Below are 72089 nucleotides of genomic sequence, written 5' to 3'. Positions count from 1 at the left end.
TTCAGTCCTCCTTGAACTCATGTTCCAACCATAAAAAAATGCAAAAAATGCAGTAACATCACTGATATGGTCTGGATTACAGCTGTACACTTTACACCTCTAAGGACATGTTACAGATAACCACAGAAAATGCACAAGTCAATGACACATGCACACACCACTAACACTGCAATGCACGGAGCTCTTCTTTGATGCAATTTCATCAGTATTCATCTCCTCCTCCATCACCCTCCATTCCTCGCAGGTCTGCTACACTAAAAGCACTGCTGCTAAACAGTGTGCAGAAATGCATCAGGACTGAAGAAATAGCTCTGTCTTGAGAATACAGAATAATGAAACACTGTGCTCTATTTTTCTAATATCTAAGTTCCCATAGCTTTCAGTGACCTAATCTGCTGCAAAAAGAAGTCGGGGAAGAGTAAAATCAAGCTACTAGCTAGCTTAGAATCTTCAAAAGAATCCTCAAAGGAACAGGCTGGCATTTGACCACACCGTAATGGAAAGAAGCATGCATCTTCAAGAGACATTTCCAACTCAGGATGGATTAGTTCTCTGACAGCTGAAAGAAAAATGAGATTGCATTAGCAACACCTGGAGTATATAGAAATATTTTTCTACTATCTTAAAAGCTTGCACTTTGCCAAGTACAGTTCACTTAAGAGAAGGTACAGAGAAGGGTTAGTAGGATAATCCAGTTGCTAAAATTTAGTCTGCAGCCAGTAGCTGCCCATGAAAGCCCATCCTGTTAAGACATGGAAGTCACAGCCCCTATAAATTCAGACAAACACATACTAAGCCCTTACCCTGAAGGGTCCTGAAGACCTTCACTCAACTAACCCTGCAGTCCTGTGCATTGAAAAATCCACTACTCTATTGCCCCGAGTCTGAAATGAAAAGAATGCAATGGCCTAGATCTAGTGAAATATAATTAGAGAACCTTCAAATCTGATGGAGCTAGACAGCTCCATTTCACTCACAGTCTTGGACCCAGAGGGTTGGGTCTCTAAAGCCTGGGCCTGAACAGGAGTCAATTTTGTGGTATGCATCTGATTTACAGAGATACCTTGACATTCTGTCTTTCCCCAGACTTCAGGTGGACTGGGCCCAGGGGGTTTGTCAAGCTCTGTCAAGCTTAGGATGCTTTTTTTTTTCTTCTTCTATACAGCAACAATATTTGAGCAGGAAAACGATGAAAAAACCCTCCCGAGTCCTTGTGCACCCCCTGTCTGATCTCTGCTGGAGTGGTGTGAGAGGCAGGAAAGCTCTTGGCTCAGTGCCAGCCCTGCTCAGCAGTAACAAAAACATCTTTGTGTTATCAATACTGTTTTCACCACAAATGCAAAACACGGCTACTGTGAAGAAAATTATCTCCATCCCAGCCAAAACCAGCACAAGAGAGCGCACAGAGAAATTTTAGGTATGAGGGGGTGCTCATGCATCTCCTTAGGGTGCAGCTCAGAGCAGCAGTCACACTTCCACACTCGGCCCCCACGAATCTGAAACTGTCCCTTGTGAAAGAGCTGCAGATGTGCCGGTTGAAGGAAGCAGGTGGTCATGGCTGTTCCTCAGGCAGGCGTGGAGGGATAAAAAATATAAGCAGTGTAAGCACCCTGTAGGCGTTTACATCAGTCACTGGAGTACCTCCTCCAGCCCCATGAAGCCTGTATTTTCACAACAGGGAGGAGTAGGGAGAAAAGCCCTTGCCCAGCAGCTGTGACCTTGGCTTTTAGGGCTGCAGGGGAAGGCCTTGGAACCCAGTTCCAGCTCTGGCTACTGAATTGGGGAAAGATCCATTTTGGGGCTCAGAGACGTGCTTAATCCAGAAATGTGTGGGAGACACTTGGCTAAGCATGGAGATGGCAGCAAACTTTCCCCACAAAGGGCTCAATCTGCCCCTTCAAAACCAGTGTCTGTGCCAACAGCTGTCTTGGACCTTGGCAGCTCCAGCATCCTGCATCCTTCCACAGGCCTGCCCCTCTCTCTTCTGAGCTGAAAATATCACCTAAAGCAGTTTCTGAAAGCTAGAGACTGTAGATGACTTTGAAAAGCATAAACAACATATGCCACAGTCTGTCACTCAGGGATTATTAGGTTTATAGCTATAACTCCTCTAATTACAAAATCACTGTGAAGTACAAGGTTTAAGTGAATTTAAAACTAGGAAATGGGAAAACCCATGCAGCCTTTTAATTTTTTTGCGGTTTCTTCATGATCCACTTGTAAGCAGTATCTGCTTTACATTCTGATGCTCATCTAAATTGGTATAAGGGAGTCTTTATTGAAGGAAGGGTGAGCAGTTCATTAAGGAAAAGTTTCAGGAAAAAAATTGTGCCAGAAAATTGCAGAAAAGTCAAAGTTCAGGCAGTTTTATACCCAGCTATTTGATATATAGAGTGACTACTAGACTGCTAGATATTTTCATACTGTGTTATCATCACCAATGCGCCTTCCTCTCTCTGTTTTACTCTTCACAGAACTGACGGTGAAGTCAGATTAAAGCAACAGAATTGAAGAGTCAATATGCTATTATTTGAACCAAGCACCTGATTATTATGGGGGAAAAATTTTAAAGCAGATGAATTCTTACCTTCTTTTACAATAAAAGCAGCCTTCAATTTCTAAGACATCTTGGGGTGCTGTGAGGTTAAGGGCATCTTATATGCCAGAAATACATTCTCCTGAAACTTTTTGAGGCAAGCAAAATCTGACAAACATCAAAAATCAGCACATAGCCTATCTTTCTTTATTCCTTGTTATTATAATATTCTTCAGCCACAGGGATATCAAAGACTTTGGTGGCAATGGATGCAATTTAGCTGTTCCCTAGAGATGGCTTTAGAGAATGCATAATCAATTTTATAAATGAGCAGCTGGCCTGCACAGCAAGGTGCACTCCACGTTTCACCAAAATGAATAATGAACTGCATATACTCTGCATTAAGGAGATTGGCTTTCCTCTTAGAACTGGTATGACCAAGTCTTGTTCATTTCACTTGTTGAAAGATAAACTAAAGCCTGGCTGTTGCTTAGTGTACCCAACTTTTTTGTGTGGTAGCCATGGCCAACACTACCAGAGACAGCATGTGCTGGGAGGAGACTCCCAGACATGGGCCATGGGCAGGCACCCAGGTCAGCAGCTCGTAAATGTCAGTCTGCCCAGACCCTGTGGACTGTTCACCGCAGACAACCATCAATAAGCCTGAGGCTCCAGCCTTGGACATTATCTTTGGCTGGCCCTACAAATTGATAAGCTTAGCTAAATGGCAAGTATTTATTTTTATATTGAACAAAAATATTTCATTGCAGAAGCAGAAAAACAATTTCCAATTCCACATCTATTTCCCTCAAACTTAGTGATCTCTGTGATCCAGGACAAAAGTTTGCTCAGGCCCAAGGCATTTTGTTGACTTTCCACTGGCCTTTAAGTCTATAATGTGATTTCTTGGGTCTCTGTGTGGAAATGATTTGTGACTCTCATATTCCCATTGAGAATAACCCATCCATTATATAGCCTCCAGCAAAAGCTGCACCGTGACAGGTCTTTTGAGGTCAGATAGGCTACAGTAATGCCTCAAATGGGTAGGCATGACAGACCTGCTGCTCCTCACAAAGCACAGAAAGCAAGCAGGAAGGAAAGCAACAGAATGTGGAAAGTAAGAAACAGAGCACCCACCACGTTTACAGGGGCACGTTCATACTTAGATGTGCATTTTTTTCCTGAAAAGACAGTCTCTGAATAAATCTGACTTCACCTGCCCTACTCCAGCCCCTAGGAAATGTTGTGCTTTCAACATCAAGCCTTTCCTAAGATTCCTAGGTGTGCCTGGTGAGATTTCACTGGCATTTACATTTTGATTTCTTATTACCAGACATTCTTGTAAGACAGCAAGACTGTCGTCAGTGCTAAGAGCTGGCTCCAAGACGTCTGTGGGTTGGGTTTTTTTCTGATCATATTGGTGTGTTTTAAGCGAGAGTTGTGGCAAGAGTGATGGAGTCTGTGCAGACTATATTCAGCAACAGCAGAAGCCAGGAGAAAAAGTACACCTGTGGGAGCACGTAGAAATAGTGTTAGGCTTCATGCTCCGTGTGTGCTGCAGGAACTCAGCACACAGCACCAGGCCCCGTGACATTGCTGTGGGCCTGCTCTGTCCCTGCACTTTTTAATGACTTGAGAAAAACACCAATAATTCTCTCTGCACAGGTTTTAACACACAACTACTTTTTTGTACCCTTCAAGCTTCTGATGCTAGAGAGATGCAAAATTAATTGCAGCATCCAATGGTCCTATTGTATCACTGTTCATATGGTGATTCCCCTCTTTCCACTACATGGGATACAATAAACTCAGTCAAGTCCTGAAGCATCATATCTTTGTATAAGCCAAAGAAGACCATGCAGAGACCTTGGCACCTAAGTTCTCTTTCCAACACTAAAGCCATAGATGGAAACACTGTATAGAATAATACGCAACTGTGTGGTCTCCCAACATTTGAGCAACCATCCAGGAGTGTGATTAAGGCTCCTGGCTGTTGCCAAAAGCTGGCAAGGCTGTGCTGGGAAGCAGAGCTTTGTGCTACTGACGCACCAACAGCTGCAGTCCCAAGCAGGCACAGCAGCTGTTCTAGCAGCAGTTCCCAAACTGGCAGTGACTTTTGCTGCAATGCTGCCCTCCAGCTGGCAGCCATCCCAGGTGGCCAGGCCAGGCATGGATAAAAAGGCCTGCTTTTTTAGCTCTGAGCATCCCTCCTCTTCCTCTTACTGTTCTAGGCATGAGGACAAGGAGCAGGGATCCAAACATGGGCTTGGCAACTGCTCTTCTCAGAAGGCCATAGCTCAGTTCTGCACATCCAAGGCAATGCTTGGATCTTGTTTGCCTTGTTCTACTGAGAGCAGCCAGGTAGCCCCTTCACTTCTGCATTCTGCTTCTTGAGTATTTAGTTATGATTTTCTTTTGTTCTCAGATCAACTACCAATTTTTTAACATCAAGAATTCACAAAAATGTCACTAAGCACTTTTTTTAAAAATTTCTAAACAAGTTCATTACGTGACTACTAAGTAATTAGTCTTAAAATAAATTTTTAAAAGGAGCTGTAGACAAGAACAAATCTGTTGCTAAACCTTGAAATTTTTTCTTCATATGAGAAGCTTGCTTTGCCTCAAAAATACTACCACAACCCCATTAGGAGTGAGCCATCTCTTTCTGTGTTTTCTGCTGAGCCTCTGGAGAAATGCTCCATAATCTAGGACTGAGGAGGTCATGGTACCTAAGTGGCACTGACACTCCACATGCAGCAAGCCAAGTTATATGCAACCTCCCTTTTGACAGCAAGGTTGTTTTCCCAAGGGAGACCAATTTGTGTGTTAGAAAACACATTTCAAAGCCTTCTTCTTTTGCTGTAGTTTTTGAGAATAGACAGCACACTGCAGCATGCCAAGTGGAAAAATGACAGGAGATTGACATGTTGTGTGCCATTTGGATCAGGTCATGTCACAGAGACTTGGCTGTGGCAGGACTGTCAATGGGAATGGCTGTCCAGAAAATCTAGGATTTCACGAGCTGGAGAGAGGAAATCAAGTCCTCAGAAGGAAGGACAGAAATATTCAATATAGGGACAAGCTAGTCCTTCTGAACAATATAGTTTCCTGTATGGTTCTTACTCCTCTCTTTAGCAAGAATTCTGGATTAATGGCACTGGTCCTTAATTCTTATTCAAGGGGAAACCAGTGCAAGCTAGTAAGAAGCATTATGCAGGACCTGAAAAGGAACACCACAAGTCTTACCTTCTCAGTAAAATCTTAAAAAGCTGCTCTTTCATCATTCTCTCTGACAGCGTTGATGTCATGAACAAAAGACTTTGTAGTCACCAGATTCTTCTCTGATTATGTAAATGTTATTACTCACACCAAAAAAAAAAAAAAAAGCTGAAAAGATGTTAAATTTTCAGATATTTGAGATACTTAAGGCTTTTTGGTTGTTTTGAACAAGAACTCTTTACATGCCTATGGCTGTTTATTTACCCATCTATGCAAATTCTGAGGAGCAAAAAGAGCCACCAACTTTCTAAGGTTCAGATAGTTTTAAAATACGATTTTATTTTTATAGGTAAACAAAGCAAGCTATAGCCGGGCAACTTGGATACAAACACAGCTATAAAGAAAAAGGGCTGATAGGGTAAGTAACCTGCAGTGCATGGGCAAGCTTAGTGCCACACAGGAGCACAGGACTATGAGCCATGGGATAAGAGCTGCTTCTCCAACCCGGTTTTCACCCACACAGCTGGTCTGTGTTGGAGGGAGAGCGCGGCAGGTAGGTGGAAAACCCACCTGTGGCACCTTGCCTTCCAAGGCAGCAGACCCATTTTGCACCAATTGCAAAATTAAGAAGCTCATAATTAAGCACCCAATCAAACTTCCTCATTACCCTGCCTGCAGGTCAGCTGTATTCTACTGCATTTGATAGGAGGTATGTCCAGCTGTGTCTGAGGATTTAGATGGTTTTGTAGGAAATGTTTGTGGTAAAAGCTATAGGAACATGTTAAAGCAACATGAGAAAACATGAGTATTGCAATAAGGACCCTCATCCCACCTCTTCAAGATGGCATCTTGATGTTTGTGTTAATATTTAGGTCTTTTCCCCAGAGGTCTGCCTGAATCCACCACCAAATCTTTTCCTCCTTAATCAGCAGGAGTTCTGTGCTGCAAGTAGCAATTAATCTTTTGTGAGAGGTTTCTGGTGGGATATTGTGCACATCCTTTGTTGTTGGGTTTTTGTTTTTTTTTTTTTTAAAGAAGGTAGTGACCAATTTTCATTATTATGAGCGGAAATAGAGCAGCAAAATGAAAGTGAAGCCCTGTATTGAATTGTAGTCTTTACTAATAGTTTTTTTTTTTACTTTACCTAATAAATATGAAATGTTTTTCAGTAAGAAATAGGACCAACCCTGAAGTAAGTCAGCACATATTGCTTATGCATTAGCAGAGATTATTCAACAATTCAGTGCAATCCTCACAGCCAGTCTTCTAACAGAGGGCGAAAAAAAGGCAATGTAGTTTTTGCTAGATGAAAAACACATCAGCAGAGCTCTTGTTAAACCACAATCACAAAAGACACACTTGACAAACTGCATCCTAACTGTGCTGCCCAAGGGATTTACAGCTGGTTTCTGTGCAAACATTATTCAATCAGGCATTTTTCTTCTCTGGGCATCCTGTAGGCAAGCACAGCCAGGGGGAGAGGAGGCCAGGGGTGTTACAGCTGTTACCTTTCCTTCCCTTCCCATAAGTATTACTTTGCCCCTTGTCACTGCAAGCACATTGAATTTCCTTGCTATTGATTACACAGTAGGCAACGTACCGAAGGCATTTCATCGCTGGGTGTGAGCCTGTCACTGCCGCAGCAGAAAAGGAAGGCAATTAACTTTCCTGAGGGTAGATGGGGGTGGGGTTACCAACACCAGAGTACAGCCCCCTAAAGATCCCCCCTGCTCAAGGCCTGCAACAGAACAAGTCTGGAAGCACCATGCAACATTGTCCCACCTGCTTCCATAAATCCTCCCCATCTCCGCCAACTCCTTGCTTGTCACAGTGTCAAAAAAAATAGTAGAAAAGATTGCTCAAACCTCCAGGTGCAACAATTTCTGTCTATTTTTCTTTTCCAAAACATAGACACTGTTTCTCACAGAATGAATTTTTGCTTCAATCTCTCCATTTGTTTTTTTATATGTATTTTTCTCCTGAAACTCCTCTTTCAGTCCCTGCTACAGTGCTTGAGCCATGTGACAGCTGATTATTTCTGTTTGAGAGAAATCCATTCACACAAAGCACATCTGTCATCTTACTACATATCCAGTTTAAATAAAAGGCATAGAGCAAATTATTAACAGAGGTGAGCAGAAGGAGGCAGAGCTTCTCTAATACCCTCCTGTCCAAATGCTAACATTTTAAGTCAAGTTCAGATGACAGGACTATGCTTCAATGATACTGAGCACAGATGGGAAAAACAGACAATATAGATTGAGAAAAATAAAAAAATGTTAGCTTCCATGTTAATGTGTAGGTTTTGCCTTAAATAAACCAGGCATGAAAGGAGCTGTTAGCGTCACTCTCCAGTGAGATGGTGATGCCACTGGGCTAGCAGCACACACCAAATTGAGGCAGAGCTGTCCTGGGAAGGGGTCTCAGCCTTCTAGCCCCCTGTCTGGGGACTGCCCAGGGCCTGTGGAGGAGAGGCCAGTCCTCAGGGCAGGTGGGTGCAGTGGGCAGCCAGGTCTGGCCATCAGAGCCACCCTGGCTCAGAGCAGTGAGGTGGCAGCTGCTCTCCAGATGGTCCCGTGGCTTCGTCCATCACCCTTCATCACACATCCCTCACTCATGCGTAAAACTGTGGGTATGGATTTACAGAAATCCAACGTCAGCTGCAGTAAAATGGGGCTTCAAAGAACAGCAAAACACTTGCAGAAAAGCAAACTTAACCAGGAAGAAGTTTTACTGTAAGTGTCCTATATGTCTTGTCTTTTTCTAATTTCTTGTTCATGAAGATCAAAGTTAAGCACTTCATTTTTTTTTTCTTAGTAAGCTTTGCTTCAGAGATGCATTACAAAAGAGTCAGGGGGAGGGGAAAGAAGGTGTGATTCTGCCATCACTTCTATGGCACCGTTAAATCCACATGGAGTAGTTCAAATATGGACTAGTTCCCCTTCTGAAAACAGCATTCATCCTCTGATGCTGCAAGCTAAAGACACAACTCTTCCACAAAAGGTGTTAAGGTTTAATTGCTTCTGAATTTAGGGAATTTTGTATCACCTTCAAATGTGGTAGCATCCAGGAATTAAGGAAGTTTTGAGTGGGCCCTCCAGTGATGCTGTCACCAAGCTGGCTTAGGGGAAAGCAGTGCCATTAGCAGGGATCCCAGCCAGGCTGCCTCAGTCAGAGTCTTTCACTGCTGCTGGTCATGATGAAGCTGCTGAGGTCAAGAGGGTCATGGAAGGCTCATTTACACCACAAATATGCTTTGTATCAGGCAGAGCATTCAAACAGAGTGTACCTGGTAACTGAGTGGTCTTCCATCTCTGGGTTCTTCTGACTGTCTCTTGCTGTAACTGGAATTGGCCTGGCTGTTGATGGAAACTTATTTCAAGGCTTCTGTAGCCTTCAGACTCAGGTTTCAAGACTGGAAAGAACATTTCAGGTTTCTCTTAGATCCCAGTCAAGCCATGGCTCTGATTTGTCAAGGACCTTTCAAGGCCATGGATTTGTCACTCTCCTCGTAACTCCCTACAGGACACATCTGAATCCCTTGCACCTACCAGTTACCAGAAAGCATTTTCCTTGCAAACAGGGAACCCCTTCTTTCCCTTATCCATGTGCTTAGACAAGTACCCAAAAGACACACAAGTTTTAAATGTATTTTTTAAAGGGATACGGACACCATCAGCAAGCATCAATTTTCACAACTGTCCCTTGTTTCAGCACCATTTAAAAGTTCTCAGATGTCCCATTGTGGAGGGCTGTGAGGCCTTGGCACAAGAGCCCTCTGCACTCCCTTGGAGGAGAGAGGCCTGAGGCCAAAAAGACTCTCCCCAGAGATAAGCAATCTTCCTCAAGTCACGGTGACAAAGTGAACTGCCCCTAGCATGCCTTGTTTCTAGATGATGGTAGCCTGTGCTCAGTTGGCTCACTGGTTTCTACCCCACCCCCTGCCTTTCCCATAAAAGCCCCTGTTTCTGCCCCAGGCAGGGAGCCCTTGTCCCTGGCCTTCCCTTCACGGGGGCTGCTGGACAATAAAAGCTGCCTCTGTGGAATTGCCATACGAGGCTCCCGTCTCTCTGTCCCCGAGTTCACCTTGGGTGATTTCACAAAGAGCTGAATCACAAGAGCTGGAATCACCTGTAGCTGAGAAATCAGTTGCTACACTTGCTGGAATCCCCTGCTGCCCAGGGAGGCCGGCCACTGCCCCTGGAAGAGTTGTTCTTGGCAGGACCCTCTCTCTAGGAAGGCCGCGGCACACCGGTGCTGACCAGCATCGGACCCCCTGCAATACCCCATAACCAAACTGAAAAATCAAACCTACTCTTCTGACACTAAAGAGAGTCTACTGAAAAAACTGTGTTAAAATACAAAACAGCACCCAAACCACAGTAAGTGTGTTCTCTCTTTTCTCCCTCCTCTGATGCTTCTGCTACCATGAATGAGGTATTAAAATTCTTTTTGAGTATTTCTTCAAGCACTTCTTATAGTGTTTAGTCATTCATTATGAAAATTGTCATGTCCTTATGTTCATGGTTTCCCATCCTGCACAATTAGGGCACATCCATCAACAACATCATAAAACATACACCTGCACTATAATCAAGTCTAATATAAACTGCAACAATCCCCTTCAACAAAATATTATGTGCACAGTTTGGAAAATTTAAAAGGACAAGTAAGTCTTAAAACCTTTGCAGTGGAAGAGAAAAGAAGAAAAAAAATCCTGACTTTCAGCACCCACATACATGAAACATCACTTTGAGTCATATACTGCTCAAGATCTGTCTTAAAAAATAAATGCTCTTAAACACCCCACTATTCATCTTGGAAACTTGTTTTTGAATCTTCTGTGCAGATTAGAAGGTGCTTCCTACGTATTCACCAATTCATCCTCTCGTTTTTTGTGCTGGTATTGTCTTTTAAGTCATGAAGTCCCTTTCCTCCACCCCTGGCCAGTTTCCCTTCAGGATTTGATGCAGCATCATTAAACGACCAATCAAGAACAGCAGAGGACAGTAGTTAAACAGTAGTTTAAAGTGCTTTAAAAGTAGTTGAAGCTCCCACATAGGTAATACATTTCTGTAGTATACACATTGTGCAGGCTGTGGGAATAAATGGCTCCGGGTATCTTGAACATCTGCTCCCTGTGCCAAGTCTGCTGAGCTTCAGTGATGGACAGGATAGAGAGCAGCCCCTTCCCTGCTGTGTTTCACAGGGAGCCTCCTCCTGAGAGCCCAGCTGAGCATCCAACCGCTCTCCCTTCCACAGGTTAAATGGACACAGAAAAGCTAGATGGTGAGTCAGCACTCCTGCTTAATTCTTTTGTGTTTCATCAACTAACCTTTTTACTTTTACATTATATATTTTTTCTGAAAAAAAGTATTACTTTATGTTACTGCAGACACCTCATGTAACAGCAGATTAAAACAGATATTACACACTAAAGGCCTTTTCAGACACTTTAAATGGAGTTTTCGAAGGTTCAGGGCAAGACCCCTGTTACTTTCCAGGGTCAAATATTGTCCAGTGAAAAGATTGTAGCAATAAAGAGAGAAAAAGTGGGGGTTTCTGCCCTGTTTCTCTCTTACCAACCAACCTTCTTCCTCACGACACACAGCTTACAGCAAAATGGAATGGTATTTTAGGGTACTGCATGACTGCAATACACATACTTTGTAACATCTACTGTCCAGTTTTTGAAAGAGCATCTAAGTTTTGAAAGAAGAACATGATGAAACATGCAAAAGCCTCGATGTTTGCTATCATTACATGCCATGCTTCAAAAGCCTTGAGAGAAAGGAAATCTCCTCCAAACTCCAGGATGCTGCACAACTACCTTTCCCAGCTACACCTAAAGGTCCTTCTGCAACACTGCCTGTAAAGCAACATCTACAGACCTGTCTGCTAACAAATGTGGAGCTCTGGTTTTACTTGGACATTTGCTGTAGCATGCAAGAGGCAATTTAAGAGCTAAAACAAGCAAGAAAGAGAGGGGAATGAACGTGGAAATTCTAGTTTCTTGCATTGTAAAATACAAATTGTCTGGAATGTATTAAATTATTGTTTTTACCCAACCTCTGCTCAGTCTGTGGCCATAATTGACAAGCAATTCAGAAAAAAAAAAAAAAAGAAAAAGTGTTCTGCATAAAATGCCACCTCTTCAAGGTGAAAGTATCACGAGTCACTGTTGACTAATCTGAAAGGTCAATATGCAAAACTGGAGAAGCACATGTACTCTAGAAAAGCATGCTGTCAGCTCCTCCAAAAATCAAAGCAGCAATGGTTTTGTCCTATGCAAATCATATAATCCCAATTCCTGCCAGGTTAGTTCCATTCCCTGTAGAAACTCACTCTAAACCAAGGCAATAATTAGATTCACACCTTCTAATTGCTTTTTTTCTCTTTGGGTTAAAAAGGCTAGAATTTCTGCATTTCTGTTGGGAGGGAAAAGAAAGCAGGAACTAAATAAAAGCCTGCCCTAAGAGATCTGTCACTTCTCTCTCCAATTCAAGCCACATTCCTGCTCTTACAGTCTTTTCTGGGCACACTGAAGGAAGGGTTTCTGTATGATTTGGGAATTGCAAAAAACAGGTCCCCATATCAGCCACCCTATGGCCACACAACAGGGAGAAGAGCAACAGGGAGAGGAGCTACTACAGCTCTGGATTTGCTCACCACTGCTGGGAAAAGGAGAATGCTGCATGTGCAGAACCAGGCAAACCAAACGCCCTTTCTACAGTCCCAAATCCTCTTCCCCCCTTTCTCAGAGAAGAGAAGTGAGCCTCGTAACAGAGACTAAGTCTAATCAAGGAGAAAGCAAAGGCAACACTGAAGGCAGAGCAAGTAAAATATGGAGGGCAGAAATAAAAAGGAAAGTTCAAAGAGCTAGGGAAAAAAACAAGAGAAGGAAACAACCAGCCAAATTCAGGTGGGGAAAGAGGGAGAAAAACTTCACTGTAGTCACTGTTATGCAGGTATATTGCAGGCAAAATTTGCAGTCCAGCTACTGTAGCACGGGGCAAAGCTAGTTAATATTGAACTGAACTGAACTGAACATCCCCACTGAAATTTAAATGTATCCAGTGCCTGACACAGGGTCCCAAAGCCTCCAGGAACTGTTGAATTAAACAGCTTTATCGCTAACAGATTTTCAGGAAAGACTGTGAGACACTTCTAGGCAGTGAGGGAGCAAAGAACGTTTCAAGCCAGTAAGTCTTTGAGAAAGGTTTGAGTGACCAAGGAGAAGGACCTGACAACGCTGCACAGTCGTAGATGAAATTCAAAAGGAGAAAAACAAACCAAAACAAAACACACTTGAATTGTAAAGTTCATTTTTACACGTGAAATAAGGTGGCTGTCAGATGTTCTGTGCCCCTGGTAAATAGCAGTGATACACTTAAAAGTGAGTGGTAGGGTTGCCCTGGTTATAGAAAAGACATTGAAATTGTGTGCTCTTAACACTGTTTTTGCATTAATTTCTCCCATGTCAGTGTTCTGCCTGGGACCCTCAACACCTTGTTTGCTCCAGCACTACTTATATTCTCACTGAGAAGGCTCCAGCTATGTGCAAACAATATCCAGAATAGTGAAGCATTAGCACTGGGTGTTGAAATAGGAAGAAAACAATATTCCACACATTAAAAAAAAAAAAAAGGGAAAGCTACATACATTAAAAGTTGTCTAATTCCTAGCATAAGTCGGCTGAAATAAATTTCGTGCCATCTTGGTTAGTTTTTTGGGATGATCCTTTCAAGAACATGATACAGTAATTCCAGGAAGCAAAGGCTGGAAATCAGTGCTACAGTAAATACAGTCTAACTGACCTGCTAAAGGTCTGTTTTATGTGAAGAAGGAACAGAGCAGTTGATTTTTTTCTCTCTATATTTGAAAGAAGAAAAAACATCCCCTGCTATTTTTGGATCATCCCCAGCTGTTTTCCTCAGCCCACCACAAATTTTTCAGAGCATATTTTGCCTATCCCTGCTCCTGCAGCATCCTTAGGGCAATTCTGGCGACCCAGAACAATTTCGTTCTCATGTCCTTATTTTGGAAAATCATCAATAATACTTTGTGCATCAAGCTGTTTCCATTCTGGTTTACAAAGATATTTGCCAGTTATCCCCCAATGTTCTCTTTCCTGCCCTTTCCACATTTCCACCTTCCACCAGGGACAGAACAGATTGTCCTGTAGTATACACAGAAGTATCTCTAAAGTAAAATCTGCTTGCTTGAAAGCCAAACCAAACAACCAGAGGTGCAGTCCTTGGTAACCAACATAGTGTTCCAAAAACAACATTCATCCCTCACTCTGCTGTAAACTGCAGACAGAGGTAGCAATTCTTCCTCAGAAATACACAGGAGCACTCTGGAAAAACCAACTGCCTTTCTTACAAAGTTAATCAAGGAGCACATGTGCTCCCAACTGCAGCTCACGTTCTGACTTAAACTGAATCTCTCTGCCAGTTGTTTCCTGTGTAAGAAGCAGCATTCCAACTATGTTTACAGCCAGCTTAAATTTTTGCTCTGCAGCAAAATGAGCAATCCTATGGAGGATTAAGGAACATTAAGATTTTAAAGTGCAAATTAAAAAGGAAGATCAGAAAGCATAATATACCACTAAATCACTTGGAAGAACTTCCTGTTTTGGATATGGCAAAGGACTAAACCAAGAGGAGACAGGGGAAGTTAAGAGGGTTGGAAGAGGTAAATTGCAGGCCCAGAAGCACAGCCTCTTAACTTTATCCAATAATAAATATTATCTGTGTTTAATACAGTGATATTACCGTTTCAATGTCCATAGTACCTCTCTGAAGTGGAGCTGTACCTTGCAAGGACATGCAGCACTGTCTGTTTCTATGAGGTTTTGCAGTCCTGTGTCTTTGCTGTCTCTTGCTCTAGCCACATCAGCACTACTGTTACAGCACGACAAAAGTATTAAGTGCAGCATGTTTTAATCATGCTAGAGGTCAATATCCTGTTTCAAAAGTTGTAGCTGCATTTTTAGGAGATATGGCTAAGACAGGAGTAAATAACTAACCATTTTTCTGAGGGCAAGACTGGTTAATGAATAGAGATGCTCTCCTGTCTCTTCACACCATTCTTTGATCCAGATATACAACAAATGTGCTGCACAGGGTGTTTAGAGAAAAATTATTGCACAACTTTTCCTCCTCCTCCAAAAGTAGTACTGGTTTCTCTGACTGTAATAGATGTCCTCTGCTTTTGTTTTCCATTGATCCTAGGTTGAAAAGGAATAGTAAAGCAGACTCTTTCCTGCATTTGCATCATCCAACAACAGGTCTGAAATGTTGAACTAGGATTTCAAGCGCTGTTTGTAGTCTAGGGTTTGCTACGTCAGTTTAGGAATTCATGGTATCAAATAACCCAGAAGCTCATTTTTTTTGCCTCTTAAAAATCGCTTTTATCAACTTGTTCTCAAATGAAGGCTAGTCTGTCATTTGTCAGAGCAAACAGGGGATCTGTTGGAGATCACTGCACAGGGAGGCTGTACAGAAGGATTTCTGTGCTGAACATCACCCCCAGGGAGCCTGCAATGACTAACAGCATCACAGCTGCCTGGATGTAGTTTAACTTCAATCAATGAACTTTTTGATAAAATTTTGATGCTGACTGGAATGCTGGGGAAAATACAAAATTCCACTATATGAAGGGATTAGTGCTGCTTTGCCATGGAAAACAACCTCTGTATACATACTCCAGGACTTAAAACTATGTAGTGAGTGTGCCAGTCAGTTCATGAAAAGAAAAGCTTCTTATAGCATTGTGAGCTGTATAAAGTAGAGGACAATAATATTTGTCACCAAGGCCTAAGTTTAGGTCAACTTCGGTGAAAGCTATGTTTAGTTTCGGTTTCAGTTTTGGTTTTGGTTTGGGGTGGAGAAGAGGAAATCAGACAAAGATAGCAGGATTGTTCGCTGCCATTGTAGGATTCCATCACGCTTGTTACACCTTCTGCTTCTATTCCTTACATCAAACCAAAGAATTAAGAAAACTCACAGATTTCCTTGTTCAGTACCAGCACCAATCTCATCATGACTACCCAAAAGATAAAGGGATGCTGTCACTGCGGCAGATGGCTCATACATTGTTCAAGGCAAGGAAATTACAGGGCTTGGACAAGAGGATCCATAATGTCAAAAAGACCCCGAAGCTACCTTACAAAACAAAGTGCAAGATGAATTTACTGTTTTACTTCTGATAAAATAAGCCTTTCTTCCTGGAACCAGTATGTTGTTCTTAGGCTGAAGGACAGCATTAGAAATAAATTCAGATATGTATCTTCTACACACTTTATCTTATCTCAAAGCTATTTCTAGTAAGCTGCCAACATCTCAGCTGAAAATTGTGATTTATACACCCACCATTTAGTTTCGAAGTTATATGATGTCTCATTAATCCACTCTGGCTACTTTTTCCAAAGCAATAATCAATAACTTGTATTTCAAATGTCTTGGGTTACAATGTGACATGTAACCAAAAGTATGTATTCTATCACCATCTGTTAAAACCAGGTGGGGCAGTGTTCTTTATCTCTCCCATGACACATCCCTGATAACTCCCTTGGGAGGGACATCTTCTGTTAATGGGCCATCTAGCCTCAGTGCATGGCTCATTAAATTACATTGTCCCATTGTGAGATGTTCCTCCAGGGGGAGGAACCAAGCATTCCTACCTGGATATAATCTGAGGTTTGGAACACCACACTCAGCCCTAACCTACTGGATTCCCAGAGGACAAGAGCTACATAACCACCACTGGACCTTCAGAGGAGGACCAGATCCTTCTACAGGATCACTGCTTTGACAGAGCCATATCCATCACTTCAAGAGGACTGCAGCCACCATTTAATCAGACTGCTACCACCACCCTGCCCAGCAGGGTGTCAGGTTGTATCCTGATTCTGTCAGGGTTATGCCACTGTTTCTGTATTTTTGCCTTCTTACATATACTAGTAAAGAACTATTATTCCTATTTCTCGTGTCTTTGCCTGAAAGCCCCTTAATTTCAAAATTATAATAATTCAGAGGGAAGGGGTTACATTTTCCATTCCAGGGGAGGCTCGTGCCTTCCTTAGCAGACACCTGTCTTTCGAACGAAGACCCAAGTCACAAGTCTGGCATCCTGAGATATGCAGATACATTTCACTGAGTCAGCTGGACCTGTGAGAAACAATATGTTTAGTTAGTTGTAGGTCACATATTCCCCACACTTGATTAAAATGTAAACTAGCAAGCACCATGAGGTACAGCTTTAGGACTCATTGCCATGCCCACTAGGGTCATTTAGAGCACTGTGTGATTTTAGACAAGAACATTAGTGGAACAAGACATACAGAGGCTGATAAGGCACAAGTTTTGAACACAAATCACATTACATTACCTCTCAATATTTCAACAATTGCTCTGCTCTGAATTTAAAAGTCCTTGGGTAATGTGTTTCTGGGCCTGCAATTTTCTTCTGTGCCACCTAGGACTGACATGAGCAGAAAGCTTTAGAGAGGATGTGGTGTCCTATATTAGCAGTGTAAACGCCAGCATTATGCCTTACAAAATTTCATTACCTGGTCAAGAGATCCAAACTACCCTTTAAGCAGTATCCCTGCATTTTTGTTTCTTTAAAATAATTTAAAAGCATGTTAAAAAAAACCAAACTACAAAGCAGCCCAAAAGCATTTGAACAAGAGCACCTTCAGCTTGGAAAAGAAAATGTAGAAAAAAAAAATCATGCAATCATAAAATATCCTGAGCTGAAGAGACCCACGAGGATCATCAAATCCAGCTCCTGGCCCTGCACAACACCATCCCCAAGAGTCACACAATGACTGTGTGGACAATGACATTTTGGACAATGACATTGTCCAAACGCACTCTGCCAGCCTGGTGCTGTGACCACTGCCTTGGACAGCCTGTTCCAATGCCCAGACACACTCTGGGTGAAGAATGTTTTCCTGATACTTAGCCTTAACATCCTCTGACTCAACTTTAGGCCATTTACTCAAGCCCTGTCACTGGTCAGCACAGAGCAGAGATCACTGCCTGCCCCTCCTCCTCCCCTCACAAGGAAGTTGTAACTGCAGTGAGGTCTCCTCTCAGTCTCCTCTTCTCCAGGCTGAGCAGACCAAGTGCCCTCAGCCACTCCTCATACGGCTTCCCCTCGAGGCCCTTCACCATCTTCATGGCCTCCTTTGGACACTCTCTGACAGCTTTATGCTTTTTTTATATTGTGGTGCCCCAAACTGCCCCCAGCACTGGACGTGAGGCCTCCCCAGTGCAGAGCAGAGCGGGACAATCCCCTCCCTTTCCCGGCTGGTGATGCTGTGCCTGATGCCCCCCAGGACACGCTTGGCCCTCCTGGCTGCCAGGCACTGCTGACTCATATCCAACTTGCCATCAGCCAGGACCCCCAGGTCTCCTTCCCTGGTGCTGTTTTCCAGCCTCTTTTCAGCATCTCCCCATTTAGAGTCATCAGCAAATTTACTTAATGTACGTTTGAGTCCTGTGTCCAAGTGGTTTATGAAGATGTTGAGAGCGCAGGGCCGAGGATGGAGCCCTCTGGAACCCTCCTAGGGACAGCTCACCAGTCTGATGTCACCCCATTCACTATAACCCTTTGTGCCTGACCGTGAGCCAGCTGCTCACTCATCACAGGACCTGTTTATCCAGCTGTGGGCTGGGTGTTGTCCAGAGGGATCCAGTAAGTTTTGAAGTCTTTGCTGAAATCCCAAAAGCTACATTGACTGGTTCCCTTGATCCAGTAGGTGGGATACCTTGTCACAAAACAAAATTAGGTTTGACAACCAGAACTTTCCTCTCATGAAGCCGTGCTGGCTGTGACCAATGGCTGCATTGTCCTTCAGGTGTTTTTCAATACCTTCAAAAATAATTTTCTCTATAATTTTACCAGTGACACCACTAAAGGTGTGACTGACAAACCCGCAATTTCCCAGGTCATCCTTCTTGCCCTTCTTGAAAACTGTGATAATGTTCACCAGCTTCCTCTCAACTGAGACTTCTCTGGATTCCCAAGAATGTTCAGAAATCATTGAGAGAGGCTCATGATGACATCAGCAGCTCTTCGAGTGTTCTCAGATGAATCCCATCATGCCCCATAGATTTGTAGAGATCCAGCTGGAGCAACAGAACCTGCACAGGCTCAGGGTCAGCTGGGAGTTTATCACTCTCACAGTCATGGTGCTCCAGCTCAGGGCACTGGGACTCCCTTAGCCATCAGCAGCACTGAAGACAAAGGCAAGGAAAGCATTAAACACCTCTGCCTTGTCTCTGCCCTGTTTGGGAGGTGACCATCCTAATCCTGCAATGGGCCAATGTTATCTCTGCACTGCCTTTTACTACTAATGATCTAAGTAAACTTTTTTCATTGTCCCCCACAGTTCTGGCCAGCATCAACTCCAGTTTTTTGGCTGCATGAATTTTCTCCCTTACACCAGTATCTCTGTTTGCCTCCCATGCCACCTGACTTTGGCCACACATCTCCTTTTTCTTGCATTAGCTCCAGAAGAAGATCCCTGCTCAGCCAAGCCAGCCTTCTGCCTCACCTGCTTGACTTCTATCTGGAATTGCTCGTTCCTGTGCCTTTAGGAGGTGGTGCTTACAAAGTGACCATCAGAGTCCAGCACCCTCAAAAGCGTTTTCACAGGCATTCTTACTCACAAGTTCTCTGAGCAGCCTGAAAAAAATACGATCTAGCGAGACTTCATGGTTTCTTCAAAAATCTGGGCTAGGATGAAATGGAGATCTATTTAAAAGTTAATGACCTTACTTCAGCTTTTCAAGTATTTTAGTTTTCTCATCAGTACAGATATGCAATTATTAGTAAGTCACAATTTCAGCCCAAAACACTGGGGTGTACAATTATTATTGTACAGGGAGCAGTACAATAACAATTAGTTTTGATAGTGCTAAACTCTGGAAAGGGAATGAGTCAATTAATATGAAGTGGAAGATAAAGAACCTGAAAGAAGTGGAGGTAGTAAGTGAAGGGATGAAGCAGTTTTGCATCTTTGGTTTGAAGAACACCAAGAAACACAAAGTCAAGAAAATCTGCAACAGTGCAGAAAGTAGAAAAGATGCAGATGAAAGGCAGCAGCAACACTTCAGAAGAATAAAAGCAGGATATTTTAATTCTGATTCTGTCACAATTCAGTGTATAGACTTGGAGGAATGGTTTCTCCCACGACTCAGTCCTCCTCTGTTTAAAACCAGAATGACAGTTTCTCCGAAGTCTTTTCCCCTGACCTTCCTACAGCATGCAAATCACTGGTAAAAGGAAAGGATTTGAACCCTTCTACTAGGCTTGCAATTGCTAGGTAAGGGTGTTAGTGCCTGTAGTTTTCAAGATCATGGTAAGAAATGTAGTATTTCCCATGCTGTGCTGGACCGGTGGTATGTGCAGCACAGAGTTTTCCCTCACTCCCTCCTGCACAGAGGATGCTTCTCTGTAATTTGCAGGTGTCCAGTGGAATAGTGGGAGCTGCCAAAAGCTCAGGGCTGGGGTAGGTCATTGGCAAGAGCAATGAAGAAGGCAGGAAAGAGGAACAAGGAAACAAGGACAGAGCTGAGGTGACACGTGCCTGACTCATCACTGCAGGGACACAGACACCATCTGAGTCAGAGCCCAGGTTTGTGTGACAGCTCATGTCATTGCACGGAGCAACTTCTGACTGAAGACTCTCATGTGGAGAAAAATGAACTGCGGTAGCTGCTAAGGAGCTTGATAGATGAGGCAAAAAAGCTGTCACTCCTGAGCGCTCCTTGCAGGCCTGGTGGGGCTGCCCCTGCAGCACCTGCCACCAAACCATCTCTAGACCCTCCGGCCCAGATAGAATCTCTAAATATTCAGGATCTCAAAACCCCAATGTTATGTCAGATATTGTGTCAAAGTGTCTCCTTGAAAGGAAAAAACAATGACAAGAGCTAGAGTCCTCTGCAAAATTAAGTTTAAAAAAGAAAATAAGTAGAAATTCCCAGCTGGTGGTGAGATTAAGAGGAGTCGTTAAAGCACAACTCATGTTACAGCATCTGTGAGTTACATACTGTAAATAACCAAAAGTCATAACGGAAACAAAACACACTCCAGTCCTCAGCAATGTTTTGGAACAAGCGAAAAATTTATTTTTGTCCCTTTTAGGTATTCACACTAATAACATAAATGTTTCACAGTTTTGATTAAGAGAAATAATTCCATCTTTAATTCAAACTTTGAAGTCACTTCCAGCACAAACACAGCATCTTTTTAATTGAAATAGGAGTGGACTTTTTTTCCTTGAATAGTAATCACTCTTTCTGTCCTTGGAGATCAGACGATCATGTTAAAGTCTCTGAAATTACAGCAGAAAGTGTTGATGGTTTTTTAAGGTTAAATTATTGTTAGACAGCAGCATTAAGCACCAGCTTCAGTTTTGAGAGGGGAGAAGTGTTTATTTTCCAGCAGCTGTTATGAAACTGTAATGAAAAAAAAGAAGAAAAAAAAAAAAACCAGGAAAAAAAAAGCACTCCAAGGTTCCTAGATTAGTTTTGTTTTTAAAAGCAGGATGGTTTACAGTTATGTGGAAACCTGAGACTGCCTGAAATCAGCAAGTCACTTGACCTGTATTGAATCTTAAAGCAGAAATAACACAGCATTTTGTCATTTCAATACAAGGCCCACTAACACTGAGATGTGTTTAGCGTGTGTATGTATGTCCATGTGTTGGGGAAGGAACCTGTGTCCGGGTTTTAATTTGTGGCCCATTGATATTGTTCAAAATCTTTATTATGGTGGTTTGAGCTGTAATATGCTTTATGAAACCTCCTCTGCCAATAATTTTCTATTAATAAGTTGGTGAGACACAGTACTGAGTGTTGACTTCAGAGCAGGATGACCTCAGCAGTGAGAGGCTGTCCTTTGTCACTGTTTTCAGGCACGGCTGGTTTTGTTGTTGCTGATGTATTGCACTCCTAGTCCACAGGACCTGGCAGAGTGAGGACACCTCTGTGAGGTGTGTGACCAAGTAGACGATGGCAGAGCTTTGCAGGGAAGTGGACAGGTTAAGGAACATCAGGGAGTCTGAGAAAGAGCTGCTGGAACCATGCTCTTTCCTTCCTGAGACAGAAATAGGAATATCTGTGAGAAAAAAAATCAAGATCCTGTATCCCACCCCCTGCAGTCCCACCCCCAACCAGAGAGAAGGCAGTAACTTACAGTAAAGGAGACAATGGAGCCAAGTCTATGCTCAGGGTGGCAAGTGAACCGTCTCCAGGTATCTGCCTCACCTGCTCAGGTGCCTCTACTCAACAGGTGTGAGGCTTTGGATGTGGCAGGTCTGACAGCTGATAATATGGATGATGGTCCATCTACCCCAGAGGTGTTGCCAAGATCAGAAAGGCAAACCCGCATGTCATGACCACCACCACGAGGAAGAAAAGATGGGTTATAGCTGGTCCCTCCCCTTTCAAAATGCTGTTGCTTAAAAGGCATTCCTTATTGCCAAACAGCACTTTATGTACATATTACAAATATACAAATTATTGTTTTACTGCAAGCTAATTAATTCATGTCAATTCTTCTAGGAGCACCTAATAGGAAAGATGCACAAAAGCATAGAAAATTGGAAGAAAATCCTTTTTTTTCCCACAGAGGAAAAAAAAATGCCTTGTGCTACATTTGTCAATATTGAAAACATTTATCACATAAACCCCATGAGTACGTTCCTGAAGAGTTTCACCAAACAGAGGTGCTGATGCACCTCAGCAGGTCCCTTCCCCTGATTTGTCATGGGGGGGTTGGTGCAGACGAGCTCTCACCCCCTAACCTGCAGCCCCCCACCAACAGCCCTGTCAGTGCCTGGTGCTGAGATGGGAGCTGTGATGGATCAGTGCTGTAATGAGCAAGACCATAAATAAATAAATAAATAAATAACCACAGTGATAATTAAAGCTGCCTGGATTTTCATCTTAGACATCTCTGCACTTTTTCCCCTGAAATATTTATGTTTGGTTTTGCTAGTTTTTTTTTTTTTTCTTTTCTCTTCTCTCCTTGATTTCCTCCACTTCAGAGCCAAAAGAACTGCCGGACTGGCAGGCACCCAGGCTCCCAACAGCTGGGTGCTGGATGCTCTCTGGAAGCTGCCACTCTCCACCCTGGGGGCAGCCCAGCATCCCAGAGGAGAAGTGCAAAAAGCATCCAACAAGGCGAGGAAGCACCAAGAGGCTGATTAATGGCAGGCAGAAGCTGGGCCACATGCTGCAGCTCATGCTTCCACAAGGTCCCCTGGCAAGGATTAAGCTGCTGCCCCTGGCACAATGAATGTCATCCTTTCTTTAGCCCTGAAGGGGAGTTTTTGTTGTTCACTACTCACTGGCTCTCGGGCTAGGGGAGGCATTGAGGGGCTCACCCCCACACCTGGCCTGGGCCACCCTTGCTCCTGAAGCCTCACAAAAACCCTTTTCTAAGCCAAAGGGATCTGGTTCCCTCACCCACATCCAGGCTGGGAGCTCTGACAGGAAGAGCAATCTTAAAAGTGTTTTTCCATAAAAGCGCTGCTGACTAAAATACATCTGCCACTCAGTGGATTGAGCCATTTGATTTGACATTTAAATTCAGAAATCTCTTACTGCAAAGTGATTTAACACTCCACTGAAACACCACAGTTACAACATAATTTTCAGAGCAAGAAAAATTTAAAGAGTCACCTGTCCAACCAATCCATTCCCAGAAATTTAACAAGATCTGCAGGTGTCTCTTTTTTGGGCAGAAACCCCAGTTGCTGCTGGTGCAGGCAGCATTGCCTGTGCCTCTCCCTTCTGCTTTACAGGAGCAGAACAGAGCAGAATAGAGGGGAACAGACGGGCACAGGGTGCTGCAACACTCCCTGGGCAGCTGCATCCAACCCCTCCTCTCCTCCTTCCCCCAGGAACAGGCTAAAGGGGCAGCTCTTCTGAGAGCTGTTCGGAGAGAAATGTGTTGTTGTGGGAAAGCAGCTGCTGGGAGAGAAAAACAGAGTGTAAGAGATGAGAGTGGAGGTAGCTAGTTGGGATAGAGGAAAAGTTGAGAAAACATGAGGCCTCTTAAAAATCTCATGACTGGACACAACACAGGAATAATGGAGGAAGAAATCAGTTCTCGACTCAAGAAAAATCAAAAATAATAAATAGCAAAAGAGATGGAAAAATCCAAAATAATAGTTCCAGACCAACAGATTAAATCAATGCATTCCTCTCTGCTTTTTTGGCAGCACTGGGCTGATGACTGCCCACTTATCCACAGCTGAGCATAATATATTTCACATGATGATTAACAGGAAGATTATATTTTTCTCCTCCTCACCATTTCTGAAAAAAAAATATAATAGAGACATCCAAAGCTAATACAACCTACTTTTCAAATCCAGAATGCATTTTCAGCGACCTTTTAAGGAAATCCAATACTGACAATTGATGCACTGAATAGTATAGTGGAAATATGGGAAGGTTAGAGGACAGTGAAAGACAAGTAATACACCCATGTTCCTCCCCTCTTGTGTGTTTCATTTTTCCTGCTCTCAAAAAAGAAAGGTTTTCACCTCATACACGTCTGAGTGCTCAGAAACATGATAATGACCAAAAGGTTATCAGAAAGCATTTAACTTTCTGCCACTTTTACAAGAGATGTAATAGGTATGTGCTCTCTATCTTTCATTTTCATTGCTTGCAGCAAAAACATTTTCCAGGTTTTAGCAGAGTGGCTTCCTCCTTTTCTTGATGATGCTTACCACAGGACTGTTTCTGGTAAGGACAGTATTATTTCTCTCCTACATCTGCAGAGTCCTATTTGTCTCGTGTATGAAAACCCAGTACACTGCCTGAAATTAATATCCCAAAGCAAACTGTGGAAAAGCAGACTGAAAGCAATGCAGTTAAAACATGCATGGATCTGGTTCAAATTTTTAAAAATTTCATTACAAAAATAAGAACAATCTATCTAAATTCTTCTTTTAAAACCAACCAGACCAATGTCAACAATCAAGTTCCAGTAACCAAACAATGAAAAGTTTGTATTCTCATCTGCATTCTATTTACAACTATTTCATTTTATGTGGGAAAACACTTCCAAATATGCAGAAAAAATGGGCATAGATGGAACGAACAGAACATTACAGTCACATGAAAAATAATAATACATACCAATGCACGTGATACACTTGTTTTCAATTCCACAAACTATTTCTAAATTACCTCATGCCAAGGAGAAATTGTGCTACTGTTTGAGATTTCTTTTCCCCCTAACCTTCTTGGTATTTCCCCCTAGCAAGCACTGTCACAGCCTTTTACTTTTCTCTGGGATGTTAGGAGAAGGTGAATGGTGGAGCTAAAAGTCCATGGATGCAGAAAGGACAACCAACTTTTAAATGAACTGTTGAATTTTGGCACTGAAAAATAAAAAAGGACATCTGCATGAGCCTGGGCTAAAGCAACCCATAACTATGTTCAGCTCTGGGAAAAACTGCATCACAACTTTTAATCTCAAATTTCCTTTTCTGAAAAAAAATGTGTGAAAACACACTTACAGCAAAAGAAGGCCCAAACAGAAAAATATTTTGGTTCCAAAGATATTTTAAGTGCACAACTGACAGCAACACTTTCTTCATCTTTCAGGTTTTGTTCTGATGTTACATTATCTCCATATATGATACTAACTGGCAGCAGCAGTAACATAGAACAAAATCCCTTCACAAAAACAAAGTAGAGACCACCCAAACTGTACCCATTCCTGGCAGACCTGACAGATGCACAGCTGGAGAACACCACTTTACCCGTCTCCCTAAAAAGTATGTATTTAATTGAATGAAACACCAGTTTCCACCCTCTCATCTTAATGTCAATGTTTTACTGCTCTCTCCTCTGTACACACATGGAGAGATGTAAAAATGTACTAGATTGCATTTAGTTACTCTGAAATCACATTGCTGAAATTATAGAATTGTACTCATTTTTAAATACATGATAAACACTAACCCATCTATTTAATGACTTCTAAAACAATATGGGTTTTGCATCCTTCCAGATATTACAACATAGCACTGAAATAAAAAATACATTTTTTGACTTTTAAAACTCTTAGTAGGCCACAAGTTTTCTTGACAGGAAGTTCTACAAGTGTCTGTTGGCCCAAATTCCTTCTTGAGCATCAGGAAGCAACGTCTCCTTCTTCCTTCTGTCCATTTGGGAATAATGCAAAGGCCTGTTGCTCCACATGAGCCACCTCCAAATGAACCTGGAGAGCACTGTAGCACAGGCAGCACTTGGCAGAGCAGCAGCACAGACAGAAGGGCTGCAAAGGCCCTGGTGAATGTCCTGCTCATGGATCATGATCCTGTGGCTGCACCCAGGAACATATGGTCTCCCACACTGTGCTCTGTAAATCCTTCCTCGTCTCCTCCAATCAGTGTTAGTTCAGCGATTCTCAAACACATTTGGGGCATGATTTTTGGACAGTATAGAAGTGGTATACTGTGATTACCTGTTATGAGTGTATTGTCCCACAATGGTGCACACTAAGTTCCTGCTGACTACATGCAGCAATAGAGGCCACCTCTGAGGACACCTAGGCACAAACCAGCTGCTTCCAGACACCAAAGAAAAGAGGCACTAAAAGGGGCACTAAACCAGGAGTCACAACTCAGGCAGCTCACCTTAAAAAAGTATGCCCTAAAACAGGCTTAAAGGAGAAACACAGAATCATTGATTCATTAAATCATAGAATCACAGAATATCCTGAGCTGAAGAGACCCACGAGGATCATCAAATCCAGCTCCTGGCCCTGCACAACACCATCCCCAAGAGTCACACAATGAGAGCATTGTCCAAACACTTCTTGCACTCTGCCAGCCTGGTGCTGTGACCACTGCCTTGGACAGCCTGTTCCAATGCCCAGACACACTCTGGGTGAAGAATGTTTTCCTGATACTTAGCCTTAACATCCTCTGACTCAACTTTAGGCCATTTACTCAAGCCCTGTCACTGGTCAGCACAGAGCAGAGATCACTGCCTGCCCCTCCTCTTCCCCTCACAAGGAAGTTGTAACTGCAGTGAGGTCTCCTCTCAGTCTCCTCTTCTCCAGGCTGAGCAGACCAAGTGCCCTCAGCCACTCCTCATACGGCTTCCCCTCGAGGCCCTTCACCATCTTCATGGCCTCCTTTGGACACTCTCTGACAGCTTTATGCTTTTTTTATATTGTGGTGCCCCAAACTGCCCCCAGCACTGGACGTGAGGCCTCCCCAGTGCAGAGCAGAGCGGGACAATCCCCTCCCTTTCCCAGCTGGTGATGCTGTGCCTGATGCCCCCCAGGACACGCTTGGCCCTCCTGGCTGCCAGGGCACTGTTGACTGATGTCCAATTTGCCATCAGCCAGGACCCCCAGGTCCCTTTCCACAGTGCTGCTCTCCAGCCTTTTATTCCCCAGTTTGTCCATACATCCATGGTTGCCCCATCCCAGGTGCAGAACCCGTCACTTTACTTTGTTGAGCTCCCTATGGCTGGTGATTGCTCATCTCTCTAATTTGTTGAAGGCTCTCTGCAGGACTTAGCACACTTAACAACACATTTATGGCTACAATATGACTTCTGAAATCCAATGTTTTGCCAGAAAACGTGCAGCAAATACATGTACAGTGCAATAGTGTGAAGTGCCAGAGAGCCTCCTGTCCCCAGCACCAAGATGCCTTCTTGCAGAAAGTGTCACTGCAATGCTACCTATCAAACTCCATAAAGACTCTGCCTCATCCTCCTTCACAACCCTCATGAAAGCTCTGCAGTGATCACTCTACCACTCTGTAATCTGATCATGCTGAGACAGATGGCAAGCAAAGACTGCCCATTTGTATCTAAAATACGTTTATTTTGCTGGTATTTCTGTCTCCCATAGACCATATACTCCTGCTGCACAGTTCTTACGTAGTGCTTTGTGTAATCCCACACTATTTTATACAAGCATTTAGGAAATGTAATGTTCTTCTTTTCTTTCTTTTCTCTTTTTTTCATTTCTTACAATGATCCCTATTGCTTTATCAAGTGCTCTAGAATATACTGGGTCAAAATTATGAAAGCCACAAACTAAAGTTTTATAAATAGCTAAAGAAAACAAATGGCATACGCCTTGAGGTAATAGCAAATAAAAGCTCTTAGAAGAACTTATATGCTTCTGCATTGCATAATACAGTTGTGGAGAAAAATTTATATCTATTTATTATTAATTTAGTACACTGATTTCAGTGGGAATATTGCCTGAAAATGATGTTGTTATTAAAATTTCTGGAAAAGAACCAGGTTTTTTATTTTCCCTTGCACACTGCAGTCTGTATTTAGTTACTAAGGGACAGCCCTCAATCCTCTTCTGCTTCCCTACTTTGAACTAGAAATCATTGCCCAGTTATATTAGACAGATGCTCAGAAAAAAAAAAGGATAGTGATCACAATTAAGAAAACATAACAAGCTCATGACGAAGACATTTAAAGGCTGAAAGATTAACACTTGAGCATCTAGTACTATCTATCCTCCACTAGCTTTTTAAGTAGCAGAGAAAGAAATGCAAATGCTTGCAGGCATGTAAGCATCTTTGCAATGAATATGTATTTTAGAATTTCAAACTGAACTTTCACAACATCTTTCAGCCAGTTCTGCCATTCTAAGTCATACTCTTGAAGTTTTGCAAAATTAGTCATCACCTCATATGTCAAATTGTCACACATAGAGAGGACAAGAGACTCACTTACTTAAGGAAACAGACAAAGGCTCAGCTACTTTTTTGCTCTCTCACTCCTTTTTCACTGCAGGAAAGAAAAAAACTAATTTGCCTCTGAATGAGGATTGTGTGTCATATAACAGCAATGGAGTTTTGCATTTGGGAACTGCAAATATATTTGAATTTTATGCATGGAAAGAGCAGCAAGAATTTTGAAGAATTAGACCTTCATCAAAGCTTAATTTATGTGATACAGGAAGACATAAATAGTATTTGTTAGTAAGAATGATAGCAAAAAGCAGCACGAGAACAGTTTTAACTGTAGCCAACATAAATATATACATTTATTTTCAGAGTAGGGTTTTTTTCATTAAAATGATGTAATGACAGATCACAATGTTTCAAGAAGTTCATCAATATTTGATGTATTTTCTACTTGGATAATGAAAAGCCTGAAAGAATTTCTAACTGATCTCCTGAGCTTTAAAGTGAACTAGAAATTCCACCGTATGTTGTACATAGCTGTGATCTCAGTTTTGAAGGCAGGTAATTATGTAAAAAAACCCCGAAACACTTTATTCAGATACTGTACTTCAATCTAGCCCTGTGGTATCATCTCTTAGTATACAGATGATTATCCAGAAAATGTTGAAACTATGCAAAAAACCTATGAAAATCTGGATCAGACCCGACATGCTCCCCCCTTTCTTTTCGCTTTCTTTTTTCTTTTTTTTTTTTAAGGCAATATTGTCTAAAGTCTCTCTGACAAGCTGCTGCCCTGCATTGCAGTACATTCCCTGAGTGCATCTGTTTTTCTGGTACTGTAGAGGACTTGAGGCCACCTTGCACTCTCCATTGTGCTCTAATTCACAGCACAACCAGTACATTAATGCAAGTTAGCTAATTATTCTGTCTTGTTGATAACTTCAAAATGCAGCAGGTGGATGGGAAAAAATTTAGTCATCTCTCTCAGATGCATGATGTCATGCATAACAAAGGACAGAAGATGAACGCTTTCTAGAAGTACTGGCATCCCAAGTACAAACCCTAAACAGTAGGCAAAATCATCTATACTTGTTCCAAATTTAAGTTAAAATTTGAATATGTACTTATTCTGAAAATGAAACACCCAGAGGTTGCTCTTGGTGCTCTGTGCTTGAATTATGCACACAGAGAGACACACCTTCTCTCTGTAATATATGGAAGGAGAAAATGCTACCTTCAGATACTTCCCCACTAACACACACAGACTGTACCAGCAATAATATGCCTCTGATTACTGTCATTCATCAAACCATTTTCAGTAACAGAACAGAAATTAATTTTCCAACAAATTAACTGATGCTTCTTTTCTTCAGTTAGACATGGTAACTGATTCAGAGCAGGAGAGTATACAGTGACACAGTTTGAAGTGATAATTTAAGACAAAGACCCTTCTGCAAGGTCACAGGTGTCTCAGGAACAGGCCCTTAATAACCCACAGGGCACACAGGCATCCTTTCTGAGTCCTTGACACCAAATAAATGCAAACTATTCCTCTCAATCAGAAAGAAACTGTCTCACAGGTCATGTAAGATTTAGACCAAGAGATTCTGAATGTGTTGTAGTGATCAGGGTCCACATTTCCTGAAGAGCTAGAGGAGTGCAGTGGGCCAGACAGCAGTGCCTCAGGAGCTTCCATGATTTCTGCTTTGGGACAGAGCTGCCAAAAGCAATTTTGTGCCACACTCTCCTTTTTTTTTGCTTCCTTCCCTATACTCACAACTGAATTTGGTTTTGGTTGATACTGTAGGTTGTTTAGATTCACTTGAAAAGACCACACTTTTTCTGCTCCCATTTCTCCCCTTCTTGCTGGCCACTTTCAGAAGAAAACTGCATTAAATGAAAGGACCTGAAGGGCATTTCTTCACCAAAAACCCTGGTGAACTAGACATTTATTCCAAAAGCTCCAAGAAAGACACTTGCTGTCTCACAGGGAGAAAGATAACTGAAGGAGGACTGTGGCTATCTGCAGGTGACAAACACTGCTGAGGATCCCCTGTTCTCTTGTATCACTTCTGTTTAAATGCTCCTATTTATTTATTTTCCAAAAGCTCACAATTCATGAGCAAACTCTTTAGTCAGGCTCTGCTGGTTTTGGGTGTGATTCTTGAGTTGCTTTGGGTTGGCCCATTAAGTCATCTTTCATACTGTCAGAAGAAAAGTCTCACAGTCTCATGGAGCTTTAATGTAAATAATGAGAACTATATCCCATTCTTAATCTCTACAGCAAAACTTTCTTCTTGCTCACATGAATTGTGATTCAGGGAGTTAAAACAATAAAGAAAACAAAGGCATGTACAGAACAAGTTCTATGCAGGCTCCATTTCATTTCACTAAAATAGCTTAACGGGAAATTATTTACAGTATTGCTGACAAGAACATCTTTCTTGACTACCAAAGCAAGTTACCACCTTAAAAAAGGATGTCTGGAATATGCAAATAGCATTTTAAAATATGTGTCAGTGTTTCTGCAGCTGACATCCTCCTACTGCAGCATTAAAGCAGTGTTAGAAAAGCTTTTTTGTATTTCTGCTTTTAGTAAGCGCAGGGAATTCCACTCATCCACAGGGAAACTCTTCTACCCATTGACAGAGATGATCTTCCATATTAGCAGGTCATAGTACTCAACATACAATAAAGAAATACTTTGACCAGTGATTTTTATTCCCTATTAGGAAATTTATTTCCTCTTTAGGTGTTCCTAACACAGAGCTATGAAAGAATGACCAGGTCCTAACTATCATTAATCAGTACCACTTACAACACTAAAATTGTAGCCCTTGGTTCTTGTCAATTAGAAAACATGACATAAAATGCCTAACTTGCCTTGGAAAATGTAATTCTCACCATCACATTAAATTTCATTGACTTCCTTGACATATTTTCAAGGGCTGCTGTCTGGTAAGCTGAAGACAATTGTGCTTCACAACTGAAAAAAGGACTTGTTTTTACTGTGATTTAAAGGTAATTGAAGAAACTAGCTAGACTACAATCCACCTTCCTATTTCTTACCTAATTCTCCTTTACGTCCTCTTGAGAGCCTTTTCTTTTGCCTCAGGAGGGCAAAGCAACTCCAATATAAATTAAAATCATGCCCTTTACATTTTGGCCTCAAGACATCATTAAATCCTCATACTTACTCATTAATAACTATCATTAGTTGTTTCGTCCATAATTATTTATGATACATGACTCAGAGCAAGGTAATTGTCTATCTACAGAGAGGCTTAAGACTGGAAAAAATTACAGTTATGTGGAATTTTAGGACAATAAAGATCTGTAAATACATATTCTGCTTACTAACCTATAGAGTGAAGACTTATTCTCCACATAGTGATATTACTTCTCTTGTCTAAATAATTATGCATCTCAGCTGTGTGTACCACCTTGACCAAAGGACTGCACATAACTAACATATACTCCTGTTTTCCATTTTGAATATCCTGAAGCATTCAGTGACACAAAAAAAAAAAACAAGCAAAAAAAAAAAAAAAAACAACAAACCAAAAAAAAAAAAAAACCAAGGGAAAGAGAATGGATTGTAAAAACATGCAGATAAAATAAAACTGAAATTACTCAGCCAGGGTTGTTTTTCTTTTCCCATCTTTGGCATTTTTCAGAACAGGATACCTACTGCATTCACAGTATCAATTCAGATGTGCTCACGTTAGTGCATCACCACAGAGAGACTGTCCTATTAAAAAGAAAATGTGGAAAAGGATTCTTACAGCTGCATATATTCATTTTATGAAATAAACAACCCTGATGTTGCTGCTTTCAAATGTGTCTCTTATGGCAACAGTCTTATATTTACTAAAACACAATAGGCCTTTTCAGGAATGATGCTATTCCAAGTTCAAAGAGAAAGATAAGGTACCTGGAAATATGCTTTAGGAGTGAATTACATCCATGCCAAATACATCATATTCTCAACAAAATATGCTCCTCTCTCTCCACCCAAAGCCATCTGAAAGAGTTTACTTCAAACCTAAGGAAGAGAACTTTCATTTTCAATTATTTTTTACACTGCATTGTGAGGAATGTGGCACAAGCTTATGAGGAACCCTTGTGCTCCCTTGGTTCTGACTAGTGCCAGACTTTCTTTGAGTTAGTTTGCACTGGATTTCAATGACGCAATAGCAAAAGTCAGGGGCATTTCAAGGCTCCTGAACACTGGTTCAAACCTTTGATACCAGGTCTGTACATCTGAAGGTTACACACAGATGACTGTCAGCCCACTTGTCTCCTTGTAACACAAGACAAGGAGCCTTATCCACTAGTCCTTGCCAGCTGTTCTACACTTCATTAATTGAGCCCCACTCCATAATCAGTCAAGCCTCAGAGTAAAGAAGGTTCTCTTTGTATACTCTCAGTGTCCCACAAAACCTCATTACATCTGTTTCAACAAAAAGCAACTGGAAAGAAAATAATAGATTTTCAAGGTAGAAGAGCAGCTGGACAACCAAAGAGGAAACTTGATTTTGTTGTAGTCTTTGCCTTGGCTTTCTGAGCAAGAATGAGCCTACCAACAATAGCAGTGTATTTTTTTCAGTGGCAACAGCTGTATCTTATTGGAAGGTTACAATATAAATACATTTTCTTGATCTTTAACAACTAAAAATATACTTAAGGAAGCCCTGTATTGGACAAATTCTGTCAGCCCCAGCAAGCCCCACTTTCATTCCTATTCTGTTCAAGTAAGAACAAATGGAATTTTGTGAGACTACACCAAAGTGTTTATGCAGAAAGCCAAGCAGCATCACTACAGTATTAATAGAGTTTTCAGGATTCAAACTGTAAAGCAGTAATTCCCAACCAGGGGAGGTTTAAAAAAAAAAAAAACAAAACTCCAGAAAAAAGAAGAGTTCCAAGGATCACTTAGTAGGCATAGCTAGTGCCACCAAAAAAACAAACCCCCCAAAGTTAGGAAAATTCAGTGCTTTGCAAAATAGGGCACAAATAACAAATCGTATCATCATGTCAACAAGTTATAGCCAGTTCCCTTCTCCTGTGAGACAGTATTTCATTCTCATTATTTTAATTTTAAAAGGGTAAACTATCTCTGGAGGAAAAAGCTCAAAAACTACAACATTCTTCTTCATGTTCAGAAGAATTATGTTGTTGCAACACTTAGTTTTTGTGCAATACAACCTTGCAATTCTTTAAACAAACTGAAGAATACAGGACTTTTTATATCTTTAAAAATACAAAAAGAAGGTAGCATCTTGGAAATAGTTAAACATTTAACAACTGATCTTACATGCTGTCCCTACAAGTTTGAATATCTACCTTTCAATTAAATTCAAGCGAAGATGTTAAAAGCCGCAGAAATAAAATACTTTCAATGTGCTTGGAGCAGAACCGGACTGTTTATTCAAAATGGAAGACTCTCAGCTTTTTGCACACTGTAGTTACTAGATTGAAAAAGGGTTTTTTGGGAGGTGTGAGGTTTTTTGTGTTTTGTTTTCTCCTTCTTTCTTTTTTTCGTTTTTTTTTTAGCATGTGATAATGATTGAGTCTCCGGTATCAGATATAGAGCACACAATTTTCCACAACATAAAAAGTCAATCTGATGATCAGCGAATTCAAGCCTGGAAAGGTGAGTCAGAACACTGATGCACCAGAAATGTATTCTGAGGGGAAATGACACCACATACAAAGCCAGTGGCAGATTATTTTAGACGTGGAGTATGAAAATTCAAGGGAAGCCCTACGGCCAAAGCAGCACCACATCCTGGGGCTCCAAGCCTGTCAAATAAGCAGTGCACTAAGTGCCAAGCTGAAAGTGGAACCAGGGGTGCACAGTTCTGAAATAGCCAGAACTGGTGAACTCAGACAGATGAAAAACTGCCCACAGTGAGAGTTTCAACTGAACACTTCCACTCCAAAGCAAGACCAGAGAAAATTGATGAAGCAGAAAATAAAAGAAAGAAATGTAACAAGGAAATAAATACAAGGAATTAAAATAAAGACATAAAAGAAGTAAAATGAGGAATTAAGCTACTTCAGATCCCACAGGCTTGACAGATCCAACAGAGAAATGGAGTAACTTCTTAAAGTAAACACAAAGGTACTATTAGTTGAATGTTGTTGTAACAGCCTCCAAAGGCTCACATATTTGTGACCTTGCACTGAACTCATGCAAGAGATTAAAAACCCAGCTGGTACCAGTATCTTTATGAGACATAACCATGACCTGATTGCTACCACAGAAATTTGCTGGGATGAACTGGAGTGCTATGACTGATGGCTACAAACTATCCAAAAGAGACAGGCAAAAAAAGAGTTGGGGGAATTTTCCTCCATGCCAAAAATGAGATTGATTGCACAAAGCTGTCTTTGAAGAACAGCAACATGCAGGTCAAGAGCTTATGGATGGAAATTAAAGACTAAGCCAACAACAGAAACCTTGTGGTTGGTGTCTATTACACGTTACCTGATCAAGGAGAGAAGGCTGGTGAAGAGCTCTTTCTTCAGCTGCAGGAAGAATCACATTTGCAGGCCATGATCGTGACAGAAGACTTCAGCCACATGGATGTTTGCTGGGAAAACAGCACAGCCAACTGCAAGCAGTCCAGGTAAATACAGGAGAGCATTGAGGGTAAGTTTCTAGCCCAGATGATGAAGACAGACCAGAGGAGAAACATTCCTTGACTTGTTTCTCACTAATATGGAAGAATTTATGAGAGAGACCAAGACTGGAGGTAGCCTGGGCTGCAGCAATTAGGCTCTGGAGGAATTTCCAATATTGAGGGGTACAGGTCTGATAACAAGTAGAATGAGCACCTAAGCCAAAGACGGCATACAATGCAGCTTGCAAGAAGAGGGGAAGTTAGCAAGATACAGATGGCAGGAAACATGAGGAAGAAATGTGAATGGCTTGGACAGTCTGCAAAGGAGGAAAGGAAGGAAGAAGGCTAAAAAAGAAAACAGGAACTGATGGTGCACAGACAGTTTAGGGCTCTTTCTCAGAGGTAAACTCTAGAAACCCTGTAGAGCTTTCAAAAAGAAAGGGGTGGTTTTGAACTGGATTTTTCACCTGAGGAGTTACTTCAAGGTGATCTGTTTCTATTCTAGTCCAGGGAGTGAGAGGGGTTGCAGAGCTCTGCAGGTAAGATTACAGAGGAGTTACAAGATGACAGAAGGCAGTTAAAGGGAAAGACAAACAGGCCACAAGATTTCAACCCAGCTGAACAGTGCACTCAAACACAGAGATGTGCTGACAGCGAGAACAGAAGCACAGTCTGGGATCCAGGACCCCACTGCTCTGAGAGTCCTTGACTTCTGTGCCACATGATATCCTTCTCTCTGAATGGGAGAGACACAGATCTGACAGACAGGACAGTCCCATTCAAAGGGTCAATGGCTCAATGGTCCCACGTGGAGACCAGAGAAAAGAAGATTCCTCCAGCATTATTGTTGGAACTGGCCCTGTTAAACATCTTTGTCAGCGACATGGACAGTGGGACAGAGCAGCCTCACCAAATTTGCTGACAACACCAAGCTGTGCGCGGTGGTGGACACGCTGGAGGGAGAGGATGTCACCCAGAGGGACCTTGACAGGCCTGAGAGGGGCCTGTGTGAACCTCACGAAGCTCAACAGGGCCAAGCGCAAGGTCCTGCACCTGGGTTGGAGCAAGTCCAAGTACAGCATAAACACAGGCTGGGCAGAGAATGGATCGAGTGGGGTACTGAGAAGTACTTGGGATGCTGAACGATAAAAGCTTGATGTGACCCAGCAATGTGCACTAGCAGCCCTGAAAGCCAAGTGTGTCCTGGTCTGTATTAAAAGATTGTGGGCAGCAGGCCAAGAGAAATGATTCTGCCTCCATGCTACACTCCCATGAAGCATTTTCCCTGCACCTGGAGTGCTGTGTCCAGCCCTGGAGTCCTAGCATAAGACATGGATGTACTCAAACAGACCCTGAGGAGGGCTGAAAAAATGTCCAGGGAGCTGGAGCATCTCCCCTATGCGGACAGGCTGAGAGAGCTAGGGTCGTTCAGCCTGGAGAAGACTCCAGGGAGACCTTAGAGAAGCCTTCTAGGGTCTCCCTAGTCTACAGAATAGATGAAGAGCAATTTTTTACCAGGGAGTCCACTGATAACAGGAGGAGTAAGAGTTTTAAACTGAGAGAAGGTTTAGATTAGGTATTAGAAAGAAATTGTGTACTGTGAGGGTGGTGAGGCACTGGAACAGGCTGTCTGGATATGCTGTGGCTGCCCCATCCCTAGAAGTGTTCAAGGCCAGGCTGGATAGGGCTTGGAACAACCTATCTCCCATGGCAGGGGGGGTTAGAACTAGGTGATGTGTAAGGCCCCTTTCGACTCAAACACTCTGATCCAAGCACTTTTCACAGCTTATATAAGCAGCTTATGTGGTTTGTAGGGAGTTATTTTTCAGAGATGGAGGAAAACTGCATTTTGCAGCTTTACTTTATATATTAAAAAAAAGTTTGTTTTCATCAGATGTTCCATCAAGCACAGAATAGGAAAGAAGGGGGAAACAAGAGCTTTCTGCCTTGAAAAGCAATGAAGGATTCTACAGTGTTTCAACTTAGGAGGCAGTTTACCATGTAACCTTATCCAAAACCCTGGGAACTTTCCCTCTGACTTGAGGGAAATTGTTTTCATACTATGTTAATTACTGTTGCTATGGCTAGTTCAGAAAAAATTGTTACCTCTTTGTCTAATTGCCAAAACAAATTAACTTATCAACACCTGCCAGAATCTGAATGCCGCCAATGTACTAGTGCATGTATAGATAACATGAACCTTGAACAGAAACAAGACAATTTTTCCTATTTGCTTTCTCATTCTTTCCCACCTGGTGGCCTTCTATGATGGAGCGACTACAGCAGTGGATAAAGAAAGGCTTACAGATGTCATTTATCTGGATTTCTGCAAAGCCTTTGACAGCGTCCCCCACAACATCCTTCTCTCTAAATTGGAGGATTTGATGGGTGGGCTGTTAGACTGCTAAAAAGTGGCTGGATGGCCATGTCCAGAAGGTGGCGGTCAATGGCTCACAGTCCCAACAGACAACAGTGAGAAGTGCTGTCCCTTCAGGAACCTTCAGTACTGCTTAATGTCTTCATTAATGACACTGATGCAGGGACAAAGTGCCCCCTTAGCAGATCTGCAGATGACACCAAGCTGAGCGGTGCAGCTGACACTCCTGAGGGATGGGATGCCATCCAGAGGGATCTAGACAAGCTTGACAAGTGGCCTGTGGGAATCTCATGAGGTTTAATAAGGCCAAGTCCTGGTGCTGCACCTGGGTCAGGACAACCCCTGGTGCCAACCCAGGCTGGGCATGAACAGATCGAGAGCAGCCCTGCCCAGAAGGACTTGGGGGTGCTGGGGTGAGAGCTGGACATGAGCCAGCCATGGGCACTCCCAGCCCAGAAAGCCAAGTGTGTCCTGGGCTGCATCCAAAGCCCCGTGGGCAGCAGGGGAGGGAGGGGATTCTGCCCCTCTGCCCTGCTCTGGTGAGACCCCACCTGCAGAGCTGCCTCCAGCTCTGGGGTCCCAGCACAGGAAGGACATGGAGCTGTTGGAGAGTCCAGAGGAGGCCACCAAGGTGATCAGAGGGATCAGATTTCCTCTGCTATGAGGAAAGGCTGAGAGAATTGGAATTGTTCAGCCTGGAGAAGAGAAGGCTTTGGGGTGACCTAATTGTGGCCTTCCAGCCCCTGAAGGGAGCTCGCAAGAAGGATGGAGAGGGTCTATTCAAAATGGCATGGAGTGACAGGACAAGGGGGAGTGGTTACAAACTAAAAGAAAGTAGGTTTAGATCACATTAGGAGGAAGTTCTTGGCTGTGAGGGTGGTGAGGCCCTGGCACGGTTGCCCAGGGAAGCTGTGGATGCCTCATCCCTGGAAGTGTTCAAGGCCAGGTTGGATGGGGCTTGGAGCAACCTGGTTTAGGGGAAGGTGTCCACGACCACAGCAAGGGGGGTTGGAGTCAGATGATCATTAGAGTCCCTTCCAACCCAAGCCAATCCATGACTACATATTAATATTTTATACTGAATTGTTTTCACATTATAATTAAAACAGGCAAAATTTACATTTTTATTTTGGTGGCAGATTTTATTTCTGACCCTAGTCTGAGGGTCCTGTAGCAATATTAACAGAAGATGCTGAATCATCAACCAAATAAAGAAAACAGGGTCAATCAGCTGCTTCAGGATGTACAGGTGCAAGCACATGACGACAAACAGGGCATGTTCCCGACTACAAAAAGAGAAAAAAAACCCAGGTCATTTGCACAGTTTGCAATTCTATTAAAAAGCTAATAATTATTTATAAAGTATTTAGTGTCTTCACAACAGCAGCACCTCAAACTCAAATTTGACTGCAGAGCAACCTGGAGCTGACAGCTAACACAAACTCAGAATGAAGACTTGTTTTGCTTTTAAACTAGCTATGCAGCAAATGCATCAGGTTGTCTCCAAATTCTTCTTCAAAGCATTGATTTTACAGGTGGGATTTCCTTTTTTTTTTTGAGGCAAGGATTAAAAATAAGCTAGGCACAGCCCAAATATAAGAGGAAGTATTTTGCCCTAGTTTTCAGCAATAGCAGTTTACTATGACAACAGAAAAAAAAAAGGCAGGATGTGTAAAACAAGGAAAATTACTATGGTAATCAACATTATCAAGGTAAAAAAATTATAAACCCACCAACTAAATCCATCAACCCTCCATGCTACAGGTGCTCTGCTACGACCCCCATAGTACAATCAATTAATCTCCCTTATACTCTTGAAATTGTGTTGCACTGTAGGCTCACTGAGAACTACCAAGCCCAGGCCTGCACTGCACATAAAGGAGAGTGCAAGTAAAAAAAAACATTAATTATGGTTGTTTTAGTCTAGCTTCAATGTGATGCAAGCCTTTTTAAGACATTTGGAAGGAAACTGATTACAGGTTATGAAAATGAAATCTAATATCGTATAGAATTACTAAAGGTAATTTAAAAAAAATTAATCTACAAGCATTTCAGTATTTCTTCTGCCAGCCTTAGCTGTCACCATAAATGGGCCTGACATTGTGGTAAGACAGAGCAGACCCTTTGCTATTCTCAGAGAAAATGAATCCATCAACTTTACTTCAAGGCAGGAATATAGTAAAGAAAGCTTTTCTTGTACCAAAAGAAGTTATAACTCATCCATGTCTTTCATTCTCAGTAAAGGAAAATGTGTTTTCCCTTACAGAAATATTTCCTCAATTAAAGAAATTACCCTTCAGGCAAGTACAAATACAGCTTTCTTTCCTCACTTGCACTAGAATTTGGTTCCATAATGCATAAATTCAACAGCCAGTTATCTCTTGGTATTTCATCCCACATTTTCAAAGACTTAAAAGTCGTTCTTCCCCGAAGAATACACGAATTACACAACACCCCCCACAAATCCTCCACCAGCCCTGTAGTACTTACTCTCTGTAACCAAAGAGTTACACAAGGTTTGTGAAACAAATGATGACAGGGTAGCTCAGTTATGATTTCACCTTCTATATATTCACTGCAACAGATAGTACAACACTGCTCTTGACCTAAACCCATGATGAAGAAAAATAATTAATACTTTGTTTTACATCTAAGATGAGCTCAAATCAAAAGAGATATGTTATCAACAGTATCACTAAAGGTTGCAAAATACAGTCACAGTAACTCCAGTAAAGATTAGTTTTCCAGATGGATCAAAATTCTACTCAGATTCAAAAGATCTTAAAACAGCATTATGGAGAAAGTATACTTAAATATTGCATCTATGGTATCACAGAAAGTTGAACTTGATCTTACAAACTTTGTGGAAATTACTTTTTCATTATTTTTCCATACCATTGTAGTCACCTGTGATGATACTCTGTGGCAAACAATCTATGGTTTCTTTCGTAGCTGGTGGATGAGTCTGTTCAACATCAAATGTAAGAGACTCCAACTGTGCCAGAGCAGTCTGAAAGGGCAAGGAGAGATCAAGTTCTCTTACTCACAAACGTAACATTTCATACAAAAACAAGCAAGCAGGAAAAAGAATTCAATTCTAGCAGTATTACTTTTTAAAATGGAAGATATGTCTATCAGACTAACCATTACATCATTTTTAGTTTTGTAATGAATGAGATGAAAGGTCATCTGAAGGTCAAAACAGCAATGCCTTGTTTTTTAAGCATTCTTAGAGTATGAGGACAGAGTCACAACTTAATCTACAATGAACATCTGTTAATTTTATAAAGTTACAGAAAAGGCAGCAAGTTGAAAATGCAATAAGGCTCGCCAATCTAAAACTGTCTTTGCATTTTACTTCTGAAAATAAATGCCTCATTAATGTGTTTCCTGGCTTCAACTATTGAAATAGTTGGGCACAAACAAAAAATATTAAGCTACACTAATGGTGTAAACTTCCAGAAATAAAAAACCCAAGATCCACATAGATGTTTCTAATCTTAAGACAGACATAATGCTCTGAGGCAACTTTGTTTTAAACTCAAATTTCACCATACAAAATCTTTAAGACTCCAAGGCTATGGCATATTTGCTACATATATTTGCTGTGTACATCATACACTCAACCATGTAAGACACCAGAAGGATGTCTAGTAGAAAAAAAAAAATCAAAATCACAGAACTCAGAATATTTGGTTATATTTGCTAAGAAATGTACTAGCTATACCTGTTTGAACAGCAAACAAACTGAAACTGAAGAACCAAGAACACAGAAGCACCAGGTTCACACCCTTAATGAGTTAGTCACATCCCTTAAGTACAGCAACTTACTGTTCCAATCAGCTTGAAAATTATTTACTCTATTGGCCACAAAACTCTCTTAGTAAGAAGTATAAGACCGTGTAATCTGTAATGTTGGGAATACACTTAACCAAAAAGCTCTATATACTATATACTAGGGAAACATTGGATTATACAGAAACCTTTCCAGTAGTCTTTCCTCTTAAACTTTCCCTAAAGTTACTAGAGCTGCAATCTGAAAACATGCCTGCACTTGGATCACAGCGACAAGGTAGCTCAAGCAACCACAGTACCACAGATCCAACCTAGCAGGTTTATACTCACAGTCAAACCTCTGTGGGGGAGAAAGTTCAGCATGAGCTAACAAATATTTACAGCTCCTACTGCCACATGTATTCTCATCTTGGAATCTCTCAATTTAAGAGAAAACTTGGGGTTATCCCTAGCGCAGTGTGCGAGTCCCCCTGCAAAACAGGTACACTGCTCCAATTTTACAGCTAATACCCATCAAATTCTGCTACAGCACAAAATACTACCTTACTAACATTAAGATGATTTTAGAATTTGTAATTGGATTTTGCTACAAGTGCAATGGTCTGAGAATAAACTGTAGGTAAAAATATTATGCTTAATCAGAGTAACTACTACACCTGGAAAAACTAGGCAAGATCCTAGTTCACACAGAAGATCCTAAGCACACAGAAGGTTGCAACAGTAGCTATGTGTCAAACATCTGTTTACACCCAGCATATGAGTATTCTCAAACAGAAAACATTGTATTGCTTGCTTGCTTTTGAAACCTACACATAAGAAACATCATAGACATAAAGCCTTACAGTGACTCTGATGCTTAAAGCCACATTTTCAAATTCAAAGCAAAGCAGTGTCTATTTTATAACTTTTCTAAGGCGTATCTTCAAAATACCTGTACTTCACTCCTCTAATTACTCATGTCACTGCTTACTTCTCCATGTACCATAAAAAAATGCTGGACATTGTTTTGTTAAAATCAAGAGTGCTACAGCCTACAGGGGTTTGAACTCTTCACATCTGTGAATTGGCACAGGAAATACTTATAACGTCACTGATGCAGTGCAGACAGACAGCCTGTTCTGTACTGCTAATGAAGTAAACCAGACACTCCCAGCTATGTTGTTTCTTTATAACAGATGAAAGAAAAAAAAATTTTAAATCACACATGCATTTTACTACTTTTAAGAACCCAAAGCCTTATAGAACATAGCTTTTCAAAACAAGTATCTAATATTTTCATTACTTCTCCCCTCCAAATGTCACAATTACTTGGGATAGCTCTCTCCCACTTCCTCCCCTCCAATTAATTAAGATACACTTGAATTTTGGATGCTTTATTATGTCATATCCCTCTCAAGTATTTCAAAGCAAGAGTAAATCATTTTGCTTATATTTTCTGAACAATTTTAGTAACCAACTTCATACTGGAAAAATATGTGCCCTTTATTTCTGCTTGAGGTTTGAAGAGAGTATTTGGAATTCTTACTCACAACCTGTGTCGTCCATGTGGTCACAATCAGTACAATTCCTCCTTTTATTACTCAGTTACCACTTTCTGCTGACTAATTCTAAATACGCCCACCATAAAGTTTCACACCATTAAGTGCTACTTTCAAGCACAATTGCTATGTAAGAGAATTGGCTTTCCCACATTCACAGTGCCACAGGTACCTCTGTAGTCATCTGCCTGCTTGCTAATGGTGTTCAGTGACACTGTTCCTGGTGACATAAATGCAATTACAGCACCTCCTCAGCCAGCCATGCACATAATCACCTAGGATTTTTTTACAGGTCACTCTGACAAGACTGCACACATTTCTTCTGGCAGAGTAATTAGGCAAATGTTGTTACACAGGAATGAGAAAGAATAACTTGAGTCATAATAAACTCAGTCTCCTCTTCAAGTGTTACTGTGCAAATTAAAAATAAAAAAGATGGGATTAGTTTCCCCTCTCTACACAGATCCTCTTGCTTTGGTGCAAAGGAGGAGGTCAACTGTTTCTGTAGTTCTGTTTTTTTTGATGTAGTGAGAACCAGCATCTAGGAAAGACACAAGAATATACAGCTTCAAAATACTGCTTTTATAATAAGGATATCAACACACCTTCCCCACATTAATGAAGTGTCTCTAAATGAGTAATGCTAACAAAACCCTACACAGCTGGAGAAAACCCTCTGATACTTGATCATGAATGATGACCTCCCATATACCTTGGGGGATGTACAATGACTGGCAGCTTAAGGCAACAGCCCTTCCACTGCCTTGGAAAAGACCTGTGAAGCTCATTCAGAAAATCATTGACTTTGCACATATCCATGGGAAACAACCCATTATCTATGAATGTTCCACTGCCTGCCAGCTTTAGAAAGCATTTCAAAGTGCCCTTGGTATTTTGTCTGCAAGCACACTATGACATACAGCCTTGCCCTGTTCACCCCTTTAAAGTAAATGCTAGCAGTCAAACTGCCCCTTGCTGCCCTAAACTTATGTCACCCAAAAACCATTCAGTTCAGCTGTTGTAACACCATATTAATGTCTACATATCATTTAACTCTTATTTTGACAAATACCCTGCAGGGGAGATTTCTGGTGATGCAAGAATTGTCGCATTGCATCAAACTGGGTTTCTGCTAGCTCTATATTCACTCTGACATTGACCAACCTATAGTAACAAACAAAAGACAAAGATCATAACCATGCTGGCTCTTGGTAATACATACTTTGGTCTATCCAAAATTAGACAGGTGAAATGGGATTAGAACAAGGTAAAGATAAGAGGTGTTTTTTCTTCTGGGTGGTTTCTTTACCTGATTGGGGTTTTTTGTTTGCTTGTTATTGGGTGGGGGTTTTTTAAACTTTTTTTTTTTTAAATTTAAAATACACAGAGTCAAGACAGTCAAACACAGAAAAGTCTTCTACTCATAAGTAAAAATTTGAGAAATCCAAATGTACTCTTGCAAAAAAAAAAAAAAGCTGGGATAATTCGCAGGCACAGATTCAAGTATAAGCTTTCCTTTGTTATGTAGAGAATTTGGCAAAATTCTTTAGAATAAATTAAATGGCATATATTTATACTGGTAGAAATCAGTAACTTTCTTTCCCTTATGAGGAAATAAATACATATGCTAAAAGGAATAGGTACCAATCAATGACTTCTTGTAGTACATCCTTTAAAAGAACTTCCAAGATGTATTTTCATGTTTGAAGACCTGAAAGTTCAAACTAACACAGGAAGTATTTTTCCCCCCATTCTCCCAATTTTCAGATTAAGTTGAAGAAGGATTCAACTATAAACATTTGTGTCACAACATCACTGATGTAAGACTATCAAAAATGTTTTAATACCTCCACAGCTTCTAAATGTTCCTCTAGTGCCATAAATGTGAGAAGTTGAGGTTCCATGTAAGGAACAGCTTGAGGAAGTCCTAGGCCATCACCAAACTCATCAAGTAGTCTGAAAAACATGGGTTAGGAAACGGTCTTATTTTCAAAATAAATAGTTGCAACAGAAAGTCTGGGTATATCAAATTATTGCACATCACCTGCTAATAACAGCCAGATACCCAAACAGCTGATTTCTCCCTCCCCTGCCTCAACTGGACATGTAAATAAGATCAAAAGCTCATGGGTCAAGATAACAACAGGGAAATGAGTCATCAATCACCACCACAGGCAAAATAGACTCAATTTAGGAAAAGCCTTAATTTAATTGAAAGGCTGAACCAGATGATCTTTTGAGGTTCCTTTCAAGTTAGGCTGCTCTATGATTCTAAATGAATTAATTGCAAATAAAAATGGATTTTTATTTGCAATTAGACAAAAACTAAAACACCTTTCCCTTAGCACTCCCCTTTATTTCCAGGCTCAATTTCACTCCTTCATCCTTGACTCCTCCAAGTTCCCCTATCCCAAGCAGGGCACAGGAAAAGGAACAGGGGTTGTGGTCAGTCCACGGTAGTTCCTCTCTGCAATCACTTTCTCCTCACACTGTTTCCCTGCTCCTGCATGGATCTTTCCCACTATCTGAAGTCCTTCACTAACTGCTCCAGCATGGGTTCTCCATAGACACAGTTCCTTTAGCAAATCCCTACCTGTTCCACCATGGTCCTCTCCAGGGGCTGCAGGGAAATCTCTTCTCCAGCACCTAGAGCACTTCCTCCCCCTTTCTTTTCTGACCTTGGTATCTTGCAGTGTTGCTTCTCTGACATCATCCTAATTTCTCTCTCACACACTGCTTGCCGTCCAGCATTTTTTATCCTTTCTTAAGTATGTTCCCGGAGGCCCCACCCTGTGGTGGGTCCACTGCAGCCAGTTGGAACCAGCTGTGTCCCACATGGGGCAGTCCCAGCCTCTCAGAGGCAGCTTTGCAGCTCCCTACCTCTGGTCCCAGTACAGTGGTACCACATTCCCCACAATATTTACTTCAGAACATCCTGATAGGAGTTTTTAGTGCGCAAGGGCGTAAGTTCAGCTAATATGTTTCATACGTATGCTGTTAGGGTTGTTTTACAACTAACAATCAGATTTTGATTACATCATGTGTCACAATTCATGGCTTGGCAGCTCCTTTGAGTTCTGTTTTAGAAATTCAGAAATCAAATCTTAAAACAGGCACAAGCGAAATCATGAACAGGTCTGCATATGCTCAGCAGACAAAACTTAACAGACCATCATCAACTTTGTTCCTGTTTTTAGTAACTAGGAAGCTTACCAAGGCTAACCTCCAACACTTAAAACACAGCTTCTGTCCCTATCACAGAATTCCATTGCTAGCTTACTGCCTGACAGCGTAAGAACACACGCCTTACTTCTAGTTTGGACTCTCATGCATTAGCTCCTTTTATGCTTTTCCACAGTATAACTTCACAAGGAGAAAATACCAGTGTTGGTATGTCTGCACAGTAGCTTATATTTTAATAAGCAGAAGAAAGCAAGTGTTATGCCTCTCACTGGAAAGCCTTCTATCTCATTCTAAAACAAACACATTATACTATTACACATTATACTGTTCTGAATGTGACTCCAATCACTTTATTCCTGGTATATGCAGCATTTTTATAATAAACTTATTGCAATATCCTCCAGTAATCTAACGACAGAAAATAGAGTGAAGCATTCAAAATTATGATAATATTAGGTAAGTGCATGGCATTTCACAGAGAAATAAAATACGTTTATAATAGCTAACTTACACCAGTTTCAAAGGAGGAAAATACCAATTATAAAATAGGAGTGACTTGAATGCTGATTACATTTATATTGCCTTACTTTTGTTATACTTCCACTTGAAAATTAAATGAAAGAATACATCCATCCCTATCATATTTAGGGCACCAAAATTTTGTCAAATCACAGCCTGATTTAGCAAATCTATTCCCTTTTCTCTCATTAGCAGATACATAGCACTTGAAGTACTTTAAACCTTAAAACTGAGGTTATCAGTCCTTGAAGCAACTGCATACTGATAGCCATGAGTACTTTTGACATCTTACATAAAAAACAAAATAGTAACTACAAAACCTCTAAAATTAAAGCAGACAACTATCAAATGCATACCTCCACTCCACATCCAGATCTTCACTCACACTGGAGTCATCCTCAAGGTTGTTATTTCCATCCAACAAGAAGAATCCAAGATGCACAAATTCACTAATTGGATCATTTTCCTCATCACTGCTACTTTCTACGTCGTCTCGGAACCGTAACCAAGGAATTTCACCTTCCTCCAAAAATGTCTGCTCCCTTAATACAAATAAATGAAAAGCTAAAACTAAAAAGCTAAGAGAATTTACAAACACATGTAAGCAACAAAAGCTAAGCATAACACAGACTACACAGGCATGTTTCCTAGACTCCAGAGTCACAGATTAGAAATTTAGCATTTAGCACAAACATTCAAGAAACCCCCAGTGGAATCAGCTCCAGACTCAGCATCTAATGACACCCATGATTCCGTGGCAAAGTTATTTGCCTAATGCTCAAGGCCAGTAGTACAGTAAGCAGCTTGCTTTGCGTTTTCCCTAGTACAGCCAGCATCCCTGTCAGGGTTAATACATTTGGTACTAAACAGTTTCTTATTTATCTACAAGTTCCTAAAGGCATTAAGGAGAAAGATGGTCTTGACACTCTGAAGCAGCATCCACAGCAAAACTTGGCCTGAATGTAATGCAAAGAGCTACTACTTGCAAGAGAAGCTATCTAGCAAGAGAAAGACTCCCCTCATTCTTGGATACTCCAGAGGAGCACAAGTCACCTGGATACTGAGAGCCACGGCTGTGAGTCCCACTTTCCTTATAAAAGGGAAAATAGGCAGGAATTATGTTAAAGATTATATTATATTAAGCATAATCTTAATTATGTTAAGATTCATACATTTTCATGCTGTTCATATCAAAGAAAGTTAAAAAACACAGAGGTCCATTATTGTTGTTCTGAAACAGATGAGTTTTCATAAAGTTTTCATGAAGTCACACTAGCTCTCCAAGACCCAAGAATGTGGAAAATACTAAAAAAACATTAACAACAAACTGGACTGCTTGGTAATAGGCAAGTAAACCTAATAGCAGAAGAAGCTGAAAGAACACTTAGGTGGCTTTTGTTTTATAAAGAACTAGAGTCAATGTTAGCTGCTTAAAAAAAGCTAAGCACACTCTTCTTAGCTATACATAACTACAAATTTTGCCTTATAGCAAAGGCAGCTGCAGTTTATAAAGTACTGAATGACTGGAAAAATAAAGTACGTTTAAAGTTACTAGGGCAAGCAAGTAGTTCAAGTTTACTTTAATTACTGATACGGCTGCAGAAAATGAGGAGCAACAGTGGAATAGAGAAGCAATAAAGCAGAGAGATAAACAAGTTCTTTTCAAGGAGTCCTAACCAGTATCAAGAGATGTTTATGTAACATGTACATATTTACAACTAACTTGCCAAACTAGCTTTTTGAAGTCAATATATTAAGTCTATTAACCATATTGACACTACATTGTCAATGCACTCTCACTGTTTCTGAATTTTTCATTAGCTAGAACTGTTTGCATGAAATGCCATATTTTCCCTGATTTGAAATACATACAACTACTCAGATTATTGCGATGCAGGCAAATGATTGCTGGTAACTGCTTTTAGAATAGATGTTACTCTGTGTAGTGCTGTGTGAGTACCCTACTACTGCTGCCAAAAGCTATAGAAAGTTAGCCAATAAAACAAAGGCATACCCTTCTTGGAAACAGAAGTCTATGTTCTCCTCTTTCACACCACTGCTGCTCCTCTGCACCTCAGGGTCATGCTCCTCCCTGCATGGGACAGTCTCCCAGCTTTCATCACTGGAGGACTGCTCTTTTTCCATAGCAGTAAAATAGGAAGGTGCAGACGCAGACCATTCTCCATCACTGCACTCTGAGCTGCAATTTAAACAAGGCAACAGAGTATGAATTTAAACACTGCTTTAGGGGAAAGAAAACAAACAAATACTCTGCCATTTCCTACTTTTCTATCAACACTGCTCTCAATATAGGCAATTTTTTTTCTAAGAGACATGAATCTTGTGCTATCTATAGGTGCATTACAAATCAAGTGTAGAGTTGATTAAAAAAAATAAATCAGTCTGTAAGAAAGAATTCAAGAATTCTGCCCATCCTACTTTGCAAAAATGTTCTGTTCTTCCCTTGCCTCACATCCAGAGTACATGAAACAACTCAAGAACATAAATCAGACTCTCTACACATATCTTTCTCCCAGATCACAAAAACAACAGCAGTGGCACTGCTTGATTAACAAATAATAATCAATGTCAGCCTTACCTCTCAGCCAAAAAAATCTAAAGTAAAAGCTCTCAGGACATATAAGCCATATAGAATAACTTCTTTAACACAGAAAGATATAATGGATGACTTACTGCAAACTATTTGATTCACTAGCCGAAACAAGATGAATGGCAGGGAGTTTTTCAAAGACAATTTGCTCAGCCACCACATAGAAAAGGGCAGTAAATAAGCTTTGGGCAGCTTAAACAAAATAGTAGTGCTAGCACAGTCTAAGGAAGGATGAACTACTGCTACCATTGGTAACGGCACTTAGATGATTCACTCACTACAGTGACAGTTACTGAAATTCAAAATATAGTCAACTAGCTATGTCCCTTCAAAAAGTTAGAGATAACATATATGCAAACAGCCAGCATGCTTAAGAGAGCTCATTTTATAAAGCAATCCACAATACCCACAGTATTACTTTCAAATCTGCTAAACCCAGTATGTTCAGGTGTATTCTTACCTCCCCACCTACACGCTCACTAATTTCCTCCCTTATCGAATATTATGAATACATGTCAATAGAACTTTCAATTTAATGAATTTTAAGTGCTTTTGGAAACCAGCACAGTATACACTGCAAGTTTTACAAGAATAAGTAAGTTCAAGACACAGATTATATATAAGCATTTTGAGGCAGGAATATATTCTTCTATCACAATTTTGATGACTAAAAAGTCATGGAAATGAGCATATTCACTAATTTTGGGCTATTTTAATGGATTACTTTAATTTAGAAATCATATCTATTACGAAATTCTGACAGGTAGTCTAATGCATCTCATATCACACCAATTAAACCTAAATACTGACATTTTTGAACCTTTTGTTCTGTTTGGTTCTTTGCTTTTGAGTTGGGAGTTTTGTTCACTTTGGAATGTTGTTTGTTTTTTATGCTGTTTGATCAAGTTTTTAAATATATATTTTACAATTTTATCTTAGATACTCTAAGACTACCTGAAATACTCAAATTTCTTGTTTCAGTTGTCTCTATTTTACAATCCGAGAATGACTTCCAACACACTTTAAAATAATACTCCTTTGGTTTTAGTCCAGTTTGCTCTCTTTAAGGTTTATACACAAACACTCATTCAAACCAGAAAAGGATATGCCTAAAGCCACTAATACTAAACAACTGAAGAACATTAAATATTTCAGAACTCAAGATTTAACTGTGCTCAATCTGCAGAGCTGAGATGCAGAACATTACTTAATGGTTAGAGTTACAGACTTGTCACTTCCCAAAAGCATAGCACACAAACTTAGCCTCTGCACGTTGATTTTCTGACAATAGTGTCTCCCCTGGCTGAATCCCCTCCTAACCTGTACCTGCCATACAGACCAAAATTAAACAGAGTGAGGTAACAGATAGGATCCTCCTCCCTCCATGCCTGCCCTGAGACATTCTACCACCCTTCCAACTTAGAACATACATGTTTCTAACAAATATGCAAGACTTTCTCCTTCCCACACACCTTCTACATGCTAACACCACAATAGCTGTGCACCTCCTTGAAGCAAAAATGTGAGGTTGGAGGCCCACACTGCAACAACCAAAAGGTGGATTTCTCCCTGGGTTGGGAAAAAGCTAAAATTGAGCTGAAGGATGTCATTTGACACATACGTCAAATCCACTTTTTATGCAAAACTTCACCTTTCAAGAGGGAACATATTACTCCTTTGTACAGACTAATCATCAACAATTTACTTCATAAACATAAGACTTTTGAGGTTCTAGAACATAAATTATGGGGATTCTAAGTTAAAAACATATGACTCCCATTTACTGGTTCAGTTATTGTCATCATCAAGAACATTTCAAATAATCAATCCATGCTTCTTTTTGTCATGCTACAATAACCCATCACTATGCATCATGGAAGCCAATGCTATAATTGTAGAACACATTCCACCTCCTTCATGGTACTTTAATCTTCTAGCAGCAGCATTTCAAAAATGGAGAAGATTATGCACAAACAAAAATTTTTGAAAAGTAAACTTTACAAGTGAAGGATTCATTTGCAAGTACCTTTACTAAGAATCACAGAATTGTCAGGGTTGGGAGGGACCTTTGAAGATCATCCAGTCCAATCTCCCTGCCATCCTGCAATCCAACCTGGAGCCGGTGACACAGGAACGGTCCCAGGTGGGTTTCGAATGTCTTCAGAGAGCGAGACTCTATGACCTCCCTGGGCTACCTGTTCCAGTGCTCTGCCATCCTCAATCTGAAGTTCTTATTGTGGTAGAACTTGTGTTTCTGTTTATGCCATCGCTCCCTGTTCCTGTCATTGAGAACCACTGAAGAGACAGTGTGCCACCATCCTTCTGGCATCCACCTGGGAGATACTTATTTGCATTAATGAGATCCCCTCTCAGTCTTCTCTTCTCCAGACTGACCAGGAACAGCTCCCACCTCTCCTCATAGGAGAGATGCCCCAGACCCCTCAGCATCTCTGTGGCCTCCACTGGGCCCTCTCCAGGAGCTCCTTATCTTTCTTCAACTGTGGAGACCAAAAATGAACACAATATCCCAGATGTGCCTCACTAGGGCCAAGAAGTGCGGCAGGATCACATCCCTGACCTGCTGACCACACTCTTCCCAATGCATCCCAGGATCCCACTGTCTCTCCAGGCCCCCAGGGCACACACGACTGGCTCATGGTCAACTTGTCACCCACCAGCACACCCAGGTCCTTCCCAGCAGAGCTGCTCTCCAGTAGGTCAGCCCCCAGCCTGTGCTGGTACTGGGGGTTATCCCTACCCAGGTGCAGGACCCTATACCTACACCTTGAAGAAAAAAAGCCCCTATGTCTACTATCCCATTTTAAAATGCATTTTATTCTTTCATGGTTGCAACTCTGCAATATTTTAAGGACAAGATTTTAAGCAAATTAATTTTCATGTTTTTCTCTCTACAAAAACACAGGAAACACAATCTACTAAGCAGGTTAGCTTATGAATGGCAAGCACATGCACAAAAGAGCCACATCAACATCCAGAAGACACGTCTTGTAAAGAATGCTGTGGGAACAGAATCAACAAGATGAAAGCAAACTGGAAGAAAAATAGGAAGAAAGCCATCACAAACACTACTGCAAGTTCCATAAATGATCAGAAAGCTAGCAATGTTTTTACCCTCAAATAACTCAGTTATATAATTCCACGTCATAGTGAAAAGTTCTCAACCGACGTTTTATGAATAGAAGTTAATCAACGTGTAAGGTTTATCCAAATTATCCTGTCTTTTAGGTGAAGAGCTCAAAACAGGAGGAACCTGAATACTACTCCTTGTGTCAAGGTTGAAGCAATTTGTAAATCTAAAACTGCAATAATTAATAGTTACTTTGGAAATACCTATTAGTCTGAAGAATTTCCATTAAAAAAGGGATTACAAGCAACCCTATCAAGTTATTCTTCAGATATTACAAGGAACAACAATTTCTTTCAAAAGGCTGGAGACAAGAACATAAATAGGCTGCCATCCAAAAAACTGAGATTTGGTCGCAAAAAACCAAAGCCTGAAGAATAAGCCTAGAAGGAAACTTTCAAAGCTGAACAAAGCTTTCAGTCTTTACCCTCCATCTGCTCAGTAAAAATGAAATAAAAATAAACAAATAATATCCCTCAGTGATAAGATGCTCTGACTGCAGACATAAGGAAAGGCTTTTTACATTACCAAGAGAGTGAAGAAGAACTGAAAGGAAAAGTTGCCACCTTGTTATCTGATCATATTCTGAAATGCTTCAAGTTTTTATGTCTCATTGGCTAACATAATGTTCAGTTTTGCACATTATTTACACAGAAGATTCAATACTAAAACAGATATAAAAATGAAATTTTACCTGTCTTCATCTTTGTGGGACATTAAGTAATGTCTGTTGCGGTCTTCAAACTCATTCCAAAAAGCACTGTCACTTAGAACACTGTTTTGTTCTTGAGCTACTGCCTTTCTTCTTAAGTCTATTTCTCTGTTCTTTTGATCACTGTGGATTCTTGAGAGAAAGAACAAACCAGAATTCATCTCTTCCTTGCCATCTCTCAAGGGACACTCAGGATGGCATTGCTGGATATCAGCAATTCCAATTCTCCTCCAGGAATCACTTTCCTCTTCATCATCACTAGGGAGATAGTTTTCTCTCTCCAGCTGTTTTGCAGTATTTTGTTTTCTAATTTTAGGTCTCACTACTAGCTCAGGTGGATTTTCTTGGTCAGTCTCTCCATCACTGATGTTTAATACACCAGCAACTGGTAGGGGGCTTCCAATTCCAACATCCACTATATGTTTTATCTTCTGTGTTTCATAACTGTCACCACTCAGGCTAATTTTTGGTATAGCTTCATCTTCAGCAGATTTAAGTGTCCTATTGTTTGGACATGCCAAATGCATTGGTCCTGCTTCTTCACAATTTTCTCTATAAATGCTGTGGTCAAAAGCAGACAGTCGGGACTGTAAGTCACTAAGAGACTCCACCTCTTTTTCACACTGGCAAAGTATGTTATCTAGTCTTCCCTGAATTAGACCTGCTGCTTCTCTTATCCAAGAACATTTGTATTGAGCATCCTCTTCCTCTCCATCACTGCTATCTGGCTCATAGGAGTCAATGTTTACAAAAGCAATTCCATTTTTAGCATTCAAATCATTACGCCCTCCAGATGTGTATTCTGCAAGGTCCTCAGATTTTTCATACGGATTCATAAAGTCCTGTGAGATTTGGTTGCCTTCTAGACCGTAACAGAACACAGAACATGGTGACGCAGTCACTTCCGAAGATAGGCTTGATGCACTTTGGCAAACAGGTTCTCTAGTGCCAGCATCTTTTGACAAAGGCTCATCTAATAAATCAGCAGAAACTTGAACCAATGGACTGGAACCTTCAGAGAAAGCTTTAAGAAAGAATGCACTGGAATAATCAAAACCAAAAGAAATATTCTCATCTGCAACAACTGCTCATTAAAAAGAAGGGATAATTTACTAGGACTGCAGTGGAAAGTGATAGAAATATTTATCAGAGATGCAGTCATTCTTCAGTAATATATTTACTTTCTCATTTATACAAACTAAGTTTATAGAAATAGATCTAAATTATACAATTCCAGCTACAGATGTGATAAGGAAAAAAGGATTAAAGGAACACGTACACAAGCAGAATTTTTACATTGTTTATATAAAGGGGAATTATAAGACAACAGGAAAACTGAAAGAACATCTCTTTCCATATTGGACTACCCATTCATTAACTGGCTAAATTGTGCCTTCTGCCACACTCAGATAAAACCACTTATTGCTACTATAAATTACATACTAAGAGAACTGTATTTTGTACATGCACCTTTGAGTGCAACTCTTTATAAGAAGAAAATAGCAGGGTTGAATGTGGTATTACAGTTAATAGTTGCTTCATCACAAATGCACTTTAGTTATATTACACTTGAACACTTCTTGCATAAAGAGACAATAAACATCAAATCTAGCAGAAAGAGTTGAAGAAGGTAAAACACATATACTGCTGCTACTACAAAATCAATCCCTTGTTCAAGTAATTTTTAAATTCCTAACCAAGGAAATAGTCCAGACTATTTTGTCCAAAATCTCATCTAAATTGTTACTCCATGACTAGGTTGGCGAATTCCTGGCACTGGAATCTTATGAGAGCTATGCCCATCAGCACCAGGAATATAGCTTCCAGGAAAAAATACTGTATCTAACTGATTAGAATCTTGAAGCTCCTCCACAAAATTGCTAAGAGCTGAGGCTGGCTGGCAGGGCCCTCTGGAGATCATCCTGTCCACTCCTCTTGCCCAAGCAGAGTCCCATACAGTAAGTTGCCAAGGAACAAATCCAGTCGTATTTTTAATATTCCCATTATTTAATATTTCCAATATTTCCTTCTACCCACCTTCCACAGTTTCTTAGATTCCTAAAGCACCTGGATGATAACTTCATGGCAGAGGTACTAAATGGGCCAACTAGGATAGGTGCCCCCCTTGATATATTGCTTGATAACAGAGGGTCTCAAGAGCCAAGAGACTGGTGACAGTCTTGGCCACAGTGAGCATGAAGTGATCGAGTTTAAAGTCTCTGGTGATAGAAGGAAAAGTAAAAACTTCAACTCTGGACATGAGAAGAACAGACCTCAGGCTGCTTAGGGCACTAGTTAGTGAGATCTGGGGAAAATGCTTTGGAAGGTTGCTGAGGTCAGTGCTGGTCACTTTTTAAGAATGACATCCCAAGGGCACAGAAATAGGCAATTCCAAAAATGTTGGGAAGTCAAGCAAGTGAGGCAGAAGGCCAGCTTGGATGATTAGGGATCTTCTTTAGGAGCTAAAGCAAGAAAAGAAGGTGTATGGCCTGTGGAAGCAAAGTCAGGTGACATGGGAGGAATACAGACATGCTGCTGCCACTGTAGGGAGAAAATTCATGTGGCCCAAACTCAGCTGGGGTTGAAGCAGGTCAGAAACACGGGGGACAATAAAAAGAGCTTTTTTAAGTATGTCAGTGCAAAGGCAGTGCAGAAATAACATCAGCCCATTACAGGAAAAGGATGGTCAACTCACAGACAGGGAAAGAGACAAGGCAGAGATATTACATGATTTCTTTGCCCATCTTCAAGACTGATGAAGAGAGAGTTGATCTCCAAGGCGGTCCCAGCGCCCTGAGCTGGAGGACGATGACCATGAGAATGGTCAACTCCCAGTCAGCCCTGAACTTGTATGAGATCTGCTGCTCCTGCTGAATCCGTGTAAATTTAAAGGGCCTGATGGGATTCATCAGAGAGTAGTCAACAAGCCAGCTGATGTCACAGCAAGGCCTCTCTCAATGATTTTTGAACAATTCTGGGAATCCATAGAGGTCCCAGCTGACTGGACACTGGCTAATGCTGTCCCAGTTTTCAAGGAGGGCAAGGATGACCCTGGAAATGCAGGCCTCTCAGTCCACTTCAGTTACTGGTAAAATTAGAGATGACTGTTCTGGTGTCGCGAAAAACCTGAAGGACAATGCAGCCATTGGTCACAGCTAGCAGGGTTTCATGAGAGGAAAGTCCTATTTGTCAAACCGAATTTCTTTTTACAACAAGGTATCCCACCTACTGGATCAAGGGAACCAGTTCATGTAATCTTCATGGATTTTAGCAAAGCTTTTGATACTGCCTCTTATAGGATCCTTCTGGACAAAACTGCCCACAGCTGGATAAACACATCATGTGATGGGTGAGCAACTGGCTCACAGGTCAGGCACCAAAGGTGACACTGAATGGAGTGAAATCACACTGGTGACCTGTCACTAGTGGGGTTCTACTGGGCTCCACTTCAGGCCCAATGCTCTTCAAATCTTCATAAACAACCTAGACACAGGACTCAAAGGTACACTAAGTAAGTTTGCTGATGACACTAAATTGGACGATGCTGATGAGCTGCTGGAGAGCAGCACCATGGAAAGCAATGTGGGTGTCCTGGTCAATGGCAAATTGAACATAAGTCAGCAGTGCCCTGGCAGCCAGGAGGGCCAACCCTGTCCTGGGGACCATCAGGCACAGCATCACCAGCCAGACCAGGGAGGGGATTGTCCCACTGTGCTCTGGGCTGAGGCGGCATCACCTCGAGTGCTGGGGGCAGTTTATGTACCACCATGTAAGATAGAGAGTGTCTAGAGGAGGGCCATGAAGATGGTGAAGAACCAGCAGGGATAAGCCACACAAGGAGTGGCTGAGGTGACTTCATTTGTTTGGTAATAAACACATGAACAAATGCAACGGAAAGGCATTTTGTTATTAGACTAACTAACATACGAAGCAACTATATTAAAAACAGGGAGATAATACACCCTTAAACCACATGTATCTAATGACCCATAAAATAACTGCATGCTGCTGTCTGTGTAACTGTAACAAGAAATATGGTAGCGTTATAGAGAGAAAGTAGGAAGATCTCCACAAACATGAACACTACCTTAAAGGAAATATACCTTTAACTAGATGAAAGCATAGAAAATGTATGAAGCATGGACAACAGTAAACACACTTCAATTAGAAAAAATTACAAACCACCCAAATATTATCTACATCACAACAGATTACAAGAACAAAGCGCTAAGCCATTATCATTTAAAAAGAAAAACAAAATTGGAATAAGAAAGCAGTTTCAAAATAGTCTATAAGGGAAGGAGGAAAAAAAAAGCTACCTTGTAGAACCATAGAATCACTTATGCTGAAAAAGACCTCTAAGATATCAAGAGCAACCATAAATCTAACGCTGCCAAGTCCACCATTAGACCATGGATACACATTTTAAGGACCTCCAAGAACTGGCGACTCCACCACTTTTCTGGGCAGCCTGTCCCAATGATTGACAACCCCTCTGGTGAATGTATTTTCCCTAACAGCCAATTAAACCTCCCCTGGTGCAATCTGAGGACATTTTCTCTTGTTCTACCACTTGTTATTGGGAAGAAAGACCCTCACGCTCCTCACTCCAGCCTCCTTCTCAGCAATTGTACAGAGCAAGAAGGTCCCCCTTTCTTTTCTCCAGGCTGAGCACCCACAGCTCCCTCAGTTACTCCTCACCAGACTTGTACTCCAGACCCTTCCCCAGCTCTGCGCCCTCCTTTGGACACACTCCAGCCCCTCAATGTCCTTCCTAAATTGAGGGGCCCAGAACTGGACAAGGTGTGGCTTCACCAGTGCCGAGCACAGGGAGGACAGTCACTGCCCTGGTGCCACACTATTGCTGACAAAGGGCAGGTGCCTTTGGCCACCTGGGCACACTGATGGCTCATATTCAGCCAGTGTTGAGCAGTACCCCCAAGTCCTTTACCCCCAGGCACTTTGGAAGATCTAAGGCTGTATCAAATGGGGTTTTTCAAGCTGAAAACCTCAGCCAAAGAAATTGGACCATATTTCTAATCCAAGAAGCCATTCTGTATTCCTCTATTAAATTATTATTCAGATGCCAATGTCACAGAAGGCATTTTGATAAATACTAACATCCAACATTCATTAAACAAAAAAGGGAAGTGGTTTAACCGGTACAAACAAATAAAAAAAGGACTTTCAAAGATGTTTTATAGGCTTAAACTAATTTTTACTATGGCTGACAAAGACAGAACAACCTGGGTCACGATGCATCCAATATCTCACAGCCTAGTTCCAACAAGAAGGTTTGAATAGGTATTCTCTTCCAAATGTGGATTTTAATTTGAAGACAAAATAATTTGAATTATACAATGTTATTGTTATCTAGTTTGTTAGAATGCATGAAGTCATTATGAATGTTCTTCAGGCAAAACTACACAGCCTAGTATGGATTTATTAGATTAGATTATCTATACTTTATAAAATGAAATTTAGTATAAAGGCAAATTAAAGACATACAGAATGTACTTTACGTGTTATTTAAGTGCCTCAATAACATGAGCCACTTACATGGCTCTCAATGCACCTTCCTCCTCTACCCCCAAGCATCCCAGTTTGCACCTAAATGGTAAATACACAAAGATATATACATACATAAAGTATTCTCTTTCTGAACATCTTCCATTTCTAATTGTTTGCAGTCTTCATTCTGTTGATGTCCATCTCTGTCATGATTATTCAAAAATGGTCTAAACCCAACATAGGAATGTCTTCTTCCATATCTTCCACTTGTAACAGTCTGATATGCTCCTGCAGGTTTGGGCCAGGCAGTTTTGCCAAGTCCTTGCCCCATTGCTACAGGAGATTATGGAGGAAAGAAAAAGACAGAGACACTTGTTAGACAGCAATATGTCTTTGCAGTTTCCCTCTTCCCTACCACTTTCATTTACTTTTTTTAGCAAGGAATTTTCTATTTCTCTAAAGTCTTAAGCTTCATTAATAATGTGATTATTAACAACATGAAGTGCTCTGGGCCCATATGTTATGAAAGCACGTAACTGAGTTTTCATCTACACTAAATAATATTGGCAAACACTGATTGCGCCCCCATCTTAACAGGTTTTCAGTCAATAACAGACTTAATAAAAAAAAAAAAAATTAAAAAATCAAGCCCAGATGTCATAGCTTTTTTGGTTTTTTCACCCTGCTCATAAATCTGACGCAACATGTGTATCAGCTTGCAGAAAAGATTTGCAAGCACTATAAAGGAAAATCCTTCAGGTAATACAGCACAATTCAGGCAGCCCTAGCCAGCTTATCTTTGTGACTGGAAAAGTATAATTAATCAAATCACACCTCCTAGCAAAAGTCACAGGGAGAAGGCTTTATTCTTACTGCTAAAGGCAGAATGTTCAGGCATGGCTATACAAAGCATTGCCCACACACTGCTTCTTCTGAGAGCAGTTTTTCGTATTAATGACACTTACAGCTTTCACCAAGAAAATATGGGATAAGGAGTACAAAGGAACTTGAGAAACAGTGGAGAAAGGCTCCTAATATTGTAATAATGAGAGATTTTAATACAGCACTATTATCAGGTATTAATCTAACACATAGGTTCATGCCCAGAGGGTGTTCCTTATACAAATGCAACCTGAAGTTCACTATTTCAGACATACAGTGACTTCTTTGTGTCCCTCTAAGTCACTTTTAATCTTTACTAGATATGGCATTTAAAAGTTTCTGTTCTTTAAACTCACCAAATTAAAAAGTTAACCTTAAGCACAAGGAAGATAAAGTTTGCAACCGTTAACATAGAGTATTATGAACTTCAGAAAAATATGAAAGCTTTTTTATTTCCTGGCTGTGCAACTAATCTCTTCATTACACTTAAAAAGAGAGTATCTATGAGCAGAGACATATAAAAGAGACCGAACCTTTGCAGAAAAAAATTAGCAGGCATCTGAGGCTTTTTTTCCTCATTTATCTATGAAGCTCTATGGAGTTTGATTACACATAATTTTCCCTGGACATATTTTTGGGTATTTGTCCAGACCTGGCCATCCTACATTAAAAAACAGAACCTAAAACGTTTGTTTGGTTGTTAACTATACCACTCCTGCAATCTTTAGAAAGGTAAAAATTCTGGTGTCTTGGCAAAACAAAAATCCTGGCAACTAATGCAAGGAGAAGACGACTGACAATTCATTTTCCCAGCTAGTCAGCCAATAGTTAATATCCTTATTAAGTCAACCAGCAAGTTAATTTTATTCAACCAAGCTCTGACAATCCTGAAATTTCCCTTGATTACAACATGGCTGGTCAGCAGACTGCCAGAGGGAGCTGATAATTAGCATCCAAATCTGCAGAGCAAAATCCAACAGTTAGATTAGTAAATCAAAACAGCAATGCAGAAATCTGTCCTCAAGTGGTTGAAAGACACAAGGTAAAAATACAACAAAATTGCCTAACTCTTAATTTCATTTTGTTCTCTAAAACATCAGTATTGTTCAAAAACAGATGTCCAGTCAACAGAGTCAAGTTCTCTGAATGCAAATGTTTCATTTTTAAAAAACGTGCAAAATTTGTTTAATGCGCTACATTTTTTATTCCAAATAATGCTCTTGCATACAGAGTATCTCATCACATATTCAACTGTTCGTAGAAGATAGAGCAGGCAGTTAGTTATTATTCGTCTGTCCTGGGGAAGATTTATTGGATCAACATAGTGAAAGCTTTCACCACTTACTGTATAAGTATTGATGTCATATTTGGTTTTTAGGAGAGGCTAACTTCTACCTAGATACAAAATACCTCAAAAATAAGAGCAGGAGGCATGCATTTATTTACCTACATGCCTAAAATCAGCAGCATTTAGGCACGTGAATGCTGAGACTAATTTACAAGAAACCCTTCAGGCAATGAAGCTGTGAGACACAATATCCTCTCTCAGGTATTTCTTCCAGGCCAGCTCAGCCTAAGAAGTAAGTATTGCTTCAGAAGCTCAGTTTAGTAGACCTGTTCAAAGCACAGTCAATATTCACTGATTTTCTGCAAAACTGACCAGTCTTAGAGAAGCAACACACCAGCGAATAAATAACAGGGCAAACAAGTTACTTATTCCCTTCTCTGGCTGAAGATGGTTATACACACACCTCCATACTTCCAAAACATTATTACAGTCACCTGAATTCCTCAAAAGGATCATGAGAAGGAAAGCATTCTGGATTACCACAGCTGGATTAAACAAATGGGAGAGACTGTCTCCTAAAATGCACAGTTCTCAAACAGGTAAGTCCAGCCTTTAACAGGCACTGCCTTAATCACTGACACATAGTGGTGTGCTTCCTCTTTACTTCTACCAATACGGCACTAAAGATACTACTCCCTAGAGACAGCAAATTACAGGCTATAGCACAGAAAGCCTCAGAATCTAGACCAAATCCATCTGATTTACCTAACCAACTTGTCCTCTTCCACAAGGATTTAAAGAGGAAAAAAAAAAACAACCTGTTTTTCCACAAGTGTTCAAGAGTAGATGCATGCCGACACATGTTCACAACCTAGCACTGCAACCTAGTGTTCAGAAATCATCCACACTCTGGACCACAATACAACAAAAAAATCTCAAACCAATTTACAGAGCCAGATGTAGGACAACTGGAATTTCCTGCTCTGACACATGCTGGCAGGACCCAGTCCTCACCCACTAAAACCCAGCCACCTCCCTTTACTCTCCTCTCCATTACCTTTTGTTCTCTCCTATCTCCTCAACTCCCTCACACCCTGTGCACTAGTGACAAGAGCAGCAGCTTTCTTGGGTCAAGAAGTACATGACTGAGAGCCATGAAGGTGATCTGAGGCTGGAGCACATCTCCTATGAAGGCAGGCTGAGAGAACTGGGACTGTTCTGTCTGGAAAAGAGGCAGCTTCAGGAAGGCCTTACAGCAACCTTCCAGTACCTAAAGTGGGGCCACAAGGGAGCTGAAGAGGGACTCTTTACAGACTGTGTAGGCCTATTACACAGGAGGAAAAAGCTTAAGAGAATGTGGCTGGGGTGCCCGGAAGGGGAGTGGGCATGGAGTGGGGGGGAAACAGTTCCAAGTGGTTTTCATCCCAAAGAGGGGAAGGGTTGTCCTCATTTCCTGCTGCAGGAAATATTTAACTAGCTCTTTTTTTTTTTTTAAGAAATGTGAAATTAGCCTCAAGTATTTCTCTAAGAAGTTTTTTTCACTCTTTTAATAACTAGCATCTTTTTATGTTCTTCCTCAGGTTTTCCTAGCATTCATAAAAAAAAACTTGTATGCATATTCTGGACGAAATCTCAACACTTGACACAGAAGTAAAAATAAATCCTTTATCCTACTCAATTGCTCTTTTTTCTCTGACATCTATCAATTACAGAAAACATTTTCTTCTACAAGGCAACAAGATCTCGCACTCAAGGTTTGAAAAGGGAATGCATGTAATACTGACACAATTACTGTTTTCTAGGTTACCATCTTAAAAAAATAAATCTGCATTTGTTCCCAGAAGTATATGAATTCATTTGGCTGTCAACTGGACAAAACTTAAAACCAACTCATATTCTTCACACCCTCTCCCTTAACTGACTATTTCTGAATCATACTGAAATCACACCCCTGATCAACTCAAATAAATGTTGCAGGTAAAAGTATTCACATTGTCTTTTAAAAGGTATTATCTAATATTCTTTACCTGGAACCAGTACTCTACATCTCTTTCATTCCCGCAGGTATTGAAAGCTTCCAAGTGCAGATGAATTTTTAAAAACAAAATTGAATTAGAATGGAGAATTTTCCATTTGCTAAGCACCACTGCTCAGGACTGCAAAGAGATGACTTCAATTCAGTTAACAGAAGAAAAGCACACAATAATTCCAAAAAAGGAGAGGAATATTTCAATTTGAATAATTGAAACAACATCCTACTGTTACAATTTCCTTCTCTTGCCTCTATGAGCAGGTTAACACTGAAATTATTTCATTTTTTTACTATGTTTTCAAGCTTCAAACTACATACACTAGCAAATTAATACTCAAAGCAATCAATATTCAGTTAAAATTTACTTTCACTGTCTGGGATTCATCTAAACCTTAGAAAACCATATGCCAGGGTCTAACTCTCATAGGCAGTTAAGCACCACAAAGGTGATTGCTCACTCTCCCACCCAGTTGAAAAGGAGAGAGAACAAGAAGTGTAAAAGTGAAAAAACCCATGGGCTGTGATAAAGACAGTTTCAGAATTTGGGGTTTTTTTTAAGGAAAAAAAAAAAAAGAAGGAGACAAATAAAAGCAAGGAAAATGAATAATGCAAAAAAACCCTAATTGCTCACCAGCAACCCAACAATGCTCTGACAGTTCCAAAGTCACAGCACCCTGGCCAACCTCCTTCCCCCTACCAACTAAGCATGATGCCACACAGTCTGGAATACCCCTATTGTCAGCTGGGGTCAGCTGTCCTGGCTGTGTCCCCTCCCCACTCCTTGTGCACCCCTGCCTGCTCACTGGTTGGGTGAGGAGCAGAAAAAGTCTTGGCTCAGTGCAAGCCCCACCCAGCAATAATGAAAGCATCCCTGTGTTATCAACGCTGTTTCCAGAGAAAAATACAGAACACAGTCCCATGCAAACTCCTGTGAGGAAAGGTAGCTCTATCCCAGCTGAAAACAGTACACTAGATGATAAGCAAAATTCAAACTATTTTCTTATGGATCCAATCCATTCAACGAAAAGTTCCTTCTCAAACTCTCTGGTTTAGAGGTGACTTTAGGCTCCTCACTAGGATATTTGAGAACACAGTAGTGATTATTTCCATAAGCAGTATCAGCTCAGCTACAAGTACATTGATAAATGGAATATGCTTCAGGGACTTATTTTCCAGGCATTGTCTTTTCATCAACCTTCCAGGTCATTTTGAACTCTCCTTTGAGCTACAGATTCCACTAAGTCAATATTTTTACTCAGTATAGTTCCTTCTCTTTGCCTGAGGCTGGAAGTAGCCTGTGGTCCAAATTCAATAAGCTGTCCCACTTATCCCACAGGCTGGCCCACTACTGATTTCATTTTAAATTAAAATAATATTGCTTAGTTGTGGGGTTTTTTTACCTTTCAGATTATGTTTTAAAGCAAAAATCCCCCAAAAACCATGGTCATATCAAAATATTCTGATACCGATCTGAGACTCTTCCCAAAAGAGGCAAATGATCACCAGCAAACTAATAGCAGCTTCCTTCCACTTAAATACTAAATGGTTTCTGTTTTGCATTTCCCCAAAAGCTTGCTGTTTTGTATGTAATTTGTGCCATAAATGCAAAACTGAAGTCCTGAAATATTAGTCTATTAATATTACACCTATAACAATTAATTTTACAAATATTTACATTTCTGCATTTACCAAAGCATTAATCCACATGCAGGCTAAAAGAAATAAGTTGATTAGTATTTTGGACATTGTCCGTATACTCCAAATCTCAATTAATGACCTCCTGTTACAATCCGTATAATCATCATAGACAATTCACAACTCTAGACAAATTATGAAAAAAGTTTCACCAGACTTGAAATGGAGCAAGTGCTGCCACTATACAAACAAGAGTGAATTAAAGTATATGCAGGAAAGTATCAGTGGTTGCTCTAAAAGAAATGCATTAGCTATATTCACAGGACAAGTCATGAGGAAGAGACACAAAATTTCTTCAAGTTCAGAGCTCCCTTAATAAGGGGAGCCCAGTCATCACCTTCCATACAGAAATGACTGAATGGGCGACTTGCTAAAAATGACCATCTTGATGCAGTTCCTTTCTATCCTTAGACATCCTCCTAGAGTCGAAGATCCTGCACAGCTCCCATTCTCTCATCCAGGCTCTTCTGACCAATACGAGGGCACAGAATCCCCCTATGCTGATGTTTGCCATCTGGTCACTTCAGCCAAGGAGCCAGAGCTAGGCTTGCTCTGATGCAGCTTCAGATGCGACTGCAAAGGTTGGCTTCAAGCGAAAGCAGCCTGCATGAACTTACTCAGGTCTGCCAGATTTCCTTCTCCAAGGGTCTAAGTCTGTCTTCATATTTAAGAAGCTCAGCAGGCTCTTGAATTAGCACAGCTGAGGTGGTAGAACTGAGCCATTCCAGTACACATTTTACACTGTCCTCTTAGAGTCTATCTGCTTCAATGCTATACACAATTCCTGCACTATTTCCAGGGTTTTTTTCACTGACTTGCTCTGACTTTAGCCCAGTTCTCCTTACTTTCTTACACAAAACTGTAAATAGTTTGAATGCATCATATTCATCTCCCCTGATGAAAATCCTCAATCCTCTGTTTGATCTGATAAACTGACAGCTCTGCCTTACCACTGTAATAATCAGTTTTACAGCTTTTATCCTAACAAATACATTCAGCAGAAATTACACATTAAATCTCATGAGGGAAGATTAAGCAACTGCAGTACTAAAAGCTTTTAAAGATGAGGAGAGTGTGTATGCCATGTACTAACCAAGGAATAGCAAGCCCCCTCCTACCTTAGAAAGCTAGCATTGTAACCTTAAGAATAAAAAGCCTAACTTTGCCAGTAGTCCCTGTAGCAATCTGTTCTGTTAATGCAGAACACTATTACGTGCTACTAAGCATCAGGCAAACTTTCTTATCTCTCTCCTTCCCCAATATCACAAGTTTTTGTATTCTAAATAGGTGCATTAAACTAAGGGCACAGAAGTAACAATTTTTACCTACTGCTTTTCAGGAGATGTATAGAAATTCAGTCACCAACCCCTACCCCTGCATCTGTCCTCTCTTCTTATGACTCTCACATCTTGTACTTTTGTTTAAGTTCTGATTACAAACTTTCCAGGGGAAAAAGCATCTCTCTGGAGCTGAACGACTTCAAATAGAAGCCAATAATCAACAAAATGCCAAGACTTTTCTACACTTTAAGCAGAAAAGGTACACTTCTACTTTTGTCAGTGCAGATACCCCAAAACACTTTAAGAAACCAGAACAATCACTTCCTTTCCCCCTGATAAACACAGCAACTAGAAATGACAAAAGAATCCCACAGTGGAAGTGCAGGCCCTGGAAACTCTTACATGACGGAGAGATATAATTCATCAACTAGAAGACCCAAAGATGTATTTTTGCATTGCTGCCTATCATCTTATATAACTGTCTTTATTAAAGCAAACTTAACCCAAAACATGTAATCGAACCTCCACTATCAGAAGCAGTAAAAGCAATTTTTAAATTTTTTTCCAAGTTTGGAGGTTTTTTGTTTTGTTTTGCTGTTGGTTTTGGTTTTGTCCTGAAGAACAGTGAAGTCTCAGCACTTTCAACTCTTCTTCTTTCATAAACTTAATTCTGTATCTTGGATACAAGAGTAACAAAAGCCTCTGATCCAATCAGCAGACAGAAGAGCTTACCTGAAGTGTCATGAAACAGAATCTGAGGTGATTCCAATATGCCAGTGAAGAAGTAAGATCATTCTCAAAAAGAGAATCATGGGATATTATTGTCAGGTAGGAATACACAACTGAGGGAATTACTAAATTACTAAATGTCCAGCTAAGCAGAAGGGCAGTGGAGGATTATAGAGGACCACAATACACAAAACTCAAGTCAATGTATTCCTCTGTTTTGGCAAATAGCAACATACAGAGCTGCATTAGCGTGAAGACTGCAAGACAGGAAAAGTAACCCTTGTATCCTGACCAACAATGTAAATCGGCTCTTATGCTCTGCATGTGGTTTTTAAATACCTTGCTTCAAAAATTATCACTGTTTTCCCTGAGACATGGAAACAACACATGGAAATGACATAAGAGAAATGTTTCTACCAGTAGGGACACGGTATCTCTCCAACAGATCACCTGGGGAGGCTGAAGAATACCCATCAGAAACAGAGCCCAAAGAAAGGTATTCAAACAAACATCTGGTAAAGAATCACTGGGAGGAAGGGCTGGGATAGAGAATAAGCCTGACAAGATAACTGTTTGAGGTCACTTCCCTAAACAAATGCTCCAGAATTTCAGATACTTATTCTGCCCCCAAGCTAGAATCACAGTCCTACATATCTACTTTTGGGTGGAGTAGAAAATCTGTGGGTTTTTTCCTCCAAACTGCTGGCGCTACAACACTACCATCTATCACTATTTGCTTGTTTTCACACAGAAGATAAATCACTATTAATTTTTTTCTTCTTCAAAATTTTTGGAAGGTTACACAATCAATATGCTGTACAAAACTGCACTGGGTTTACTTGGTATGGTACAAGTACTTGATTTTTTTTTTGTCATCTTTTAAAAAACACTACTTTTCACTTAAAGCACCTTATTAGATAATGGAAACATACTACAGATCCATTGCCTAGAAGCTAATTTTCAGGCCTCAAAAATAGTGCTGCAGGTTCCTGACAGTACTCTCAGAACCTTACACTACAATTTTTTTTAAGCTGCCAAATTACAAATACCTGGTTCACCAAACGCATAATGAATAAACACCTAGTTAACATATGAAGTCAACTATAGCACCACTAAAACATAAGGCAGATTTTGCTATTGTTTAAAATCATCCGGGTTAGGGCTCTTGAATTTTTTGGAACATTCTGACACCAAGCTGACATGATAGGACACTTTGGTATACTCAATTATCACTAATCTCCTGAGCAGTAATCCACAATCTACCCTCAGGATCAGAACCATTTCTCTGTACTATATTTTTCTATAGCATCAACTACTGGCATCATTTAAATTTCAAATTTGTTATCACTTTGGATTTTCTTTTCCCTGCTTTGCTTCCAGCAGAGCGATACTGACGATGTTACAGCAATACAGAAAAACCACAGGCAACTTTAGAATCTCAACAACCGCAAACTTTTCAGGTCCGGTTTTAACAACTGTTAAGGACGCACACACGTGCCAGTTGGAATTCTCTACTTCCACAGTCACATATTTAGTTACCTGAAATGCTGCGTAAGGATTTAGTACAAAAACATCACACTTGAATTAATCGAATTTGAAAAGCTGTTTTAAAACCACTCAGAATGATTAATGCCATTGGCAGCAGAATTCATAAATATTTTCTCCCACCACAACACATGAGCATTTAGCAATTTACATGACCATCCACTCTGTCATTCCTGCAGAGTATTGCACTCATTACTACAAGCTCATCAATAATTACCTCAATTTCCCATATAAATAAGTCATAGCCCTGCTCCACATAAACAGACTGCCAGGTGTGGCCTGTATGACAACAAAGGTTCTTGTGAGAACTACTGCATTTTTGCACCCTTGCACAACTCAAACAACTGCCCCCATGTTAAATGTGCACAGCACCACTATAAGTGCTTCAGGACATTCTCCTGATAAACTGCATGGTGTGTTTTGTTTGAGTCCAGGCTACCAAAACCACAGAAGCGGAAGTTTCAGACACTGGTTCAGGTCAATGTGTCCTTTAGGGACAATCACACTACCCCCTGTCCATGGATGTTCCGAACAGAAGGCCAAGGTGAGCTCACTGTCCTTCTCCAGTAGTCTGGGTTTATCTCTGCTTATTCCACATTTGAAGTCATTTCACAGTTTTAAGTCTTTAAATACACTTTCCAACTGAAATAAACACAAAGTAGCCCTTTAGAACCTGCCAAAATACACTGCTGAACATACAGATACAAGACTGCTGAAGCAGTCTTGTAACTGCAGTGGGCTCTACCGGACTTCTAGACCTATCCACTAAAATGCAGGGGGGGTTATTACTGTATCATGAATAAATTAATTAGAACAAATGTGTTCCCCATACTTCATTCAAAATACTATTCAGAAGTATTAGGACAAGCCTTGACAGAATGGTAAATTTTATGGTCACAGCCTCAAATGACATCCACACCTCCAATTACCTCAGATGCTAAATGAACACGACCCACCCTGGAAACCACAAGCTGGGGACTGTCTGCCCCAAAAACAGCCCCTGCTGCTGTACAGCACAATAATACTTTTGGATTCATTCAAGCCTTCCTCAAAACAAACACAGCTCAACAAGTACTATGGGCCACCAGGGAGATTACTGTGTAAAAATAGTAGCAATGCCAGCTCAATTTTTGCACCAAATACTCATACAGTGTTTGTGGAATTCATCCAATACGTCCTATCAGCGTTTGTCACTTGTTATGCTAAACTGCTTTTGCAGAAGTACACATCTTCATGGCATCAGCTAGCTTAACAAGGCAACAATTCGTAAGTATTTCTTATTTTGATGAGGCTTTGATCTGTCAAGAACTCATGCACCTTACTAGACTGCACTGCAATTCACTCTATCAGCAAAGGAAATTTTAAAAAACGGGCCTATTTCATAGGAATCTCCTGATCCTGCACTTTAATGCAACTTCAAAATAAAGACTTTTATGATCAACTTTTTCCAGACTTCTTCCTTTCTTTAGTGCATGAGAAAAAGCAGGAAATCAATTCTGTGAGAGTCTGACTCAGCTACAAATAAACTTATTTTATTACATACATTTGCTTATACAATTTTAAATAAGCATACTTCTCCCAAATGCAGCTTCAATCCATAAAGTATGTATTCTTCATTTGTGCATTAAAGAGAACACTAACAGTTTGACACCACTCTTCATTGCTACAGCACATTTTTTTTTCTAGATAGTGTGGCAAAAATCCAATCAAAAGTCATTCTTCTAAACTGCTTAACTGTGTGCACAGACAAATGCAAATCAAGAACTACACAGAAAAAAAGAAGTGCTGAGTACATCACAGTATAGAAAAAGGACCTAACCACAGTCTCTAAGCTTTCAAACGCATCCTATAAAGTCCACAGCCTCTAAACTTAAAATAAACTTTGTAAGTTTTCGTGCACCATGGAGATTCACGGTGTATAACTCATATGTTTCACAGTGTTAATTCACCAGCAGTACCCAGTAAAGCCCGTGTGCAGGACATCCTGAGAACGCTCAGCTCCACCACAGCCAACACTGCTCCAGACAAGCACTTCAAGAGAACTGCTAAAGGTGCAGCAGCAGGTGCTACTCTCTTCCAGGTACAAAACCCATCCCGTGCAGTATAACTACAGTTAATTAATTTAACTCGTGTGGAAGAAAAGGCACATCAGCTACAATCATTGACACATCTCCCCTGGACTCTGGGCCCAAAGCACGTTCCTTCTGACCCTGTATTTGGGGGCTGCTCTGCTGGCTCGGACCTCCCCTCCTCAAGCAAAGAGAGGAGTGTGAGTGTTTCACAAACTCGCTGAAGCGATGTCAAGCGACGTCACTTCGCCCGTGACCCCGCTCACACCCGCGGGGGCTTGGCTGACACAAGGCAGACCCCGCGCAGGGACCTCCCTTTCCCCGGGATACTGAGTCACTGCCCTGGTGCTGTGGGAGAAAAACTACAAAACACAACAAAAAAACCCAAACAAGAACAAACCAAACAAAAAAAAAAAAAAACAACAAAAAAGGAAATTAACTGCAAGCACTTTGCCTCCGAAGGCCTGCCCGTGTCCGCTCTGTTGCTGTGCACCCCGCCGGCTCCCCCGCACCCACAAACGGCACAAACGGACGGGCACTCGCGGGGCCACCACGGCCCACCCGCCCTGCCCTCTCGACCCAACGGCTGAGGCCCCCGCCCTCGGCCGCAGGCCCGTTCCGGGAGGAAGGAACAAGGCCGACACTCCACAGCACAAACGACCGTACCCAGGACTACCGGCAACTCCGTCCGGCGCCCAGACCGCGCCCGCGCCCTTTCCGGGCGCCCGCCCCCTTTATGGGCGCCCCGCGGAGCCGGGCCGGGGCCAGAGCCACACTCACCCCGCCCGCTCCCGCCGCCGCTTCCCGCCCACCGCCGCCGCCACGGCCAATCCCGCCGCCCGCAGCGCCGCGCCGGCCAATCACGAGCCAGGAAGGAGGGAAGCGGCCAATCCCGGCCGGGGGCGGGGCCCGGGGGCGCGGCGGGGACGCCGGGCCGGGGCGGCCGTGCGGGAGCTGCTGCAGCGGGAGCGCTGCGGGCCGGCGCTTCAGCCGCTTTTAACCTCTGCTTTGTAGGGTTTGTGGTGATTTAACCCCGCCAGCAGCCCAGTCCCAGGCAGCCGCTCCGTCACTTCCCCACCAGCAGGATTGGGGACAGAATGGAAAGGGTGAAAACCAAGGAACTCAGGGGTTGAGATGTAGACAGTTTGTAACAGGGAAAGCAGAGCAACACAAGGAATTAATCCAGTGCTTTCCATGGTTGGGCAGGTGTTCAGCCATCTCCAGCAAAGCAAGGTCCCATTACACTAAGGGTGACTTGGGAGGTCAAACCTCATCAGTCCAAACATCCTTTCTTTCCTCCTTCTTCCCCCAATTCTATACACTGACCGTGATGCCATATGGTCTGGAATATCCCTGGGGTCACCTGTTCCAGCTGTGTCCCCTCCCAGCCTCCCACGCACCCCTCAGCCTCCTCACCAGCATGGCCATGTGAAAAGCAGGAAAGGCCTTGGCTCAGTGCAATCCCTGCTCAGCAATAACAAAAACATCTCTGCATTATCAACATTGTGTTCAGCACAAAACCAAAACACAGCCATATTAGACAACCTAGACACTGTGAAGAAAAATACCTCAACCCCAGTCAAAACCAGCACAGACTTGACTACTGATTTTTATTAATATTATTTGTTCTTCAGGGAAATCTCTCAATGTCAACTTTGTGTGGAATATTTCAACTAGGATAAGCTTACATTGTTTGGCACTCTTATCAGCGCAAGTATTCCTACACTCTGTTCCAATAATAAACAAAGTCAGTTCTTGGAAAATAGAAAAATAAAAAAAAGTATTAGATCATGGCACCCTAACCTGCTTCCATCTACAGCAAAAGTTTTTTTGGCTGTTCAGTATTACCATGTTGGGTACACTCTAAATGCCTAGGAAGGAATAATTTATGAACACTAGTATCTACCTATTGAAACATGACAACCATGAAAGACAACAGACTTCATTCTCAAAGAAGAAAACGGGTGAACACTGGGCCTAATGAGATGTGACTTCTGTTAATGTAGCCCATATTTGTGCTGCCATTCAGCAAAAAAGAGCCCAAGAATCAGACTCCTCTCTTCCTCACTTACATTAT

General features: G+C 41.2%; 1 protein-coding gene across 7 annotated transcripts; it reads right to left on the bottom strand.

Moving 5' to 3' along the window:
- Window positions 1-20873: 20873 nt before the first annotated feature.
- Window positions 20874-70785, bottom strand: PJA2 (praja ring finger ubiquitin ligase 2). Of its 7 annotated transcripts, none has more exons than XM_032096101.1 (11): window positions 70679-70785; window positions 58625-58825; window positions 52964-54005; window positions 48528-48713; window positions 46870-47055; window positions 44659-44767; window positions 40386-40488; window positions 39969-40084; window positions 38599-38764; window positions 32106-32223; window positions 20874-21871 (listed from the first exon to the last, which is right to left on the bottom strand). In XM_032096101.1, the coding sequence occupies exons 2-9, from the start codon at window positions 58821-58823 to the stop codon at window positions 38702-38704; spliced, it is 2004 nt and encodes a 667-aa protein (XP_031951992.1). In that variant the 5' UTR covers window positions 58824-58825; window positions 70679-70785; the 3' UTR covers window positions 20874-21871; window positions 32106-32223; window positions 38599-38701. The 7 variants fall into 7 exon arrangements, with proteins under 7 accessions (XP_031951992.1, XP_031951986.1, XP_031951991.1 ...); XM_032096095.1 differs by having other exon boundaries at window positions 40374-40488; window positions 70679-70784; XM_032096100.1 differs by lacking the exon at window positions 70679-70785 and adding an exon at window positions 70453-70640 and having other exon boundaries at window positions 40374-40488.
- Between the last annotated feature and the right edge of the window lie 1304 nt (window positions 70786-72089).

Source organism: Corvus moneduloides, chromosome Z (genome assembly GCF_009650955.1).
Source record: "Corvus moneduloides isolate bCorMon1 chromosome Z, bCorMon1.pri, whole genome shotgun sequence".
NCBI lineage: Eukaryota > Metazoa > Chordata > Aves > Passeriformes > Corvidae > Corvus > Corvus moneduloides.
The sequence above is the reverse complement of the archived record's forward strand: the minus strand, read 5'-3'. Positions and strand labels throughout refer to the sequence as shown.

Excerpts from the sequence above, each read along its gene's own strand:
- PJA2 (XM_032096095.1), bottom strand. The coding sequence starts at position 58,823 with ATGGGGCAAGGACTTGGCAAAACTGCCTGGCCCAAACCTGCAGGAGCA. Across the intron at positions 48,714-52,963 it reads TCCCACAAAGATGAAGACAG|CTCAGAGTGCAGTGATGGAG; the intron begins GTAAAATTTCAT and ends TTTAAATTGCAG. Across the intron at positions 44,768-46,869 it reads GATCTGGATGTGGAGTGGAG|ACTACTTGATGAGTTTGGTG; the intron begins GTATGCATTTGA and ends CATGTTTTTCAG.